The sequence below is a fragment of the Peromyscus californicus genome, unplaced genomic scaffold (assembly GCF_007827085.1).
Source record: "Peromyscus californicus insignis strain IS unplaced genomic scaffold, ASM782708v3 Scaffold_15__1_contigs__length_86483966, whole genome shotgun sequence".
NCBI classification, from domain to species: Eukaryota; Metazoa; Chordata; class Mammalia; order Rodentia; family Cricetidae; genus Peromyscus; species Peromyscus californicus.
This window is the reverse complement of record NW_026294447.1, coordinates 67,406,729-67,478,817: the sequence shown is the minus strand read 5'-3', so window position 1 is coordinate 67,478,817 and position 72,089 is coordinate 67,406,729.

Sequence of the window (72,089 nt, the reverse complement as noted above, 5' to 3'; positions counted from 1 at the left end):
CTTGGTTAAACACCAAAAGGTATCTTGTCTCTACAACCTTACTATTATTCCTGTGCGATATCCAGAATTACAAGGCTGTTGGAAAAATGAAGAACTTCTGCTTTGACTTTCTGCCTGATTATGGCCCAGAAACAATGGAGCCATTTGGTCATGAACTAAAACCTGTGAAGTTGAGCTAAAATAAATCCTTTCTCCCTTGTTTTTTCTTGTATTGTCACAGCAACAAATGTCTAACACATATGGCACAGACAACTTAAGGCTGTTAATCAGCTGGTCTTGAGGAGGGTGTCCTATATTAACTGAACAGGTGGGGCTGTGTGCGAGAGGCATACAGAAGTGTTGGTATGACACAAAATACCAAGACCTGGCCATCCATCTCTGGTTTTGAAGACGGCTGGAGGCTATGAGCCAGAAAATGTGAGTAGCTTCTTGAAACCAGAAAGCACAAAAGAATAGACTCCATACTTGAGCCTCCAGAGAGAAAAATGCTCCAACTAGCAACTGGAATTTAGACCATTAGGTGTGAGACGAATTGCTAAACTATCTTAATAAAAGACCCAGAGCCAGATATTGGGGTAAAGACCAAGAGATCAGAAAAGCAGAAAGAAGCCAGTCACGTTCTCACCACTTGGAAATCCTCAGCCAATGACAGCTACTTCTTGTATACCCATGCCTATTTGCCTTTCTATTCTGCATCTGCCCAGCTACATCACTTCCTGTCTGTCTGTACAGACCTCCAAACATCTATGGTTAGTGCTGGGATTAAAGGTGTGTCACCATGCCTGGCTCTGTTCCCCAGTGTGGCCTTGAACTCACAGAGATCTGGATGGATCTCTGTCTCCCGAATGCTAGGGTTAAAGGCGTGTGCTACCATTGCCTGATTTCTATGTTTAATATAGTAGCTGGCTTTTTCCTCTGATCCTCCTCAGATAAGTTTTATTAGGGTGCACAATATATTTGGGGACACAATATATCACCACAATTAGGAACTTCTGAACCATATAATATATGATCCTCTTTTTGAGGCTGGGATTGCAGATGGATACCAGTGTACCCAGCATAAGAGAATGATAAGATAATAAATTTAAATGCTTTAAGTCGATTCATGTGTGGTATTTTTCACAGTAGCCATAGAATGCTAATATAGCCTTTAAAAGGATCTTACCTTTAGTATCTCCCTAGCAACATCCTCTTTATAAGATATTTTAAAAGATTTTATTACAACTTTAAAGACAAAGACCATATCCTTAATGAACTTTTCTCAGTCTGTCCATCCCTGGCTCTCAGGCTTCCCAAGTAGTCTTCACTGTTTGGCATAGCAGCCTTCCTCATTTAATTAAATATTTTATGCTTTGAGAATTTCTTACATGATACTATACATCATTTCTACTTGTCCCTCTCCCAACTCTGACTCCTATGATGCTCTTCCTACTCTCTCTCAAATTCAAGACCTCTTTGTCTTTAATTATTACTTTTTACATATTTACAACCTGCTGACTCCATTTAGTGTTAATTATGTGTGTGTGCAGCTGGCCACTGGGGATTAGATAAACTATCTGGGGTCCATTCCCAGAGAAAAGTTTTATCTCCTGCTGTGGATATCACTCTGTATAAATAAAATGCTGATTGATGAGTAGTCAGGCAGGAAGTATAGGCAGGACAAGCAGAGAAGAGAATTCTGGGAAGTGGAAGGCTGAGGCAGAGAGACTCTGCCAGCCGCCAGATGTTAAGATACCAGTAAGCCACGAGCCGTGGCAACTTATAGATTAATAGAAATGGGTTGATTTAAGATATAAGAACAGTTAATAAGAAGCCTGCCACAGCCATACAGTTTATAATTAATATAAATCTCTGCATATTTACTTGGTTGTGTCTGAGCAGCTGCAGGACTGGCGGGTGAGAGATTTGTCCTGACCCTGAGCCAGGCAGGACCAGGAAAACTAGCTACAATCTCCATCTCACAGAAGCCATTGATTGCCTGGAGCTCTTCACCTAGGGGTAGGGGCTTGTGAAATGTCTCCCATACACATTGGCTTCTTAACTGGTATTATTATGCAGGTCTTGTTTAGACAACCATCTTGCTAAGATTTCATGAGCCAGCACCCTTGTTATAGCTAGCTGGCATCTTTGTTCTCTGGCTCTTACAATCTTTCTGCCTCCTCTTCCCTGAGACTCAGGTATAGGGGTTGTGTTGTATTTGTACCAATTGACAATGGGCTCACTGTAGTTATTTAGTCTTTGCATTTTGACCTGTTGTGGAGCTCTGTAGTGGCCTCAGCTGCTGCAAAAAAAAGGAGCTCCTTTGGTAAGGCATGACATCTGTATTTATTTGTGGGTATAAGGGCAAGTATTTATAATACAGTTAGAAACTATCAATTTAGGAAAATGGCAGTAATAGGTTCTTCTCTAGAGCTTCCTCTTTGCTTTGAGTAGTTGAATTGGTTTACAGTACCAGTCATAGATTCCCACCTACCTAGTGGGCCCTAAGTCCAATTATATAACTCTTAGTTACTCCCAAAATATACGTGCCACTATGTCACTATTGGGGATATCATGCAGGATGGTCACTATCATGGCTCACAGGTTTTACAACTGAGTAGGACTATTGATTACTTTTTCCCTTGGCAGCTTAAATAGCATCTGAAACTATTAGAGCTAGTCCTTACAGAGGAGGCTTCTAGTTTAGTTCAATAAGTTCCTCCAGTTCTATGTTAAAAGTATGTGGTATCTTCAGCAATCAGGTCTTACATTCAAATGCAAAGTTGGTGGTATAGTGGTGAGCATAAGTGCCTTCCACAGTAGCCTTCTTGATTTCTGTTGTTTCCTTTAAGTATAGGATCTGCTTCCTCATTTCTCTTCAAGGAACCACCAGACATCAAGAAGGACTTGTCATCTCTTTCAACCTTTCTCAAGGAGTTGCCTCTCACCTTCACAACCCCCTGTCAGCTCCCAGTTAGAAGCTGTGATGAAATTTGATAGATGACTCTTGTACTCATTATCAAAGTTATGATTTCACCTGCATTCATGTGATTTTTGAGAAAACACATGATCTCTGTGGCATCTTTTCTCATTTAATGTCATAGTTCCTACACAAAGTATGATGCCTTTCACAAAGCAGACATTCATTTTTTTTTTAATTAAGGCATGAGTAACTGAGTGGTTGTACCTGGATGTCCAGTAGCCTGGACCCCAGGTACCTTCTTATTTGACTACCTTCTCCCAGAGTCACTCTCATGCACAAATACTCTAATGGTGTGCCCTTATCAAAGGTACTATAGAAAACAGCTCCATGAAATATGTTAACTGTGTTTCCTATAGGCTTTGGTGAGAATTTGTTTCCATTATATTATTCAGGGTTTTTTTAAAATACCAAGTAATGGAAAACCACTGATTTTCATCCTGTTTTGGGATAACTTTGCTTTCATATCTTAGTATCTTAGTGAGTATCTTAGTTTCTGTTTTGGAGTGGACACTGGGGGATCTGCCTGAATCACAGCCATCAGGACAAATTCACACATACTGCCTTCTTACCACTTGCAACTAAGGTTACCTTCCACCTACCCTTCCTCATCTTCTGCTGAAATCAACATGATTCAACACCATTCCACTTCCAGGAACAGTCTGCATCCCATGATGACCAAGCTGAGTCTGGAATGACAGAATAAAGGCTTGTGTTATTCAATTAAAAACACTTGGTAGAACCACTTTCAACTTCAGCTCCAATCATAGAGAAGCCTTTGTTTCCTGTTTTCATTGCCTCACTCCTCTCTTTGCCCATCTGGCTGTCCATGCCACAATGGGAACTAAGCCCAAGAAACCTCGGTAGGAAATACCTCAACATGAACTCTACCTATACACTTATTTCCTAGAGCATGTGATTTATGATATGCTTCTACAAAAACAAAAAATAAGTGGTAATATCCCCCTTTACTCTACCTGAAGCCAAGAAGCGCATGGATTCCATGATTTACTTACCCATAGATTTGGTATGCATTTCCTATTTGTATATTTATCTGTCTGGGTATTCTTTTTCACATTGCAATATTATCTTATTGACATATTCTTACTTTAATATGCCTCAGACTCTTTCCAGAAGAAGGCAGGATTTCAGTGAACAAATACGTAGGAATATAGTCCTGGATACACCATTAAACACAGAGACTTAAGTTTACTTAGGTCATGTTGAAATTCCTTGTGCTAGGAGGACATAAATGTGCCCCAATACTGAGCATTTCAATCATCCCTCTCCAGTGTTCTGGGGTGTGTGTGTGTGTGTGTGTGTGTGTGTGTGTGTGTGTGTGTGTGTTTCTGACAGTTCCTGCTGCTTAAAGAGAAATTCAGACACACAAAAAGTTATGAGAACACTTGTCTTTTCCTTTGAATTCACTCCCTGACTAAGAACAAGCAGGGAGAATAGCAAAGTTATCTGGGTAATGGGAAATTCAGGAGGCAGATGGTTCACACATTAGTCAGTCTTCCACATTGTCCCTCTCTGAGACAGTGGTCTGTAAATTACCTTCATGATGCTTTGCTTCTTAGCACTGCATGGCATTTGTCTCCTAAGAAATGAAGCATGAAGTGGTGAATTGCTCTTGTAAAGTGGCTATGACTCTTCTTTTCGGTTCCTTATTTTTTTAAACTCTTGTAACCAAAGTTACCAGGCACGAAAGTAGCATGAGAATTAAATAAGAGAACATTTCCGTTGTTCAGTTCATTTACGTAAATATGATAGGTTATCATTTTTGGCAAGGAGAAAACAAGGCTTTTGACATTGAGTTTTGGTTAAGCTTAGGGAATTATGTGTTGTGCTGGCATTTCTGATGAATGGTTCCTTGATCCCATATCAAAGACATTTACAATTTCTGAACTTATCTCCTCATTTGAAATTTCATTTCAAAAAATAAAATCAAAAGAGTAAGCTTCCTTGATAATGTTGGGGCAAATGCCAGAATATCTTTTCCTGCAGTTAAAGTCTTTTTCACAGAACACTAAATCTCTTGATAAGAAAACTCTTACATAGCTATAGTCATATTTGACCTGGTGCCTTTTCAATCACTGCAAAACAACTTCTCACACTGAAGATCCATACATGATATAATGCGGGTTCCAGAGACCAATATTACAAGGACATTTACCTGGGTAGTATCTGAGCATCCTAGCAGAGAAAAAAAGAGATGGAGTGATTCTAGAGTTTCAGTAGACTGCTTGCTAACTTGTTTGTTACTCTATATTATGAATACAAAGACAATCTCTTAAGAATAGTTACTTTTCAGGTGGTGGTAGTACATGCCTTTAATCCCAGCACTTGGGAGGCAGAGGCCAGCCTAGTCTACAGAGTGAGTTCCAAAATAGGCTCCAAATCTATACGGAGAAACCCTGTTTCAAAACACACACACACACACACACACACACACACACACACACACACACACACACACACACAAGTTACTTTTCTGTTCCTGTTATAAAATGCCAAGACCAACACACTTATAAAGGAAGAGTTTATTTGGGCTTATGATTCTGGCCAGGTAAGAGTCCATCATGGTAGGGAGGTAAGCTACAGGCACAGTGGCAGGAGCAGGAAGCTGAGAGCTCACATCCTCAACTATAAAGAAGAAGAAAAGAGAGAAGACTGGAAGTTGGGTGAGGTAATAAACACTCAGAGTCTCATAAACCTCCCCAAAAGCAATACCTACTGGGGACCAACTGTTCAAATATCAGCTATGGGAACATTCTCATTCAAATTACTACAAATAGAAATATAAGGAAAAATTTTAACAGTCAGCAATTTATATATCCAAAAATATCCTCAAAACGGGGCTTATCCAGTAAACGAGAACTAACCTATGCTATTAATTGCTTTAAATCAGTTTATTCCAATAGTCACCTTGAGGAAGGTCACTTTCCCCAGAAGTCTAGGAGATTAAGGCAGCTGCTTCGTGGAGTGAGGATAAAACTCAGAACATGGACAGCAGCAGGAAGAATAATGGTAGAAAAGCACTGCCCTTTATTTATTTTTAAGTACTATTTTGTCTTCTAACATGACAGTAAAAACACTAATAGTTTCAATAGCAGAGTATGTAAAGGGAAAGAAATGTTAGAAAAAGTTAGAAGAGTGTCATTGATAGGTATGTGATTTCTGAGAATAAGAGTTCCTGGAAAGGGGCCATGTCTACAAAGGCTGGTGACTGACTAGAAGATCTTCAATGACTAGGAGAAGTTTGAATGTTGCAAGTCCATAGCCAATTATCTTGGGCCATCGTTAGCCCCATTTGAAGCCTTTATTACCTTTTCCATACATGACCTAACATCTTTCTTATTATTAGGTAAAACATTTGCAAAGTATGAACAGACCCCTAGCTTCTACCAACCAAAGGCCTAGGGATGCTGTCAGATGCTTATAACGGAGGTTTTTCTGCTTTGCTGTAACCTGTTTGCATGGTATGACTACTCATGTGTTTGAAGTGTGTGATTTTTATGACCTTTTCAGTTTGGTTAATATAAAATGTTCATTAAATTACTACCTCACTGGAGCATGGTATTTGGGCAAACCTGAAGTCTGTGTTATCTTCAAAATATCAGGTATAGCAAACTAACCTGAATTAAAATATGACATTTACACTACACAGGTGAAATGGAGGGGAGAAAGGAAGAAGTAGAAATGATGTAAATACCACACTCATATATGAAATTCTCAAAAACTAAAAAACTTAAATCTTCCTCAAGACCCAGCTATACCACTCTTGGGCATATTCTCAAAGGATACCTCCACCCCACCACAAGGACACTTGCTCAACTATGTTCATAGTGGCTTTATTCTTAATAGCCAGAAATTGGAAACAACTTAGATGTCCCTCAACTAAAGAACGGATAAAGAAAACATGGTACATTTACACAATGGAGTATTACTCAGCTGTTAAAAAAGATGACATCCATGAAATTTACAGGCAAATGGATGGAGCTAGAAAAATTAATCCTAAGTAAGATAAGCCAGACCTAGAAACACAAATTGGTATGTATTCACTTATAAATAAATATTAGCCATTAAGTCAATGATAAGCAAGCTACAATCCACAGACCCAGAGAGATTAGATATAGAGAAGAGCTCTAGGGAGGATACACAGATCTCCCTAGGAAGGGGAAATAGAGTAGATTTTGCAGGTGGACTGGGAGTGGGTGGGGACAGGAGCAGGAGAGATCAGAAGGGATGGAGGGAGAGAGTGTGAGGAGAGACAACTAGAATTGGGGGGCCTTTTGGCAGTGGTGTGGAAACCTAATACAGTAGAGACTTCCTAGAATCTAGAGGGTGACCCTAGTGAGGATTCCTAGTAATGGAACATGTGAAATCCAAACTGGACATCTTCTGTAGCCATGCAAGGTTTCCAGTGATAGGACTGGGTAGCATTCAGTTGAGTTGTTGGCTGACAGGGTTCCATGGAGATCCCCAAACAACACAGGCTGATGATACAATTTGATAGAGGGTTGTTCTCCACAAACTGACCATGGGGACCCCATTGCCTAGGACCATATCCACACAGCTCATTGAATGTAGAGAGGTAGATCTGGTGCCTGCATCTGCATGGAGTCTTCACCCCTACATTCTTTCTTTTTGCATGGGAAGGTACTCTGCAGGCTACAGAAAGAAACCTGGATATCAATCTAGCTAATAAACTGTTGGCCTATGATTTGTCCCACCTGCAAGATGTGCTGGGGCAGTGGTGACACAGAACTTGTGGGAGTGACCAACCAATGTGTGGTTTAACTTGAAGCCCATTCCGTGAGAGGGAGCCCATGCCCAACACTGTTTGGATGGCTAGAAATCGAAGACTGGATAGCTCAGAAACCTAGGATAGAGTCAACATGACCAGTCCAAAAAAAAAATCAATGAAATTATTCCTAATGATATTCTCTATACTCATAGATTGGTCCCTTGTCCATCATCAGGGAGGCTTCCTCCAGCAGCAGATGGGAAGGGATGCAGAGACCCACAGCTAGACACTATGCAGAGAGTCTAAATTGGAGGTCTCCATAAGGTCCCTCCCCTCAAAGCTTGGGGAATCCTGTGGAAGAGGGGTAGAAGGATTATAAGAGAGGATGAAGGGTATCAGGAGAATACAGCCTACCAAATCAACTAAGCAGAGCACATACAGGCTCACAGAGACTGAAGCAGAAAACAGAGGGCCTGCATGGGACTGCACCAGGTCCCCGGCAAATAAGTTGTTGCTGTTAGCTTGGGTTTGTTTTTTTTTTTTTTGTTTTCGAGACAGGGTTTCTCTGTGTAGCTTTGCGCCTTTCCTGGAACTCACTTGGTAGCCCAGGCTGGCCTCGAACTCACAGAGATCCGCCTGGCTCTGCCTCCCGAGTGCTGGGATTAAAGGCGTGCGCCACCACCGCCCGGCTAGCTTGGGGTTTTTGTGGGACTCTTTTTTTTTTTTTTTTTTCGAGACAGGGTTTCTCTGTGTAGCTTTGCGCCTCTCCTGAAACTCACTTGGTAGCCCAGGCTGGCCTCGAACTCACAGAGATCCGCCTGCCTCTGCCTCCCGAGTGCTGGGATTAAAGGCTTGCGCCACCACCGCCCGGCTTTTGTGGGACTCTTAACTGTGAGAGTGAGTGTGTCTTTGACTCCTTTACCTGCTCTTGGAACTCTTTTGCTTCAGTTGGTTTGCCCTGTCCTGTTGCTAGAGTTTTCCTGCCTGGCCCACAGTCAGGACAAATCTCTCTCACCCGCCAGTCCCAAGCCGCTCAAACCCGATCAAGTAAACACAGAGACTTATATTGGTTACAAACTGTATGGCCGTGGCAGGCTTCTTGCTAACTGTTCTTACAGCTTAAATTAATCCATTTCTATTAATCTATACCTTGCCACGTGGCTTGTGGCTTACCGGTACTTTACATCTTCCTTGTCCTGATGGCGGCTGGCAGTGTCTCCCCCTCAGCCTTCCACTTCCCAGCTCTATTCTCCTCCTTGTCCCGCCTATACTTCCTGCCTAGCCAATGGCCAATCAGTGATTTATTTATTGACCAATCAGCAACACATTTGACATACAGACCATCCCACAGTACTTCCCCTTTTCTTTTCTTAAAAAGGAAGGTTTTAACCTTTACACATCTCCAAAGTCAGCTTGGTATATTTGGGAATTTGGGCGTAGCTTCTCTTACTACTTCCTGCAGGAGGGGGGCGCTGTATCTTCTGGGGAAACAAAGAAAATTTTCGGATCATGGAGTAGTCCGTGAGGCTGTATCATCGTTCTGGATGTTGGATCATCTGGGCCATGGTGTCATCGGAGACCTTTCAGGGGGTCTTGGCTGGTCAAACCTGATGTATCTTACTCTGGAACAAATCCATAGCCTCTTGCTTTCTGTGGAAACAAAAGAGACTCTTTTCCAAAGCAACATATCCTTACATCCAAATTTTGAAGTCAAAGTATCTTTAAAATATACATACTGGTTTAACTCAGCTTCCTTTACAATCAAATATCTCTCTGTAGTTAAGAATCCCAAAGACAACACAATCCAGACTCTCTGTGTAATAGTCATCTCTACGTGGCTTATTTTTTATATTAATTTTACTGTCTCTTTAAAGACTTTATTTTTTTTAAAACCATGTATTTGTTTCTATACTGTATATATCACCTTTTTTTTGTCTCTTTTAAGCCTACGTATATTTTACACACATTTTAAACTATTACATCTGAATCTGTCTTATTATGAATCTGTTGCTTTAAGCTGTAGCAGCTGTGGCTGCTGGCTCCGCCCACCTCAGCTTCCCAACATGGCGGCAGTATGCTTACCGCCAGCTCTGGGAGCTATCGTGGGTCTATGTTTTTATCCAAGCAGCATGTAGCTCAGAAACCTCTTTTTTTGTTTTGTACTAGCAAAGGCTAAATCCATAATGCAGCTTAATGTGCCATTTGCAGAGACTTCATTCCCGCCATACTGCAGGTCGAGCGCGCACGCCAGCAACCCGCCAGTAGCTCAAACCGGCAGCTGCCGCTCATTTGAGAGAGACAATTAGGAACTGTTTTTAGCTCCGTTTTAGAATCTTTTTTCTCAGGTTTTAGGTGGAAACTCTTGCCCCACGTTGGGCGCCATTTGTTGCTAGAGTTTTCCTGCCTGGCCCACAGTCAGGACAAATCTCTCTCACCCGCCAGTCCCAAGCCGCTCAAACCCGATCAAGTAAACACAGAGACTTATATTGGTTACAAACTGTATGGCCGTGGCAGGCTTCTTGCTAACTGTTCTTACAGCTTAAATTAATCCATTTCTATTAATCTATACCTTGCCACGTGGCTTGTGGCTTACCGGTACTTTACATCTTCCTTGTCCTGATGGCGGCTGGCAGTGTCTCCCCCTCAGCCTTCCACTTCCCAGCTCTATTCTCCTCCTTGTCCCGCCTATACTTCCTGCCTAGCCAATGGCCAATCAGTGATTTATTTATTGACCAATCAGCAACACATTTGACATACAGACCATCCCACAGTACTGTCCAGCTTCGGTGTGAGAGCTTTTGCCTTGTTTTACTATATTTTGTTTTGTCCTGTTTAGTTGTTGTCTCTTGGAGGCCTGCTCTTTTCAGAATGGAGAAGGAGGGGGAATGGATCAGAAGGGGAGGGGATTGGAGGAGTGAAGGGAGGGGAAACTATGTTCCAGTTATATTGCATGAGAGAAGAATCTATTTTAAATGAGAAAAAAAGAAAAAAAGAATGATGAATGCATTTAAAAAATAATCATTTTTTTCTTTCTGCTTGTTTACATGGTTACATTTATTGATTTTTGTATACTGAAGCCTTTCTGCATCTCTGGGATGAAGTCTATTTGATCATGGTGGATGATCTTTTTGATGTGTTCTTGGATTGGTTTGTTAGTATTTTATTGAGAATTTTTACATCTGTGTTCATAAGTAAAATTGGTCTCTAATTCTCTTTGCTGGGACTTTATGTAGTTTGGATTAACTGTAGCCTTATAAAATGAATTGGGCAATGTTCCTCCTGTTTCTATTTTGTGGAATAATTTGAGGAGTGTTGGCATTAACTCTTCTCTGAAAGTCTAGTTGAATTCTGCAATAAAACCCTGGGCTTTTTTGGTTTGGAGAATTTTAATGATTGTTTCTATTTTACTAAGGGTTTTAGGTTTGTTTAAATTACTGATATGATCTTGATTTAACTTTGGTAAATGTTATGCATGGAGCAAATTATTAATTTCTTTTATATTTTCCAATTTGTTGGAGTACAGGTTTTTAAAGTATGTCCTTGTGATCCTCTGGATTTCCTCATGGTCTGTTGTTAAGTCCTCTTTTTCATTTCTGATTTTGTCTATTTGGATATTCTTTTAGTTAGTTTGGATAAGGGTTGGTTGATCTTATTGATTTTCTCAAAACACTAACTCTTTGTTTCATTGATTCTTTGTATTGTTCTCCTTTTTTCTATTTTATTTATTTCAGCCCTCAGTTTGATTATTTCTCACTATCCCTTTTTGTGTGATTTCTTTTTATTCTAGAGCTTCCAGATGTGCTGTTACTAGTATGAGATCTCTCCAATTTTTTGTTTTGTTTTGTTTTTGTTGTTATTATTGTTGTTTTATGTAGGCACTTAGTACTATGAACTTGCCTTAGAACCACTTTCATTGTGTCTCAGAAGTTTGGGTATATTGCATATATTTTCACTGAATTCTAGAAAGTCTTTAATGTCCTTCTTTATTTCTGTCTTGACCCATTTTTCATTCAATAGTGAGTTGTTCTGTCATGAATTTGTAAGTTTTCTGTTGTTTCTGTGGTTGTTGATATCCAACTTTAATCTGTGGTGGTCAGATAGGATGGAGTGTGTTATTTCCATTTTCTTGTGTCTGTTAAGACATAGTTTGTGTTAGAGTATATGGTCATTTTTGGAGAAAGTTCCATGAGGTGCTGAGAAGAAGGTATTTTCTTTGTGTTTGGGTGAAATGTTTTATAAATATCTGTTGGGTCAATTTGGTTTACAATGTCTGTTATCCCCAGTATTTCCATGATTAGTTTTTGTCTGGACTACCTGTCTATTGTTGAGACAGTTTGTGAGGGTCAATATGTGATTTAAGCTGTAGTAGTGTTTCTTTTACAAACTCAGGTGCCCCTGTGTTTCAGGTATAGATGTTAAGAATTCCAAAGTCCTCTTGGTGGATTTTTCCTCTGATGAGTATGTAGTGTCTTGCCCTGTTTCTTCTGATTAGTTTTGGTTGAATTCTATTTTATCATATATTAAAGTGGCTACACCAGCTTGCTTCTTAGGTCCATTTGCTTAGAATACCTTTTTCCATCCTTCTACCCTGAGGTGATGTCTATGCTTAATGTTAAGGTGTGTTTCTTGGATTCAGCAGAAGGATGGATCCTGTTTTTCTCATCCACTCTCATTGTGTCCTTTTATTGGTGAATTGAGACCACTGATATTGAGAGATATCAATGAGCAGTGTTTGTTAATTCCTGTTATTTTGTTGTTGTGGTGATGGTGTGTGTATATGTTGGGGGTCCCCTCTTTTGATTTGCTTCTCTGGGTTTCTTTCTTTTTTTCTTGGATGTGATTAAACTCTTTGGGTTGGAGTTTCTTTCTCATGCTTTCCTGTGGGGTTGGATTTGTAGACAGGTAACTACTTAAATTTGGTTTTATCATGAAATGTCTTAATTTCTCCATCTGTTGTGATTGGAAATTTTGCTGGATATACTAAGTTGGGCTGGCATAGGTGGTCTCTAAAAGTCTGTAGAACATCTGTCTGTCCAGGCCCTTCTGGCCTTTAGAATCTCCATTGAAAGGTGTAATTCTAATAGGTCTGTCTTTATATGTTACTTGCTCATTTTCCCTTGAAGATTTTCATATTCTTTCTTTGTTCTGTGCATTCAGTGTTTTGATTATTTTTTTCTGGCCCATCTATTTGGTATTCTGTATGTTTCTTGTACCTTGGTAGGCATCTCCTTCTTTAGATTAAAATTTTTTTCTTTATATGGTTTGTTGACTATTTTCTGTGCCTTTGACATGGGTTTCTTCTCCTTCTTTTACTCTTACTACTCTTAGATTTGGTCTTTTCATAATGTCCCAGATTTCCTGGTTGTTCGTGGCAAATTTTTTTTTAGATTTAATATTTTCTTTGACTGAGATATCCATTTCTTCTTTTGTATCTTCAATGCCTGAGATCTTCATTCCATCTTTTATATTCTGTTCATGAGGCTTGCTTCTGAGGTTCCTGTTCACGTACCTAAACTTTTTATCTCCAGATTTTCCTCAGTTTAAGTTTTCTTGACTGATTATTGATTTCCACTTTCATGTCTTGAACTGTCTTGTTCATTTTCTTCCACTGTTTATGTTTTCATTGATTCCTTTAGGGATTTATTCATTTCCTCTTTAAGGATCTCTATCATATTCATAAAGGCTGATTTTTTTTCTCTTGTGCTTCAGCTTTGTTAGAATACTCAGGACCTGATGTGGTATGCTTGCTGGGATTTAGAGGAGACATATTGTCCTTGCTGTTTATGATTTTGTTTTTACTCTAGTGTGTAGGCATCTGAGTTTAGGATGATTATAATTCTAGGTGCTAATATCTGGTCTTGTCTTTGTTGGGTGGGTGTTTTGTTCCTTGGTTTCTGTTGTCATGCCTGGTACTTAGGAGAGTGTGTTGCCTAGTAGGAAATTCTGGGACCCTGATATGTATAGCCAGTAGGGGTTCCCGGTAAAATGTGTTTCTAGGTATGAGAGCTGAGCTGACACTTTGGAATGTGAATGGGCTAGGAGTGGGGACCCAGGGGATCCACAGGAGAGAAGACAGCAGGGTATTCCACCAGAATCTGTTTAGTCCCTGGGAATAGGGTCAGAGAATGAGAAGCTGCAGCAGGTAGTCTGATACAAAGGTAGCAATGAGCCGGGCGGTGGTGGCACATGCCTTTAATCCCAGCACTCGGGAGGCAGAGGCAGGCGGATCTCTGTGAGTTCGAGGCCAGCCTGGGCTACCAAGTGAGTTCCAGGAAAGGCGCAAAGCTACACAGAGAAACCCTGTCTCGAACAACAAAAAAAACAAAAAAACAAACAAACAAAAAAAAAAGGTAGCAATGAAACTGGGAGACTGGACGTTGAAGAATGGAGGGAGAGGTGAAGGTCTGCAACTAACATACCTGCCTCACTGACCAGAGTTTAAAGTTCTTAAACTTCTTTTTAGCCATGATTTCCGTCAGGAGGCAAATAACTAAAGTCAAGCATTTGCAATGAGGATAAAGCACAACAGCAGTGTGGAGGGGACTAAGGGCCACATGTGACACCAGCACTGGGGCTTCTGTGATGTGGAGGGGACTAAGGGCCACATGTGACACCAGCACTGGGCTTCTGTGATGTGGAGGGGACTAAGGGCCACATGTGACACCAGCACTGAGCTTCTGTGATGTGGAGGGGACTAAGGGCCACATGTGACACCAGCACTGGGGCTTCTGTGATGTGGAGGGGACTAAGGGCCACATGTGACACCAGCACTGGGCTTCTGTGATGTGGAGGGGACTAAGGGCCACATGTGACACCAGCACTGGGCTTCTGTGATGTGGAGGGGACTAAGGACCACACGTGACACCAGCACTGAGCTTCTGTGATGTGGAGGGGACTAAGGGCCACACGTGACACCAGCACTGGGCTTCTGGTGATGTGGAGGGGACTAAGGACCACACGTGACACCAGCACTGGGGCTTCTGGTGATGTGGAGGGGACTAAGGACCACACGTGACACCAGCACTGGGGCTTCTGTGATGTGGAGGGGACTAAGGGCCACATGTGACACCAGCACTGGGCTTCTGTGATGTGGAGGGGACTAAGGGCCACATGTGACACCAGCACTGGGCTTCTGTGATGTGGAGGGGACTAAGGACCACACGTGACACCAGCACTGGGGCTTCTGTGATGGCAAGCCTGAAGGTCTTAAGTTTTTCCCAGTGGCTCCCAATTTTAAGACCACTGCAAATTGAGGAGGACTAAGGGGAGTGAGATGGCTAAAGAATGAAGTCTCTATGAGCAAAAGATGGCAGGGAAGGGGGTGATTCACAAAGAATCAGTGCAGTCTCTTTATGAAGTAAGCTCCAGAGACTAGTTCTCCAAATCCAGTAGCAGTGATAGGTTTAGAAACCATTTCTAAAGACCCATAAATTCTAAACTTCCTATAAATTTAAATATTTCCAGTTTTATAGTAAATAAAAGTCATTGTAAACATTAATTTGCAAACAGATTCCAAGACATGCACTGGCTTCTGTTGCAACAGAAAGGGGGAACCACTAACTGCAGTTACAGAAAGGTCTTTAGCCTTGATAAATAACAGCTCAGGGTTAGGGTCCTGTGAAGGAGCTAACTCGCTTCTCCCAAATAGTATTTTCATAATTAGCCAGGAAAAAACAGGATTTTTGCCAGTACTTGGTTTTGTTTTTATGTCTGACTTTCAATTTGTTTGTATATGCAATCATTCAATTCTATGATTATATATTTCATTAAGGCCATATAAAATTACAAAAGGAAACAAAACAGTGCAAAGATACCAAAGAATTTATGGTATATATGACAGAGGATTCCCTGGCCACCACCTTTATTTCCCCCAACTCAGCACCAGGAGGAAGCACAGCCATTGCACACTTCCCAGAGTCTCTAAAGAGGGTGTGTGTGTGTGTCTGTATCTGTGTGTGTGCATGCACACATACAAGTGCATGTACCCACTGTCATTGTTAGCTTTAGCTATCAACTTGATACAAATCTAAAGTCACCTAGGAAGAAAGAACATACTGAAGAATTGCCCAGAGCAGACTAGCCTGTGGCCATGACTGTGAGGCATTTTCTTAATTGCTAATTGGTGTAAGAGGGCCAAGCCTACTATGATCAGTGCTATCCCTGGACAGGTGGGCTTGGAATGTTTAAAATAGATAGCTGAGGAGACCTTGGGAGACGCCAGTAAATGGTGTTTCTTCTTGAATTCTGCTCCAAGCTCCTACCTTGGGTTCCTGACTTGGAATCCCTCAATGATGGACTATAAGCCATAAGACAAATAAACCCTTTCCTTTCCTAAATTGCCATTGGTCGTAGTGTTATCACAGCAACAGAGATGTAAGCTAGAGAACTCACCATGAAGAATTAAAATATTTTACCTATCTTGGGGTAAATTTAGCAGTATCTATCAGTCACCCCCAAAACTGCCTAGCTTTGACTCAAAGATATTTTTAAGGACTTACTTTAAGAAATAGTCAAAGGGGATTTGAGAGAAGTACTGTAGCCAGATAAATCTTTTTCACCTGCCAGAACCATAATAACCAGTCAGAGGGTTAGTATTAATTACAAACTGTTGGGGCTATGGCTCAGGCTTCTTGCTAGCTAGCTCTTTCATCTTAAATTAACCCATTTCTAATAACATATGTATTGCCACATGACTGTGGTATTACCAGTCTGATGGCATGTTGCTCCTTGGGCTGTGGGCTGGCATCTCCCCTGACTCTGGCTTCCTTCTACCTGTATCATTGCTTGGATTTCCCACCTGGCTATAATCTGCCTCGCCATAGGCCACAGCAGCTTCTTTATCAACCAATGGTAGCAACATACATTCACAGCATACAGAAAGAACATCCCACAGCAAGGTACAGCTCAGTTGTTAAGAGTATCAGCTGTTCTGCCTGTGGGAGGCCAGCTCCCACCTTCTAAACGGGTTCCTATGAGGAGGAGAGAGGATATAAACTTTTAGATAGAAAGATAGTGAAGAGGAGAAAGATAGAAACACAGGATAGCTTCAGGAGGACCTGAATGAAAACCCACTAGCCCCTTCTGCCTCTTCAAAAGGGCTTTTTATAACAATGCCAAGGGGCGGGGCAAAAGACCTCCCCCTTGCTAGATCAAAGCACACTGCACAGCCAAGTGTAGACCCTTCCAAACACCTGGTAACCATGCCCGTGGTCATATCACCCCCTCATGCAGCCTTGATAGGTAAAGCAAGCTCAGATTCTCGGACCCTGAATAAGTTCTCACTAGAAAACCTCTGTGGATCTCTACATCTGCCAGAGGACCTGGGTTCAGTTCCCAACATCCACATGCCACAAAGATGGTGCATAGATATACATGCAGGCAAAACACCTATTATACATAAAATAAAAACAAAGATTCTTTTCAAAAAAGAAATATTCAGAATATACAAGATATTTATGAATTGAGATATTTGATAGTATTGGTGCTAAGTATACTGTTCATTTCAATGTTATTGGTATGAATAGCCAAAAATATCCATAAAGGGGAAATAATTCAATAAATGATTGCATATTTACAAAACTAAACACTAAGCAGAAACTAAAAAGAATGAGAAGGATAAATGCAAGCTGATATTATTGCGTTAGATATCGATTGTCATATAAATAACTTCAGTTTAAGACCATTCTTTATGATGTCTCCAGACTCTCTGGACTGACACTCCTTGGGGTGTTGGTTGAGTGGTTAATTCAACTGGCAGCTGGCCTGGAACAGAAACACTCAAGATCTGACTCAATTTATCAGGTGACTGTGATGTAGAGCAACTTCAATTCTCTTCCATGTAGATTCTCCTCACCTAGAAGTCTAAACCAGCTTAATTTATGTCACAGTCATACATTCATATCAAATTTATGCTGGTATCAACCTAGCTGGTGCCCATTGGCCAACATAAGATGCTTAGTCAGGCCCAGATAACATGGAAGAGAACTTCAGAGTCAGTTCTGGAAGGCACGATTCATTGGCGGACACTGATGGAACTATCTGCCATCACTATTAAGTGAGTTACTGAAGAAGTTGAGAAGTGTAACAGGATAGCCTTTGCTTTCAAAAGCTCACATAGAAAGTATCTGAAGAATACATTACATACATTGTTGAAACAATGAAAAGAAATTTGTGTGGCAAGTAGTGTCAAGAATAGAAGACAATTTGGGGGAATGGTCCTGGAGCATGAAGCCTCACATATGAGGTACCCCCAAAAGGAGACATTTTATGTGTATATATGCCTGATGTCTAAATTTCATATAATAATGATGTATTTTATAACTTAAAATTATGAAATAAATTGAGGTTATAGATGAACTGTGCAAGAGAATGTCCTCAACACATCAACTGAAAAAATGTTAATAGCTGTAATGAGAAGTTTTTCTCTTCATGGTTTTCTCTGTCCCCTTATTTTATATAAGAAATTTATACAAACTTTGAAATCAGAAAAATAACAATAAAGCGGCAGAATCAACTCAAACCAATGGTTGTGTCTTTCTTATTCCTCACACAGATACTTCCACTGCAGCATCATTTCATCTGCAATTTACATTATCAAAATGCTTTTGAAATGTTTGAAGAGATGAAATGGCCCTAGTAGCAAAGTAGGTACCTTTGTTCTAAAAACCTACCCAGACCAGGAAGCAACTCAAAACTGCTATGTGATGACAGGCATTCTAAATGTGGACTTTGGACTTCCCAAACCCAAATCCATGTTTGCTAATTTAGGAAGTTGCTTCCACGACACAGCTGTCATCATGTTTTAACCATGGGCTTTCATAGCAAGGAAAAACTGCATTTTGTTTTTATACTATTTCTTGGTGTTTATTTATTTGTATTATTTTTAGTTATGTGAATGTGGGACAGGAGTATGTTCGTGTGCTGGTGCCTGCAGAGATACCCCCTGGAGCTATAGTTACAAGCAGTTGTAATCAGCCAGATGAGAGTGCTAAGAATCAAAGAGTCTTCTGCAAAAGCAGTCTGCACACTTAACCACTGAGCCTTCTCTTTAACCATCTTGGTATTTCTTGAAGATATATTTGCTTTCCCTTCACATTCAAGTTTTTAAAATTTGCAAATGTAATCTCATGTCTGTTTTCATTTATTTTCAAAACCAGTATCAACATGGTGTGGTCTCACTTCACTAGGTGTACTGTTTGCTAGGTAATGGTAAAATAAGATTGATTTCCCTACTTCAATTAAGAAAGACTTTTGTTTTTATTTGAATATTATAGTTATACATATCCATCATAGTTCATGAACAGAATTAAATTTAAAATTTATTTATATTGCTTATATAAACATTAAGAGAAAATCCTGGGTATTTATGGACACAAAGTACATGTAATAACAGTAATAAACTGGGTACACTCAACATATTTGGGATAGTGGTCATTGCTGGCCCTGAGGAAGACCAAAGATTAAGGATGGAGGTTTCTTTAGCCCTTTCTATAACTTTTCAGTTAAAAAGTGCAAACTGGAAGAACTGCTAGATCAGGATGGTGGAGGAACACCATCTGTTTTAGTATGTCTTCTGTACTGTAATATTTTTAATTAAAGCATTTTAATTAGAAAAGTATAAAAGTAACTCAAGTGCAGCTGGTACCATCATTGGGATGGCTGAGAAATAGCTGAGCAAGGCTACTAAGGTGACTTCTGAAATAAGCCAGACCCAGAAAGGAATCAGATGCTCTGCTGCCAAATTATGCCAGTTATTTTTAGGCCAGGAACTCTATCCAAGGCATGTATACAAGAGGACAGCACTTTCTTAATATGTTGTCTCTGGGGGGAAAAAAGCACAGCCCTAGTTTTAGCAATGAGCATTTGTCTTCCAAGCTCTTGTTGGATTCAACAGGAGGTTGAATTCAAATATTCCTCTGCTTTGGAGACTGGAGGCATGGCAAATGCAAGTCTAATTAGAATCCAGACAAATCCCAAACCCCAGGAATTTTCTTGACAAGGGGACAATATCCAGGGACAGAAATTTTTCTTTGAATGGCCAGAATTGACCTTTCCCAAAGATGGTGTAAAAATATCAGCTGAGAATTAGAAGGAGGGCTCCACAGGAACCTACCATTCAGTAGGTGTAGGCAAAGCCGTTCATGTGGAAATGGGCTTCGGAAATTACAATGATCCACCACATGCAAAGTGCTCCTGGAGCTCTGTGCAAGGACTCTTAACTTTATTATGGTCTTTGCTATAAGGTCTATTTGTGCATGATATTATGTGCATTTAAGTTTCTAAGCATTTCCCATATGTTCTGTTCTAGGCCCTTAGATTGGAAAATTCATTCAATCAGACCTAATTATTTGTTAATCACACAGAATTTAATCCCAAAAGCAGTCTTCACAAAAATAACAGGCAAGTACTTTCTGTCATCAGAGATTAATGTCTTGATGCAAAGAGCACAGCTGAGAAATTGTTATGGGGGGGGGGCATTTTCATTACAAGATATAAAAAAATCAAACTGTAACTGAGTTTGAAGCTTCCTCTAGGGGGAGAAAAAGCATCAGTGCCTTACCAAGCTGTGAACCCTATCAATTACAGTATTAACTTGGAATACAAGATATGTTCACTGCTGCAGTAGTGGCACAACTATGGTGGAGATAATGAAGTACTCTGATTAGATTTGAGACCCACTCCACAAGAGGGAATTTATACCTGGTCCTGTAAATCTAGTCAAAAAAAAACATGGCTGACAAGGTCTTAAGCCCTAAAGGAGAACTTACTACTATTGTTTAACTAAAGTGGCATAGTGCCAACCAACATTCTAAATAGTTGTATTTATATACATCGACAAATGCCACCCTCGATCTCTATCACAGAAGTTTCACTTTGCAAAGAATGCTGCTTAATGAAGAGAATCATAGCTGGTTGAGGTGCTGATAAGAGACCATTGAATGTTCAGCTCTAAGCAGGACATTAATGCCCATTCCTCCCTTTATGGCTCAGAGAGCACAGGTAGAGAGAGAATGTAAGAGGTAAAAGATAGGGAAAAGGGATGCCAAATGCAGTCTTTTAGGAATCACACAGCCATTGCCACCATGATCACACAGCAACTGTACCTGCCTGCACCAGGTTCACATCACAAAATTAGATCTGTCAACAGTTGATTATGCATCAGGGAGGCACAGTGCCCTACCCCTTCCTGCTGAACTATTGGTTACTAATGGGTTCTAGGTGAGAGGCAGTCATTGTCTTCAGTTGCATACCTACTAATAAACCTACCAGGCTCCAATGGATTCTTCCAAACCCATGATCACCCAGGTAGCCCTAGTTAAAGTCAGTGGGTCACAAAATAAAACAAAAAAGTCATGAATGTGGGAAATGGACCTTCTGGAGGGGGAGGGAAATGGTAAGGGTGATAAGAGAGAATCAATTCATGATAGTAATCAGAATGCATTACATACATGAAAGAAATTGTCAATGAACAAATTTAATATTTTTGTTGTTTAAAGTCTTCATTTGAGGCCTAAGTTAAGTTGGTTGGATGGTTGGTTTGGCTAGTTGTGTTGTTTACTTCTTTTAATTAGGCAGAAGGAAGAAAAGTTTGGAGCCCTCCTGTGAAGCAAGCAGGAAGGAAAACAAGAGGCTATCTGAGGCATCCCTCTAGTTTGACCCTCTGGCAATGTGTAGGGCCAAAAGTCGTGGCTAGTAGGAAACATTCTCTGCAGAAGCCTAGCCCAGCGCAGTGACCTACTAAAGGGTAAGTTTGAAAGTTCGAGTTTGCAGTGGAATTGCTGAATAACCTGTGCCTCAAGAAAGCTATGTTGAAACCACCACCAGTGTCAGTTTGATGTTGAAATTAAGGTCTGGACACAAGAAGGGGCAGCAGGATGCAGAGAGCTAAAGGGACAAGAGCTGTCACTGGAAATTGCCCTGGCAAGCACAAATCTCCATGGATTTGAGGAACACGCAAGAACTTCCTGCAGTGCTCAGTAAATACTGAGAGGAAGAATGCTAACAAAAGGGATTTGGGAAGGAACTTGGAAAAGAACCTTGCCATAGATTTGGGATGTTAAAGAGAAGGATTTCTTTTGTTGTCCTTATATTAAAATCAACTAGTCCAGACTTCATTAAGAGGAATAAAATTATAAACATGTACTTCCCAAGTCCACTAACCTGATTTAAATATGTAGAAAGGTCATACATTATGACCTGGTATGCAAACAAACAACATCTACATGCCATTTTTCTTCCCTAAAGCTTTTTTTTGAGTCCTAAAAATAATGTATGTTCATTATTAAAATTCAAATCAAAACATAAATAAGAAAATATGAAAAATCATACAACTCAGATATTATCATGTTTCATTTTGTAAACTACCCTTAGACATTTTAAGTACATGTGCAATATTTTAGAGATGATGAATGGATAAACATATACATAAACTCATTAAAACATACATAAATACATATACTAGATCATGCTAAACACTTGCAGCTTGAACATACCATTAGTAATGGCTGTATATAATTTCATATTCTGCCATGTTACTGTCTTGATGTAGACATGTAGTGAGTGATGTCTCCCTTTCGATTTGAGTGTAAGAGTACATGCCAGCTCACTCCTCATGGGCGTCACAGTTTCCTCCATAATGGATGCAAAGACAGCTCTGTCTCCAGACAACTATTGTTAAGTCTCCAGATCACTTGAACTCACAGTTCTACAGCTTTTTGTTATCTAGTTGGGAAGTGTGTTCTAGATGTGTGCCTGTGAAGGACAGCAGCAGTACAGCCGCCATTGCATCTACAGCAAATTGTCAGACTGTGGCATATTTCCCAGTGTGGTGATGAAAACTGGCAACTAGTCCATTGCTGTAGAATAACCCTTTTATTCACTGTATTTGTCACTTGGATTGGTTTAATAAAAAGCTGATTGCTTCTCTTAGGTAACTGATGGAAGCAGATGCAGAGATCCACAGCTAAGCACTGGGTGGAGTTCCTGGAGTCCAGTCAAAGAGAGGGAAGAGGAATTATATGAGCAAAGGGGTCAAGATCATGATGGGGAAACTCACAGAGACAGCTGACCAGAGCTAGCTGGAGCTCACTGACTCTGGACTGACAGCTAGGGAACCTGCATGGGACCAACTAGGCCCTCTGAATGTGGATAACAGTAGTGTGGCTTGGGCAGTAGGGCCACTGGCAGTGGGACCAGGATTTATCCCTAGTGCATGAACTGGCTTTTTGGAGCCCATTCCCTATGGAAGGATACCTTGCTTAGCCTCTATACATAGGGGAGGGGCTTGGTCCTGCCTCAACTTGATATGCCAGACTTTGTTGATGCCCCATGGGAGGCCTTACCCTCTCTGAAGAGTGGATGGGGGTAGGGTAGGGAGAAGATTGGGGATGAGCGAGAGGAGGGGAGGGAGGGAGAACTGTGGTTGGTATGTAAAATGGAAAAAAAAAACTTTTAAATAAAAAAATTATTGAAAAAAAAAGCTGATTGGCCAGTAGCCAGGCAGAAATTATAGACAGGACAACCAAACTAGGAGAAAATGAGAAGAAGAAGGGAGGAGTCAGAGAGATACCAGCCATCTGCTGAGGAAGTAGGACGTGTAGAAAATGAGGTAACAAGCCATGAGCCACGTGGCAAAGCATAGATAAGAAATATAGGTTAATTTAAATTTAAGAGTTAGCTAGTAACAAGCCTGAGCTATTCATCAAGTATTTATAATTTATATTAAGTCTTTGAGTCAGTTATTTGGAAAGCGGCTGCTGGTTATTTGAGGGCAGGTGGTCGGGACAGGTAAACTCCATCTACAGTCCTTTCTCCCCCTTGCCAAGTGTGGTGAGGATAATGGAGCTGCTGGCTTTGGCTCAGTGGCTAGACTACTGCAGGACCAATGTTTCTGCTATTTTCTTGCACTTTCTCCCATTATCACTACTTTTGGTATCAAGATGTCTGCTATTTGCTATCTTGATTTGTCACTTTTTAAATAGACAATGTGTGAACCTTACATTGTACTCTCATTACAGGTCCTGTGAAGGTAAAAGATGAGGCTGCTTGGCTCTACCTTCCACTGAAACAACTTGTCAGACTGCCTGTGGTTTAGACATAGCCTGATTGAGTAACCATTTCCCCAACAAGCAACCTTTGAGGGAGAGAAGGAAGCCTGCCTCACTTTCTGAACTACTTTTTTCCAGTTGGTATCTAGGATGAAATTCCCACTTGTTGTTGCTTCTTCACAAATGGCCACTTCTTCCTCACCTCCTTTAGAGGCCCTTCCTATATACATGAGGGCATACATGTCTCAAGACCATCTTTTTCTCCATTAAGAGATCCCTTCCAATTTCATGGCTTGTTTCTTTGGCAAACAAATCTATACAACCAGTCCTGAGGCCCACATTTAGCTCATCCACCTGCCTCTTGACTTCCACTTGAAGCACTGAATAAGCACTCTATATGTCTAAACCCAAACTCACTTCCTCTTTCTCCCTAGACCGCTACTCATGATTTCTCCTTCCCAGTTAGATAGAGTCAGTCTCTTTCACTGAATTCCTCAAGGAAACAATCTTGTACTTAGGTTCCATTTCCCTTTCATTTTCATACATAATCTAGTGGGAAATCCTATTACTCTGTCTCCAAAGTAAATACAGACTCTGCTACTATCTCATACACCACCACCATGATTCAAAGATTCAGCACTTCGTATCTGGTTATTATAAGTGTCCTAACTATACTGACCACAGCACCTTTTGCTCACTGCTTGCTAAAACATGGCAGATCAAGCCACCCCTCTACTCAAACCATTCTATGATCCTCCATCTCACAGAAAGGCAAATCTTCAAAACAGCTCAAAGATGCCACATGACTGTACCTTCCATCCCTAACATCCCTTTTTCCAGTCTCCTTGCTGGTCCTTCTGAATCAGGACATTTAAAGAATGGAAACTGTCTGAAGATAATATTTAGTAGCTCCTCTTGAACTGGCTTGTGTATCATGGTGTAATATTTTGCTAAGTGCAATTAATTCAGTCTGTTAAATGCAGCCTCTTTTCCACGCCTTGACCTTTTCTTTTGTCATTCTAGAATTTTTTTTTAAACCAAGAGCAGTTTTTTTTTTTAATTTTATGTGAATTGGTGTTTTGTCTGCATGTATGTTTGTGTGAGGGTGTCAGATCTTGGAGTTAAAGACAGTGGTGAGCTGCCATGTGGGTGCTGGGAATTGAACCCGGGTATTCTGGAAGAAGAGCATGTACTCCTAACCACTGAGCCATCTCTCCAGCCCATCCCCCAACTCCCATGTCATTCTAGAATTTTAAAACACAAGACTTTGCAAAATTTCAGAAAGTTTTTCCCATTCTGGAAATTAATCATCATTATTGCCACTGATATTCCACAAATTCCTGTTGCCTATCAGCTTGTTTAATGAAACTTACTTTATATTTTCTATATGAAACAGTCATGTATTAGCATGTGTCATATATTAACATATAAAATATTAGTGTATATATAGTAATATATATATTATGACACAAATGATGGCATTAAGTGTGTGTGTGTGTGTGTGTGTGTGTGCGCGCGCACGCGCGCGCGCTGATGTTGGGGAATTCAAATGTATGTTTTGAGTCCAAATATGGAGTATAGACAGCTTTGTCTTCTAATTCATGTATTCCTTCTCAGTAACCCATATAGAAATGCTTGGCAAACCAGCATGGCAAAACCAGATTTAAAAACTATACTCATCTCAGTTCACTATCATTTTCAGTCTTATTTCACTGATAGAAGTCAGGACTTTGATATTAAAGCTATAAACACTTCATTACATTTTGTCAGAATTATTTAGAAATTGTCTTTTAAAAGAAAAAAGAAAAATAAAAGTGTTGTGAGCACCACCAAATCTTGAATATCGATTTTCCAGGTATCTTTAAATAGCATCTAAACTTATCTATTAAAATACTGGAAGAATAACTCATTGGTTTATTAATCTTCCCATTTCACAAAGGAGAAACAAAATAACTGACCTGGTGTCAGAACGAGAAACAGGTTTGTCTATTTCCAAAACTGGGCTAATTAGGCCATCTCCTAGCTCATTCTGCCCCAAGTTACATTCCATAGTAGCACACCCTAGTATCTCCAGGCAATTTTGTGTCATAAAATCCAGCATTAAAATACCACATTAATTTCTTCTGCTCCAAATCTCACATGGTTCTATTTTCCATAGTAACTTATTTTATAAAAACAAAGACTGTCTGTCCTTATGCCTGAATTCCTATTTTACATGTGGATAATTATACATTGCTTTCCTTTCTAATTAACCAATTATTGATCCCAATTTTTATCAATCATTTTTAGCATTTTCAGTCATATGCTAAAGTTCTCATTTGATGTTTGTTTATGAGATAGGGTCTTGCTATGTTACCCAGGCTAGCCTAAACCCATTATTCTCCTGACTCAGCCTCTTGAGTACTAGGATTGGATGTAAGGCCAACACACTTAGTATTGCTGATTGATTTTAGCCATACCCCTATAACCTTTAAGTCATGACTTCAAATTATTAATTGTATAATACTAACTAGCTCTTAATGTAAAATATTGAATTTTTCTACACAGTTGCTTTTTTTTTCCTCATTATGTGATTTCCCAAAACATACTGATCCCTGATAAATTTCAGTATTCAGAATGCTCCCATTTAGAATTCAACTCAATAATTTTCCATATGCTCCATATTTAAAATTCCATGTAGCAAGAAGTGATTCTATTTTGAGTACTCATAACAATAAAGCAGTTTTCCCAATTCCTTATATCTAGCTAGCCAGACCCTCTTGTGGATAAGCACAGGTTGCCTTAAGTGAAATGATGAAGGGCACTGGAGATGAAGTTCCCCTATATTACAGATCCACTTCACTTCCCCTTTAACTGCCCCTCACCCAGCCTTAGAAATGGATCTGAGCACTGGTGTCCTATCTTTTATCCACTGTGACTGTAATCACAAATGAAGAGCAATCTACTTCTTGACAAGAAAACCCTGTAGTAAACTTGGTTGCCCAACAGCATATGATTATGAATCATTTCCCATTTGTGTCACTAAAGTGATCCAGCATTATTGCTTTTTCCCAAAACTTTGCAATCAAAAGACACTTAACCACAGAGGACTTACTACCCAGCAACCACACCCAAAGCTCACTTCCGACAGCTTTGAGGGGAGCCTGGGGCTTCCCATGAAGGGAATTGTAGGGTGCCTGGACAGCATGATGTGACAGAAAGTGACTTACAAAAGACAAAACAACAAAAAAGAAAAACCCTGATTTTTTAATCACAGCTCTGTCATTTCCAGACAAGCCACTTACCATCTCTGAGCTCCACTTATTTCAGTTAATAAAACCCACTCACTTGATTTTTCCAGGAATGACACCTGAGGATGCTTCACACAACAGACACTAGCAAAAGGAAGGTCCTCCCTGGGTGCATTTCCTCTCAGCTCACTCGTAAAGAGTCTTGAAAACCTAAGAGCACCCTTTTCCTCCTAACCATCACAAAGGATTCTGGGGCTTGACACAAGTATACAGCTACACAAATGAGAGAATAAATAGAATAGTCAAAACCCAAATCCTTAATTTCAAGACAATACAAGTTATTTTACCACTATAACTTGTAGTGATATATTGTGCACTCCAATATATTGTGTATCCTAATAAAACTTATCTGGGGTCAGAGGACAGCCACTAGATTAGACATAGAGGCCAGACAGTGGTGACACACACCCTTAATCCTATCACTCGGGAGGTGGAGATCTGTCTGGATCTCTGTGAGTTCAAGGTCACACTGCGAACAGAACCAGGCATGGTGGTACACACCTTTAATCCCAGGACTTGAGATCTCCTGTTCTTGCTTGGAAAGGACACACGCCTTTAATCCCAGGAAGTGATGGCTGGAAGCAGAGAGGTATATAAGGCGTGAGGACCAGGAACTAGAAGCTTTTTAGCAGCAGCTTAGCTGAGATCCATTCGAGTGAGGACTCAGAGGCTTTCAGTCTGAGGAAACAAGATCAGCTGAGGAGTTGGTGAGGTGAGGTGAGGTGGATGTGGCTCATTCTATTTCTCTGATCTTTCCGTTTTCACCCCAATATCTGGCTCCAGGTCTTTTATTAATAAGACTGTTTAGCAATTTGTGTTACAATAGCTATTTCTAATATCAACTTAGAGAAGTTTTCAAATTCCTATTATAAACTATTACTTATTTTGCTAGTACCTGTCTGCAGTGTAGTAGTAGTAGTGGTGGTAACACTTTAAGCTTATCAGTCATGGATACCTCAAAATGACTTCACAAAACCAAATACAACCAGGAAGGGAAAAAAAAAAATGAGCCGGGCAGTGGTGGCACACCCTTTAATCCCAGCACTCAGGAGGCAGAGGCAGGTGGATCTCTGTGAGTTTGAGGCCAGCCTGGTCTACAGAGTGAGTTCCAGGAAAGGTGCAAAGTTACACAGAGAAACCCTGCCTCGGAAAAAAATAAAAAAAATGAGAGCCACAGAGGGGGATGGGGCATGGAGGGTCAGCTCCTGCTCTACATTCCACATTTCACATCACCCCATACAGCTAACAGAACTCAAAACAGCCCTCTAAGCAGGACAGAACCATGAACTTGGAGGTGATTTCTGTAGGCAGACAGCGTTCCCAGTCATGTACAGGAAATGACTTTAACTACAGCTGCCAGATTTAGCAAATGCAGATTGAGGAAGTGAAATAAAATTTAATTCCCAATAAATGGAAATCATTACTTCTACTTATTCATATACAGGTTTGTTGCTACCTGAAATTCAAATTTAACTGAATGACGTATTGCATTAGGTAACACTTGACACCATCAAAAGGCCCATGGACAGTAGAAGCCTCAGACAGATTTTTGTTAAACTCTGGTGTTGAACCACAAACAGAACAATGTCTTTACCAACACTCTTACTTTGAAAGAGAGGTTGGAGGACCAGACAGCATCCACAAAGAAAGACATCTCGCCTCCTCCATTCTGAGTCTGTGCCTGCATCTGTGCCATTGTTCATCCCTGTATTCAATAATGCTGGAAATGCTAGGCAGCTGCCATGCTCAGGCACTCCTCTTGTCCCAGATAAACCATCCATGCTGGAAATGCTAGGCAGCTGCCATGCTCAGGCACGCCTCTTGATAAACATTCCATGCTGGGAGAAAGTTCTTACTCCTTTTGAGGGAGGAGCAGGCCTCTCATATTTAGTATAACCATTGCAATTCATACAGGTGCTCTGTGCTAAGATCTGAGAAACAAAATATGTGCTTATCTTGTTCTTTGCAACATGACTCTGAACTTGGTAATATCAAGCACAGAAAGATGAGGAAACTGTACTCCATGCTTTTCAAGGGCTTACAGTTAGTAAAGAACATTCACAGACTATAAGCAAACATGAACTAAGGCCAATCATGATCAGACATTGAGCTCAATAGGTAACTGAGCATGACCTTGAACTTTTGATCCCAGTACATCTAGGGAACTGGTATTAAAGACTTAAACCACCATTTCCAATTTTTGCATTACCAGGGATCAAACTCAGGGCCTTGTACATGCTACGAAAATACTCTACCACATTCCTAGCTCTAGTTTTCTCAAATTAAAACTAGAATTTTCTATTCATGATAGAAGTGTATCATTCATAAGTGATCTTCTCTTTTCTGCACTGAATCACATGAAGATTTGCAGGATGTGAATAACAACATCATTGTGCAGCCAAATTCAGATCTCTGGGAGCTGGTAGGAACGGTCTACTCATTGCTCCCAGTTCATTTCTTCAACTTCTATTGCTAAAATATGAAATATTCTTATTGTTATATAAACAAATAATCACAGTTGTATTGCAATCATAATGAATGTCCTGAATTAAAATATCTGGAGGGGGACATTAACACTTTAATCAAGACCTCATTTATTTAATTTAATAAAGACTTTATTTATTCATTTATCACTATTTTACATAATAGCTATTAAAAACAAGAGTTTCTTTTCACTTTTCAAAATGAATGAAAGGCTCTTCCTTTTTTTTTTTTCTTTTACTCATAGACCCTCAGGCATGCTGGTAAGTGCTCTTCCACTAAGCTAAATACCCAGGTCTTTTCTTCTTAGCTTATTAACAGTCTGAGGTACTCTTTGAAAATGGACTGCTTGTTTTTTTCATCTAGAAAACTCTAGAAAGAGCATTCAGGTTAAGAAATTCCGATCTTCATATTCACTTCAGAGACATTCATAAAATTACCCAGGCCATATAGTGTGTGCATATCTCTCAAGCCATCAATTTCTTGACAGATATCATCTTGAAGAACATGGTGTGCCTGCCATTTCACCTTTACTTTGGAGTCTACAGGAAAGGCCAGGCCTAACAACAGTAGGGCAGTGGGGAAGGAGGACACAGGGTCAGGGTCCTAAAATGAATGCTGACTTCTTGCTAATCATACTTTAAACTGTAGAGTACCACTGAGCTTGCTGCTTAAGATGTAGACTCTCTGGTCACTGAGTGGATCCAGGTGAACAGAGCAGCCCACATATACCGCTGTGCACCTGGAGCTCATGCTCAGAGCACACTGCCACCTAAACCAGAAGAGGAAACCGCACAGGATGAAAAAAAAAAAAATCCCAGAAGAAACCAAGATGGCAGAATATTAGAGCACAGAATAAACCCACAAAAAATGCAGTAAGAAGCTCTTTGAAAATGTTAGACATGGTGACTCAGAGCTGTAATCTTGGTCCTCATTTGGCAGATTAGGAGGACCATGAGTTCAGCTACACAATGAGATTCTGTCACCAGAAAACCAGGGCTGTACTGTCTGAAGCATGGCAGACAGAGGTTTTTCTCCCATTCTGTAGGCTGTAAGGCTGTATGTTTACTCTGTTGGTAGTTTGTTTTGCTATGTAGAAGCTTTAATAGCATATAATCCTATTTGTCAGTTCATAGGGCTAATTCCTTTGCATTTTTAGTAGTATAATATGCTAGGAAACCCATGCCACTGGATTAAGTAATAGACCAAGAGAGTCCACACAAGAAAGAAAGAAAGAAAGAAAGAAAGAGAGAGAGAGAGAGAGAGAGAGAGAGAGAGAGAGAGAGAGAAAGGAAGGAAGGAAGAAAGAAAGAAAGAAAGAAAGAAAGAAAGAAAGAAAGAAAGAAAGAAAGAAAGAAAGAAAGAAAGAAAGGAAGGAAGGAAGAAAAGTGAGGACTCGGAATATAGTTTTATTGTAAATGACTTACCTACCATGCTCAAGGCTATCTATTGAGCCCTAGGAACCTAAAGGGAAAAAAGTGTTCACAAAAAAAGAAGGATAGTAACTGAAGAATTAAAATAATTCCTAAAAACAAGCCTTTTTATAGTACTTCAGCCTTTTCAAAGAATCATCCAGAATGTTATTCCACAGTAAGTTACACAGTAAGTTTCAAACAAACGCACACACTACCAAAGGCAAAGTGTGTCCTCTCTCTGGACATCTGCACTGTTTCCATTCCTCCTCCTGTGACATCAGTCTTTCTACCCAATTCATTTCTGGTGTCTCCTTGTTCTTATCTCTCTTGCTCCTCTTTACATAAATGTCAATCAAAACAAAATATTAACAAGTATAGCTGCATGTTGTTATTTTAAAACAGACTCTCAGAGAGTCTAGGCTACCCTAAAACTTACTATGTAGCTCAGGCTGACCTCAACTCCTAACCCTTTGGTCTTTGGCATATTAGTGGTTATTCTTGACTTAAAATGTATTCAAATTAATGAATTATCTCACTGAGGCCACTGTCCAAGTTATTTTTTAAGTATTCTATGTGTATGTTTCTGTTCATGTATGTACAAGTGTATGAGACTGTATTTGGAGACTAGAAGTCTTTCTCTATTCCACTATCATTTTCCACCTTATTTTTAAGATATATTTATTTTTATTTTATGTTTATAAGTGCTTGCCTGCATGTATGTACATGGACCACATATGTAAATCCTGGAATTAGAGTTACAGGTAATTGTGAGCTCCCATGTGGGTGCTCAAAACAGATCCTGGGTTCTCTGCAAGAGCAGCAAATGCTATTTACCACTGAGCCATCTCTCAGACCCTCCACCTTATTGTTTGAGACAGGGTCTCTTGCTGAGCCTGAAATTTTCCAACTAGACTGACTATCCAATAAGCCCCAGGAATTTCCTGTTTTCATCTCTCTGGTGCTGGGATCATAGGCATATGCTGCCAAGCCTAGGTTTGCTTGGCTGCTGTAACCTGAACTCAGGTCTTCACACTTATGCAGCAAATACTTTACTGGGCCATCTTCCCAGCCCTCAAGTATTAAAAATTAGATTTATAGATTCTTAAATTTGTCCATTCAGGATTAATACCCCAAAATAGTGATTAAACTTTGCTCCAGTCTGTAATGACACAAGACTTCCTAATCTGGGATTATTCTGAGTGTTTTTTTTTTCTCCCTCAAATTCTGTCTCTTAGTTGAGTTGAATAACCTATATCTAGTGCCAGTGATGCCAAATTCATTCTTGAATGAAAGCTCTCTCTTATATGTTTTTTTCTATTTGTAAGAAAAGTTTCTCAAACACTGTGGCCACTAGCAGGGAGATCTGTGACTTCTCACAATGCTGAGCTGGTTAGGCAGGCTATCGGCTTGCCTCTCCTAGGCTCACTCACATGGCTGCTTCCAGAAGTTCACTTTATTTGCCCCCTACTCCATCCCAGCAGATCTTACTGGATATTGGCTGGGAACCTATTTCCTATTCCTCAGATATTCCCATTTCACTAGACTGGCTTTCTTCCATGGCCAAAAGAGAAGTGTTCCATGGGCTGAAAGCCTAAGCTTCAAGGTATAAAGTCACATGCTTTATTTTTCTTCACAAAGTCACATAATCTGTTATGAATGTGCACATTGGTGGACTTTATTCTTATTTCTCCCACTAGAATGCAAGCTTCATGAAAGAAGGAACTTCATCTTTTAACTTTCATGTTTTCAATATGTAAAACACCTCTGGGTACTGTACAGGAGCTCTACAAACTGCTGAAAGAAAGAATGGATGTTCTTCCTTAGTCACCAGGTCCTGCTGATTATAAGTTCTTATCAGTCATTTCTCAGAAGTATACCAATGGATTCTGGCCCCTATCCCGTGCCAGGATTCCTCCTAAACTCCATTCTATACTCATGTAAGTCAGAAGAACAGGGCTAATCATGGCATGTCTCAGCTTTATAACTGCAATAACCTCTTTGCCATCAACAGAATAAAATCCTAAGTCTTAACCATAGAAATCAGAGCTTTCCTGACAGAGTCCAAATCTCTTTGGCTCTTGCTCTCCTCCACTCAACTCTGGAACAATTTGTCTTGTTTCCAATGTGTAAACTTGGGTGATGGGGTGGCTTCCCACCTACTCTTTACAGAGTGGTTTAGTTCCTTGGTGAAATTTGAACCTGTGTGAATGCTGGAGTGTTCAGTGTTCTTCTATCCCAGCAGTTTTCAACCTTCCTAATGCTGTGACCCTTTCATGTTGTGGTGACCCCCAACCATAAAATTATTTCCGTTGCTACTTCAGAACTGTAATTTTGCTACTATTATGAATTGTAATGTAAATATCTGTGTTTTCCAGAGATCCCTGTGAAAGAGTTGTTCAATCCCAAAAAGGGTCATGAACCACAGGTTGGGAACCACTGATCTAGCCTTTTCTGTCTATCAAATTTGTCATCTTCAAGAGGCCACATTTCTACCACATAGCTGGAGAAACTGTTTTATTGTAGTTGTTCTCTTATATAGCTATGCTTTCTTCTCCCCAGCCCCACAAACTGTCATCCTCCTACATTTTTTCTTTATCTTTTAATTTATACCTTCTATTCGAGGTTTGACATGAAGTAGATGCTGGAGAAATGTTAGTTGAAAAATAAAATTCCCAACAATAGATTTCACAGGTCTAAATGTCAAAGTACAATAGATGGCAATGAAGTTTTCTATACCAGAGATGACTCCAGACCCAAGGACACAGACACAGGTGCTACCATCAAAATGAAGGGGAAAGACAACATGCCAGGAGATTTTTATCATGTATATTAAACCTTTTGGTTGCTTCTCCTCAGTTTCATCAGAAATCCAAGCAGACCAATTCTCAAAAGCTAACTACTGAATACATGATTTTCAGATGTATATCCATGCAAATGAGTAATTGCAAGAGAATCCTGTGGTTTACTTTTACCATTGGTTTCATAGGATCACAGAGCAAGAGGGTGATGGACTTGAAATGCCTGAAGGTGGGCCATTCGGCCAATGATGAATATGTCCCTGTATCTGCTCAACCTCACATCAAGTCTGCTCTTGAGTTAGTGGAAACCAGAGACCCTTAGAGTAAATAACTCCTCTCCACAACTCTCCCTTCCCCACTAGTCTGATGCATCACTAAATAGATATGTATTATTTTGTTCAATGGAATATAGAAGCCTTTTACTTGTACACTGATAAGTGTGTATGTTTTTGGAAACATTTGAGCTCATGTTGGCAGTTTTAGCTCTCACCACATAGTGACTTTCCTGGCAACTCCCCTATCATGATATATTTAGCACAGTTTGAGGCAAATACTGGACTACCTACCCCATGACATTTCCAGCCCAGATTGACAAGGCTCGCCTTCCATAATCTGCTGCAGCTGGTGGTCCTCAAATACAGCATTCCCCCTAGCAGTCTTCTGTGGTATCCTGAATCTCAAGATGTGATGTTGGCAGGAAAGCTAAGTGCAGATTCTTCCACCATGGAATCAGTCTCCATGGTCAAGGACTTTCAGACCCCAAGAGAGCAGTTTGTATATTTTTGCTCAATGAAATATTGAAACTTCTTTCCTTATGCAGTTTTTTTGGAAACATATCAACTAATATTGACCTTGTAAGCACTGAGTTCCTTGTTGGCTCTGATTCTGCCTCTGTAATTATCAAAGAAAGAACATTCTTTCTATATTTTCAACAAGCATATGACTAAATGTGGTAAGTTAAAATATCTTTATTTTTCTACAGAAATTCCTTTAATTGGTGTATGTTGTACCTTATCAATCATAGTTATAAACATAAAAATATTCAGAATAACACTAAAGGTTTCTGATATGGCCCTTAGGGCACTGTAATTCTGCTGCATTCCCTCTTCCTAGAATGGCAGTTTTGAGCATAGTGTTAATCACTTCATTAAAGCAGATACATTATAACCTGAATGCCACCATTATCTGGAGATGTGATCTGTATATGTGGTTAATGTGTTCCCATGATTGCTTTACACATGACATGGCAACATATGGATCATGTCACAGTCATTACCACCTCCTAACACCATGGCCTTATCATTAATACTTAGTCTTCTTTCCCACTAAGTTCAGAACATAAATCAGAACCAAGAATCAATCAATGGATTCTGGTAGGGCCCATAGCCCAGTGAACAGATTGAACATGTGACATAAAATTTATTATTTCTGGCCGGGCGGTGGTGGCACACGCCTTTAATCCCAGCACTCGGGAGGCAGAGGCAGGCGGATCTCTGTGAGTTCGAGGCCAGCCTGGTCTACAGCGCGAGATCCAGGAAAGGCGCAAAGCTACACAGAGAAACCCTGTCTCGAAAAACCAAAAAAAAAAAAAAAAATTTATTATTTCTGTTTCCTAGAGTGTAAGTCACTTCCCAACTCTAAAATCAAAGTAGCTAGGTCTTAACATTCAATGCATGCAGGTGTATAAAGTATACCTTGCTCAACAAAGAGCAACAAGCGAAAGTGCAGAGGCAAAGCATTAGAATTTGAATTGAAATCACATTGAAGATATTAGTAGACAAGAGAAACTTGTCTAAAAGGAGGAAGCAGATTAAAGCACATGAAATAAGTCAGAAATATAAAGTCTCACTATTCACCATGATCTGCAAAGGAAGTAAGATGAATCTAGGATCTCTCTAATTGTTTTATGCTGTGGACTAAGACTAGTACACTGGGCTTTATCAAAATACATATGAACTCGCCCCTGAATTGCCCAGTCCTGTCTTACCTGATTCTGTGTTCAAGAATTGACTTTCTAATCAGCTTCTCAGCCCTGGTATTCATCAGAAAGCAATCCCAAGTAATAGGTAGTCACTACTTTAAGCAAAAAGATGGCAAATACACATAAGTATGCTCTCAGAAATGAGAGTTAGTGTACAATGTTTAAGTCTAACCTGATTCTTCTTTTTATAAATAAATATATGGCCAGCAAAGTTTATACATCTACATCTGCCTCTTTTGAGTTTAGAAACTGGGCTATTTTTCAAGTATTTTGAGTCATCCATCTACTCATCTTACCTTAGGGTGGGACATCCTAAACCTTTATGGTTGAACAAGGCCCTGCAAAAAGATATGAGAGGACTGTGTAGCTAATTTCTGGGAGATTTAAATAAGAATTGTTTGGCCTGCCTTACTGAATGTGTTGGATACAGCTTCAACTCCTTACAGGGACCCAGAATCTGTCACAATTCTAAGAATGAACTATATGATAATCCAATGAGTTGTGAAAGTCATTGTATACATGGAAAATTGGGAGCCTGAGAATGATAATTTTTTTTAAAAAATGGGCCAAGGGGGCTGGGGAGATAGCTCAGTTGGTAAAGTATCTGCTAAGCAAACATAAGGACCTGTGGTAGGGCTCCCAAACCATGTGAAAAGTCAGGCACAATGGCATGTGCTTGTAACTGAGGGTGGCGGGTGTGACCCAAAAAAGTTGACAAAGCTAATTGGCCAGTCAATCTAGCCAAATTTATGAACTGCAGGTTCAATGAGAGACCTTATCTCAAAAATAAAAGGAGAGAGCAATCAAGAAAAGACAACAACATCAACCTCTGGCCTCCGTGGGCACATGGGCATGTTAACCTTCACACTTGTACACACCCACACTAACAAGTATATACAACACACACACACACACACACACACACACACACACGAAAAAGAAAAATGGTCCAATGTTTTGCACAGTTATCATTCAATTCTTAAACAAATTGACCAGTTACCTTTTTTTTTCACCTTCTAAAAGATAAAATGGACATTGAGATGCCAGGCAACTTTTCCTGAGTGATATCATTAATAAACAGTGATGAAAATTCTGTACATAGGATTTGTCTGCAGAAGCCACATTCATTTCATATTTCCACTTCCCTGGTGTTTCACATCAAATAATGTTTTTTCATTGACTTCTTTCCATACTTTAACAAGGTGCTAACTGTAGATATAGTCCAAGCCTTCCCTAGAAATCCACTGCTTCTAACAAGGGATAAGCTAGGAACAGAAAGTAAGCAATTTTCTTCTCTGTGTTAAAAGGAAATGTGCCCTAGCCAAGGACTGTGTGGTGGTTTGAACGAGAATGGCCCCTACTGGCTCATATACTTGAATACTTAATGCCCGGTTGCTGGAACTGTTTGGGAAAGGTTAGGAGTTTGGCCTTGTGGGAAAAGGTGTATTACTCAGGACAGGCCTTGAGATTCCAATAGACTCCTGTGATTCCCAGTTCTCTCTCTTTCTTTTTTATGGTCATCAATCAAGATGAGCTCTATTCTTTCCCTCCATGATGATAGACTCTAACCCTCTAAAACCATAAGTCAGTGGTTCTCAACCTCCCTAACGCTATGACACCTTAATACAGTTCCTCAGGTTGTGGTGACCCCCAATCATAAATTGTTTTCATTACTACTCCATAACTGTAATTTTGCTACTATTACAGATCATAATGTAAATATCTGATATGTAGATGGTCTTAGGCAACCCCTGTGAAAGGGTCATTCAACCTCCCCAAAGGGGTACAGCCCACAAGTTGAGAATCATTGCCATAAGTCAAATTAAATGTTTTCTTTTATAAGTTGCCTTGGATGTGGTGTTTTATCACAGCAATAGAAAAGTGACTAAGACATACTTAGTGTTCCTGTTTGATGAGTGCAGAAATGGAAGCAGGTAGAATCTATTAAGTCACTTGTTGAAGCAAATGGTATGTATTTGCAAACCTCTTAGTTTTCTGGCAGGTTGTAAAGAACAGATTTCACCAGAAAAGTAAATTTTAATAGCTAAAATAGTTTTACCATATTTAAATTTTTCTTCATCTTCTTGAAATTTTTATAAATCTGTGTTACTGTCTATTAAACCAGACTTAAATATGACTTAATGGTTTAAGAGATGATACTGTGAAGAATATGATATGTAAATGTGCTGTGTTTAAATACACTACCTAATGATCCAGTAGAATTGTTTTTAGGTTATTTGAATATTTTTTCATTTCATGCTTCATTGGTTAAATTAAAAATTACTTTCTGATTGCTTTCCTATTCCTATTTTATTCAGCAACTTTCATGAAACTTCTATTTATTAAATTAAAAGATAATGGTATTACCTTTTAGTAAACACAAAGGAAAAAGAGCCTAACCAGACAGTAAATAAGTTAAGCAAATAGCTCATGGAAATCCATTCACTATGTTATACCATATAGCAGTTTATGCTTTTGTATTACAAGAATATGACTAACTGGTCAATGCTACAAATTATTAACTTTATCAGAATGAAGTGGCTAATCTCTTCATGATTTCCTTTTTATAATTTTTCTTCCTTCATAGTTTTAAACAATAATGAATACTTTTTAATTTTAAAATGTTTCATTATAGGAAGCAGAAAGAAGTTTCAATTCTACTCAAGCAGTATTCCAGGATCTAAAAAAGTCAAAATAAATAAGATTTATTCCTTTCTTCCAGACAAAGGTAAAGGAAGGACTGATGTAAACAGGTCCTGACTACTGGCTAGGGGGCACACATACTTGGCTAGGGTTTTACCTCTGCCATTGGAGGGAACAATATCAGACAATACATTCCAGAGTCTCAAAATTCTGTACCTGTGCAATGAGAATAAAACAATTAGCACAGCACTATTTTCTCAAAAAAAAAAAAAAAATAGGGTTACCACTCTATCTCAAGAGAGAAGACAGGAAAGGGCCAAGGCACTGGCACAGTTGCCTTTGGATGCTGGTAACTGCCTACAGCAGTTCCCACTTATTAGCTCTTAACTCAAGTCTAAACCTAATATCCCTGGCTGGCAAAGGAATAATAAAGGTGTGTGTCCTGCAGGTTACTGTAGAAAGCAAAGGAGGTGAGGAACAAAAAGCACTCAGCATGGTGCCTGGTTTGGTTTGGTTTGTTCAGGCTGCCATGAGATCATAGCACAGGCTGGGTGGTTTAAAAACACAGTTCTGGAATCTAAAAGTCCAAGATCAAAGGATCAGCATGGTTAGCTCTTTCTGGAGCCTAACTAGTAGATGGCCATTTTCCCCATGTCTTCATACTGCCATCCTGCTGCACCTGCATTCTATACCCCATCTTTTCTTCCCAGGACAACAGCCATGGTTAGTTGTAGCCTACCTTAACAACATCTTTAATTCTTCCTCTTTGAAGACTCCAAATGAAGCCATATTCCAGGTAGTGAGCAGTTAAGACTAAAATGCATGAATTGGGGAAGGAGACACAATTTGTGCTATAAAACTGACCTACAAAAATAATGCAAGCTGTTGTTACTTGCTGATATTACTAATATTTAATTATCATTATTAGAATGGTTAACTGAATAATCTCTCAATTCTCAAAGGCATTGAGACACCATTACAGAATTAAAAGTATACTGTTTTCATATATTTTCTCTCAGAGAGAGCATTTTTGGTCATAATGGCAATGACATATGGTGTTGGCCACATGGTGTGATTCAGGGCAATTCTAAGTGCAAGCTTCTGGTAGTTTCCCACATTAGTGAAAATACTAATGAAGTCAGGGTCAGAGATCAGTCCATGTTTAGGCCAATGGCTTCATTTTTTTCTGTAGTTGCAGAGTTTACCCCTCTAGGGCAGATCACATCACAAATGGAAGCTATTGTTTCCTAATGGGAACAGGGCAAGAGGGTGAACCCTGATCAGCAGGAATCTGTGACCAGGGAAGCAACCCCTAGTATGTGCCCTTGTCCAAGTGAGTTAACAATTTATTGTCCCATCGTTTTTGTTTTGTTTTTTACAGATGAAAAAAAAAAGTGTAAGAAGCAAGGATTTCCCAAAGGAGCGATGATTAGAAAAGGAGACTTGACTGATTTTCCCTTTTAAATCCCTCATGCTAGACTCAGTGGTTCTCAACCTGTGGGTCATGACCCCAGAGTTGAACAATCCTTTCACGGGGTTGACATATCAGATATCCTGAATATCAGATATTTACATTATGATTCATAACAGTAGCAAAATTACAGTTATGAAGTAACAATGAAAATAATTTTATGGTTGAGGATCCACAACATGAGGAATTGTATTATAGGACTGAAACATTAGGAATGTTGAAAACCACTTCACTGGAGTCAAATGAACCTATTGCCATCTATGGAAAAGACTATGCCCTTGGTTACTTTACTTTTCAGTCTTACAACTTTCTTAGAAGACTCTGAATCACTGTAGTCTGAAGGTACAATGAGGGGGAAATGCTTTATTCTATTTTAAGTATGGATACACATTCTGTATTTCTACTCTGAAAGTTATTGCTGTAAAATAGACACAAATAAAAGACTTATATACATTCAAGCAGCCTATCCCCAATATTCCTAAATTACTATAAATCAGAATCACAAACATCTACATGGAACTTTTCTTAATAAAAAAGATATTATAGAAGAAGAATCTCCGTCTTCATTGAAAATCAGCTACATATTCAAATGCATCTCTTCTGTTCCCTTAGAGTTACTCACGAAACTACATTAAATAAAAAACAGAAGCACTGCTTGTGAGGCATGTCTTAATAAAAATTTCCTGACCTGGTTCTGCCACGAGCAGGAAACAAGTGATGACATCTGTGAGAACTACAGGCTTTCTTTTTCGTTTTATATTACTATCTTTATATTTTATGTTTTGACTTATACACAACAATTCAAAAAAAACTTTTTTACATTTGTTTCTCTCCCTCCTTACACACTCGAGAGAAAGAGAGAGAGAGGGAGGGAGTGTGCAGCACATGTGTAGTCATCAGAGGACAACTTTCAGGAGTCAGTTCTCTCTTACTACCATGTGGATTCCAGAAATTGAACTCAGGTCATCAGTCCCAGTAGCAAGTACCTTTACTTGCTTTGCCCTGTGAGCCATCTCACTGGCCGTCATCCAACACTTCTGCATTCCCATGGTTTAGATCACCATACAGAATTTCCTGAGATGTTATTAAGACGTTATTGTATCATTCTAGACTCCTACCACCCTTGCTAAAGTCACTGATATGATTCGAGTCTAGGTAATATGTCCCCAAGCTCACTGTCAAGGTCCCCACGTAGCATGACTAGGAGATACAATGAAGCTCTGGGTGGTGATATCTGGTAGGAGTCCCTATGTCACTAAGAGAACTGCCCTCAAAACCTCACTCCTTGTCTTCTCTATGCCTGGCTTAATATGGGATAGTTTGGTAGTTGGGAGACATGTTCTCCACATGAGCTATATCCACCAGGATGTTACACTGATGGGAACTGAGCCAAGGCTGGCACCCTACCCCTGACTTTTCAAATTTGACTAGAGATCAGGGAGCAACTTGCCATCATGCATGCTGTGGAATAATCCTTTTGTTTACTGTGAAGATGTGTTCCTCTCATTGTTAATAAAGAGCTGACTGGCCTATAGGTGGGCAGGAAGAGATTGGACAGTGTAGCATGAATCTTAAAGGTACTTATTAATAAAATCAAACCTGAGGCCAGGTATTGGAGTGAATGCTGGAAGATCAGAGAAGCAGAACAAGCCACAGCTAACCTCACCTCACGAGTTTCTCAGCTGATCCTGTTTCCTCAGACTGGAAGCCTCTGAGTCCTTATCCAAATGAATCTCAGCTGAACTGCTTCTCGAAAGCCTGAATGCTTAACCAGCCTAGTTCCTGGTTTTCACGCCTTATATACCTTTCTGCTTTCTGTCATCACTTTCTGGGATTAAAGGCATGTGTCACTATGCCTGGCTGTTTCCAGTGTGGCCTGAAATCCAGACAGATTTCTGCCTCTGGAATGTTAGGATTAAAGGCGTGAGTGCCACCATTTTCTAGCCTCTGTATCTAGTGGCTGTTCTGTTGTCTGACCCCAGATAAGTTTATTAGGATGCACAATATTTTGGGGAACACAATACCACCATAGGACAGGAATGCGAGACTAGGAGAACACTAGGAAGAAGAAGGGTAGAGTCTCAGGAGTAGCAAGCAAGACGCAGCAAGCAAGACGCAGAGGAAAGAGGAGATGAACATGCCAAGATAAGGTACCAAGCCATGTGATAGAACATAGAAATATGGGTTGAAGTTGTAAGAGCTAGTTAGTAACAAGTCTAAGTTATCAGCTGAGCATTTATAATTAATATTAAGTCTCTGTGTGGTTATTTGGGAGTGGGCTGGTGGAAACAGAGCTGACCAGCAGTCCTGACAAAAAAACTCCACCTACCTACTACACATTGGGCCCCAGGGATTAAACTCAGGTTCTCTTGAACTCAAAGTCTGACTGAGCCACAAACAGCCACTACATCATATTACCAGTGCAATAGCAATCCTCATGGTTGCGTGCAAACTTCTGCAGTTCTGCAATGCGGCCAGACCCTAATGACCTTCAGATTTTCCTATTTGAATAAATACTTTGAAGTCCATGAAACTATTTAAATAAACTTCACTTTGTATTCAAGGAGGATGCTTAACAATAGATCAGAATTCTAGGCAAATTGTATTTGCCTGAAAATAATTAAAGCCACTTTTGAGGAAATCGAATTTACTATAAGCAAAAATATAAAGAAAGTGAACTTTTCAGAGGAACCAAACTACTGTAAAACTAGGGCATAATGTCAACTCTGTACCTGCCAGATGATATTGCTCTACTGTGTCACACAAATAGATTTTTGAGGTTTTTCATAGACAGTAAGAGCTTCTCATTTTTCTTTCTCGTTATTTGATAAATGCTTTTATAAAATCATTTTTTACAAGGTTGCAAAGTAAGCGAAGAGAGGTGGCTCAGAAAACCTAGGTGACTTGTCTGTGTACTACACATACTAAATAGGGCGAGAAGAAAAGATTCCAATCTGTGTTTCTACGGCACCACCTTGTAACTGAAGTTTTCCTGTGTCCCGGCAGTGGTGAAAAATCTCTCCCACTCATGTCCCCCAAGTAAACACACAGAGACTTATATTACTTATAAACAGTATGGCCGTGGCAGGCAGCTTGCTATTTGTTCTTATATATTAAATTAACCCATTTCTATAAATCTATACCTTGCCACATGGCTCATGGTTTATCAGTATCTTACATCATGCTTCTCCTTGTGGCGGCCGGCAGCGTCTCTCTGTCTCAGCCTTTCACCTCCCAGAATTCTCCTCCTCCTTGTCCTGCCTACACTATACTTCCTGCCTGGCTACTGGCCAATCAGCATTTTATTTATCAATCAATCAGGGCAACACATTCACAGCATCCCCAGCAGTACCCAGCCAGAGGAATTCAACCCAATGGATGAATATGAATGAAGATAGACACAAAATTGTGGTGATATATTGTGTACCCTAATAAAATTTTCCTGAAGATCAGAAAACAGAACAAGTCACTAGATTAAACATAGATGCCAGACAGTGGTGGCACACACCTTTAATCCTACCACTCAGGAGGCAGAAATCCATCTGGATCTCTGTGAGTTCAAAGCCACTCTGAAATGAGATTTACTCAGTCTATGGGAGAAACAGAGCCAGGCAGTGGTGGCACACACCTTTAGTCCCAGCACTTGAGATCTTATGACTTTGCTTGGGAAGCACACACACCTTTAATCCCAGGAAGTAATGGTTGGGTGGAGAAAGGTATATAAGGTGTGAGGAAAAGGGAACGAGAGGCTTCTTGGCTGGAGAACTTTTGGCTAAGGACTCAGAGACATTCAGTCAGAGGATTCATGGAGTTGGCGAGGTAAGACATGGCAGTGGCTTGTTACTTTATCTCTCTGATCTTTCAGCATTTACCCCAATATCTGGTTCCAGGTTTTATATTAAAAGACCTTTTAGCAATTCGTGTTACACAAAACCTAACCAAATATGTTAAAGTGTGTTTACTTTATCGTGCATTGGCTAGAAAAATTCAGGTATAGCTATGAGCACAAAAATATTTTTAAAAGACTTTGTGCTTTTGTAATGAAAAGGCAAATTAGTGGTTCTACTGGAATATCAATTTATGGCATCTAAAGATTTTCTTTTTATAAGAACTACAAAGGAAACTTAGCTTGCACATTATGAATTTATATTTCTTACAATCAGAAGGTCTTTTAGAAAGGCCCCTTTTATAACACCTTCCTTCACCCCCATAATTGTTCTAGTTGTATATTTCTGTAATTACACATTAACAGATGCCACAGAGCTAGAAGACCAAGAGCTCATTGTCACCTCATACCCAGCTACCTTGCAACTGATTGGTCTGTGTCTATTTTGAGTGTACACAATTCTATTCTAGATGGTTGGAGAAAACAACACTATTTGTAAGCTATGGGTAAGCTGGAATTTAAGCTATGAAAATAATATCTAAAGAAAAATCTTAAAATGTAGACAAATCTAATTTTTTAAAGCTATAATGTGTTCTCAGTAACATACAGAAACAAGATCAGCACAAAAATTACTAAATAAAAATGAGAACTATACTATAACATCATTATGTAGCGATAAAGTTTTGATAAATCAAATCTAAGGATGCATTTAAAAAAATAAAGCAAAACTTACTGTCTTGTAATTGGTATTTCCAAAAATAACATACTTTGCTGTTAGCAAGAAATTCCCTTTGAAATTGAGCAAAACACCAGAAAATTTCTGAATATTTATCTGATATTTTTTTAAGTTCCCAAGTAATTTCCCCCTCCCCACCTCTGTTGTTGCTGCTGTTTTTGCAGAAATAATACACAGGTGGTCAATGAAAGTTAGACGGAATTACAGGGAAGATAAAAGACATAGTCCTGAAACAATCCTCATATAAGAGTTCAGTGCTTTTGACAAAAGTACTGTAATGACTGATTTTATGGGTATAGTTATAAAACCATGGGCAAGTTATTTTGGGTGTGGTGGTCACCATCTAAGTAGAATTAACATTTGATGCTGAGGCTGAGTACTGTAGACTGTCCTGCTTAAGTAGGTGTGCTGCAATCAATTCAACATACCAACAGTACAAAGGCACAGTTCTTCCAGACTGAGCTTGGATGGTAGTCTTTTCCAACCTTTGGACTCAAGAGAAACACAAAATAAGGTACTGGATCTTGGACTGGGATTTATACAAGCTCTGTTGGTCACTGCTCTAAACTTTAACTGAAAACACACACTGGCGTGCCTTGGTTTAGACTGCAGGTAGTGGGAATTCTCAGCCTCCAAGATCACATAAGCCAATTCCTTATAATAAACCTCGTTGTATCTAAGACAAGTTGATGATACAGATAGTTAGAAATTGTATTGGTTCAGTTTCTCACAAGAGCCCTGAATAATGTGGATTCTGGTACCAGGAGTGAAATGCTATATTTATAAATCCTTCAACATGGAGGAGAGGCTTTAGACCTTAATAACAGAAAGCAGGACAGTCCTAAGGTACATGTTAGAAATGGATATTAAGGGTGCTTCTGGTTAAATTACAGGATAAAACGGCAAACACATTTTTCAAAATGGGAGGAAAGGCCATCCTATCACAAATGTCAAAGAACTCGGCAGATTTCAGAAATGAAATAGGATATTTAGCTGACACAGACAGCTCCTTCTGACTACTTATAATAAAATCTGACCAATAAAAAAGGGATTAGGGGAATTCTTAAGTCTGAGGGGCCAGAACACGATGAATTGATGACTTCTCAGCTTATCTAATACTGAAAACGGTGAGAAACTTTATTCAGAAAAGGACATTTAGAATGTTACTAAACATTTCACAAAAGCATTAAGAACAAGACCAGTGGATTTTAACAGCCAAGGAGACCAGGAATGGTCATGAGGTTACACTACCAAGTTTAACCTAAGAAGGCAGAAAACATTAAATAAAACCGTCTAATGACTTTGATTAACAGTCAGGTACAATGGAACCATTTGGCTGAAAAGTGTGACTTCAAATAAAAAAAAAAAGGTAGGGGGAGCCAACCTCAATTGATTCAGAGATCACCAGGGCCACCAGACAGGTTTCAACAGACCAAGCAGCCTCTAGACGGATCTTTGAGATGAACCTACCCTAAAGATCCACGAGGTTGGGGTTACCAATAACTGGCCTCCCTACCCAGGAGAGGTATAGGGTACAATTCATTTCCTGTGATGAGGGTCCTTTGAGAAGAGCCTTCCTCAGCCCTTAATGAGTTAACTCTAGGAGCTCGGGTGTTACCCCAAAACAATGGCTTTTGAATTCAGTGTCTCATATTCAAGAAAAAAATGGAAACAGACCAGGAGGAAAGCAGAGTAACAGATTAATTAAGGGAAGTGAGAAAGAACTCGCTTCTGGAGAGTGGAGGAGCTTCTGGGAGGAATACTTCCATGCTGCCCTGCCCACCTGTTTATGGCAGGAACTGGATGGAGACCAGGGCTGTCTTTATTAGGACGGTCATTTTTTTTTATCACATCACAGGCCAAGCTGTCAAGGAGGCCACATGCTTTGTGTGTTGTTGCTCTGCTCAGTCAGGCAGGTAATCCAGTCAGGGAATGGTCACATGTGACTAGCTCCTGATCTGTCATAGCCCTGTCCTATCCAGTGAGAAGGAACTCCTGTTTCATCCAGTGGATGCTGCCTTGGTCAGTCCATAAATCAGGAACCTAACCAAGGAGAAATATTCTATGACCACAGGATTTCGTGTAACATGTCAGACTTGCTTGTGACCAATTCTTCTCTTTTCTTTTTATCTATCTATGCTTGTCCTTCTGCTGTGTTCTGGAAGCATATAGCTTCTGGTTTCACACATTCAGAATCACAGAGTCACTTTTGTGTCAAGATAAAATATACCTCACCCCTGTCTGATTTAGACGTTGAGATGAACTTCTGACTCTGGCACTCATGCTGAAAGGTGAGACTCTGGGAACTGAGACAGAAAGATGCATTTTTCAAGTGAGAAGGTCATAAATTTTGAGGAGATACACACAACGTTATGGACAGGGGCACAGTCTAGAAAAAAGCAAATGAAGCAGAGGAAAACCTCCAAGAAAGAAGCTTTTTGGAAAAGCCAAAAATGAGCTAAACAGACTCACTTTAATGTAACATAAGTTCAACATGTTGGGAAATGCTCTTTTGCCTTGGTTGGGGGAAAGGGAGGATTTAGACAGAAGGAAACAAAGGTTCATTCAGTACTTAGAGGCGAGTGTTGCCCCCCCTTCCTCAATACACTTAACAAAAGTGTGATGTCACACAGAGCTTACTGAGCTGAATAATTGTAGGATGCCATGATGCCCTTAACATTTGAATTCACACTCCTACTCAATGGGTGGCTTTTTTCAGAACAAAGGTTTACTTTACATAGTTGGTACAAAGCACAGTGAGATTTGAGAGGAGGAATATGTGACAGTTGAAGAGAGTGCCTACGCACAAAAATTAATAATATGGTGACTTATGGATGAAGCACACACAGTGGCTATGCTTGTTATAATATAAACCATATTTAATCCCCAAGGAACAGCAAGCTACCTATGGGCTTGTTGTTTCACAAAACAAACCTAATGTGTGACAATACGAACATGGGTTAATCTGAAAGTAGTACCTACAGATCAAAGGCGAGAATAAACACCAAGAAAGGTGTAGCTAAAGGAGCTACAACCGAAGACAGGAGGAAGGCTAGCGTGCCCTTTCTTGGTTTTGGTTTATTGTTGTTTGTTTGTTTCTATTTATTTTGTTCAATTTCTTTCTGACTAGAAAAGAAGTCAGGTCAGCTGTGAGATTTTGCAGGCTCATGACATGCTGTGCCATAGCAGGACTTTCCTAAGGCAGCTGCAAAGCTATCTTCCAGTGCCCAGCCCTAGACAGTTCATGATAGCTAGGGAATGTTGTGTGACAAAACTTCCTGGAAAGACACAACACATATATCTATTCACTCCAGATAGGGAGCCCACAGTAGACCAAAGCACAAATACTACCCAAGTACAACTGAACCAATAAGTTTTACTGGGGTTACTTCAGAGCAATATGGGAGGATTGGAAATGACTCAGAAAAAGCTGCATCATCAAAGCTATTCCCTGCATGGGTAACAGTTCACAAACACTTGGAAATCTGAAGCATGCTGCACAGCCTAAAGGGAGCTCAACAGGTTACAGAGAGTCCTTTCCAAGTTACTTTGATCTCAACCTATTCTAGGATGCTCTGCTGGTTTTTGCTGCTTCTAGGCAGCTGGTCTTATCTCAAAATTAAATTTGAAGCTTGAGTTGTCTGAGTTTTCTTTGCAGCTCAGGATCACTTCACTGAGAGAAACACTCAGCTTTTATTGTTTACTCTGGCAGAGGGGGCCTAATGAATCTGGTCAGTTTCAGGAACTTCCTGCTTATGGAGCTTCCCTATAAGATGGAATGTTTCAATCTCAAAGGCAACTGTTTCACACAGGGAAACAAATAAGAATACACACAAATATAAAACCAAGGCTCTGAGATAGTCAGGCTGGCTGTTTGACAAATGTCAAGTTCTGTAGTGGGAAGTGAAAGTTTCTAGTAGTGAGAAGTAGAAGGCAGACTACAGTACCCAGCTTTGTATCTTGCTTCCAAAAAGCCTGTGGCAATGTCAGAAAACCCCATCAACCATAATAAACACTAGGAATTTATTCAAAAGTGTTGGGCTTTTCTGGAGCTGCAGAATCTTTTCCTTTGACTAGGACACAAACAGCAACTCCCTATTGTTGTCTACTTCAAAGGAGACTCAGAATCCTTTCCTATAATCTGATATCTACCTTCTGGAGCAAGGGGGCCTGCAGGGCCATCATCTGCTTTCTGGAGTTCTGTTCCATGGATACACACCATCTGGTAGTAGGTATCTTCTTCTTTTCAAATTCCAAGTTTAATTTTGTAGGAACATTTGCTTAATTTATTTTGCTTGCATGTTTTCCTGGAGTTTTAATAGAGCAACTCCACTTTTGTTTTCATCCAATCAAAACCTCTTAAGAGTGACCCCATACTCCAGGCAAACCAAGTTGCTAATTTTTGCCTAAGAGAAGTGAACTCAATCAAATTTGATAAAAGTCAGCACTAAAACAGAGGATAATAATTAACCTAATACACAGAAAATCTGTTGGAGGCAAAGCTGTGACACTGTGAAGCATTATAAATTGCCACCACTTGTTAAATACTTGTGCTGACTTGGTGGCCCGAGTGACAAGCTAGAATCTTGAGAATCAGCTTGTAAGAGAAGAGAGGTCTGATAAGCTCCCCAGACAAATGTTTACAATGTTCTAAAAATAAAAACCAAAAACAGAAATAGAAATCAAATATTGAAATTGATATAATACCATGGTATAAACATAAGCATAAATAAAATTTTAAACAGCTTGTTTTTTTAAAAAAAAAATAGAATCCTACCACAGCTCTGCTTGTAAAACATATAAATAGATTTTTTTTTTGTTTTAGTCAAGAGATGAAATTATTTCTTTTAAAAGCTAAGTTGCAAGCGGTAGGAAGATAATTCTCTCTTTAACCTCTGACTAGCTGACTCACTGCAGGGAGGGTGTGATGACATCAGTTTGCAACAGAGCCACCCACCAAGGAAACACAAATCAGTAAGGAGTAATGACTTACACAGGAAGTAGACTATTAAGACTAGGACATTAGTTCCAAACTTTTCTAACAGCACCAGATAGCCAGAATTGCCCTGCAGTCAAACACTAGGATGAGAAACAAATCACATGTGACTATACTTTTTAAGGCATTGCTGAATGTTAAAAACAAGTGAAGCAAGAACTGGATATGTGGAACCTGTGCTTGGCTCTACCAGAATACAGTAAGTAGGCCAAGTGCTGAAGGTGTATTTGACACAGGAGAGATAGGGATCATCTCTTGGGGCTCCTATTCTCATTATTAAAAGTATTTAAGAATGAACTCAAACAAAAGCTCAAGGGCAATTTCACTAGAATTTAATAGAAACCCTCCCAGGGCAGGCAAGCTATAAAACCTAGCAGCTTCCCAGGGGAGAATGGAGGAGAGACCGAAAAAGAGCTGCCATTTAAGCTGGCATGGAGGTAGACATATAGCAGACAAGTAGCCACATGGGGGGAGGAAAGCCCTAGAGAAAGAGGAAGGAATCCCAAAATCTCCTTAGCATGCTTAAGGTAAAGCTGCCTTCCGAGTTGTGGTCTCTTGGTCAGGAAGTTGACATTGTCCAGCTGGATGTTAGGTCTCCACCCAGGCCAGAGATTCTATTCTCTTGACCAGACAGTTTTTTTCCTACTCTAACATATTGTCTCTGCCCAGCCCAGGACACCTGAGCTTCCACTAATGGACTGCACAGCAGGCAGAGACAGATGGGTGATAAATGCTCAGTGATTGTTCAAAGTAAAAAACTTCATAGAGTTCTTTACTAGCCATAGAAAAGTAAAGTGGTAGTAGAGCCAGAGGCCCACAATGAGAAGGCAAGGAAGCTGCCTGCATTCAGCGTGGCCACACATGAGGATGGCTAGAGTCCAGGTTTGCAGTGAGACCACAGTCTCTCCTGAGAATTCATAACCACAACATCAATCTCCTGTGGATTTATTCTTACCATTTTATCTGAATTTCCTGATGTGTTTCCTGGAAAGCCTCTAGTAGAGAATTGACAGAGTTTAATTGATATGCCAAGGTAACTGGAAGAAAAAAGTGAAAATGTGTGGAGAAAGTTACTAAATGAAGGATAAATCCAAATAATTATTCTGAATCTATTTCATAAAAAGAACCCTGTGAAAAATAGAGAGATTAGGACAGCATATGAGCAACTAGAATGGAAATTGATGTGAAGTAAATACACAAGAGATAAAACCTAAAACTTTTCCAGAAGTTTTGAAATGCACAATTATGACAATGAAGAATAGCAACTATGATTTCAAAATTTGAGTTACAACTCCATAAAAGTAAACATAACCAAAAAGCTTTAAAATTTGTTTTTTATTTATTAATTTGTTTTTATTTATTATCTGAGGATAGGGGTTGTGTATCCCACAGTACACATGTGGAGGTGAGAGGTCAACATTGTGGAGTTTGTTCTCTTCTTCTACAGTGGGCTCTGAGAGTCAGTCTTGGGTTGTCTACACTTACTGGTTCATCTTGCCAGCTCAAACTTTAAAATATCTGATGGGCAAGAAAAAAATCATTGAAGTTAAAAACAATAGCAAGAAAAGAGTTAAATAGAAACAAAAAAGTGAGTAGAGAGTGTGTTGGTATTGTGTTCCCCAAAATATTGTGCACCCTAATAAATTTATCTGGGGTCAAAGAACAGACAGCCACTAGATAAAGAGGCTAGAAAATGGTGGCACTCACGCCTTTAATCCTAGCATTCCAGAGACAGAAATCCCTCGATCTCTGTGAGTTCAAGGCCACACTGGAAACAGCCAAGCATGGTGAATCACGCCTTTAATCCCAGAAAGCGAGCCTTTAATCCCAGGGAGTGATAGCAGAAAGAGAAAGATATATAAGGCATGAAGACCAGGAACTAGAAGCATTTGGCTGATTAAGCATTTGGCTGGTTAAGCTTTTAGGCTTTGAGCAGCACAGTTCAACTGAGATTCATTCTGGATGAGGACTCAGAAGCTTCCAGTCTGAGGAAACAAGACCAGCTGAGGAACTGGCGAGGTGAGGTAGCTGTGGCTTGTTCTGCTTCTCTGATCTTCCAGTATTCACCCCAATAACTGGCCTCAGGTTTGATTTTATTAATAAGGCTCTCCAAGATTCCTGCTACATCAGAGCACATAAAAATGATGAACTAATCAAAAGATGTTTCTGAGCACTATAGACACAAATCAATCCCTCAACAAACTAATACTGTCATGTCATACGTAGTTTAAGTCTGGTTGAATTTTTCTTGTAAGATATCCATATTATTTTTATTAGAAAACAAAAGACCTGGAAGCCAAAAGTATGAAAAAACATTCCTGACAAGTACTGAGCAAAGAAGTGGAGTTGCTCTATTAAAACTCCAGGAAAACATGCAGGCAAAAGAAATTAAGCAAATGTTACTACAAAATTAAACTTGGATTTGAAAAGAAAATATAACAATTCTCATATGTATGTAGTAAAATTGGCAGAAGTACAAGAAAAATCCACAAATTCACCATTATTATTATTATTATGTGATTTAAAAAAAAACCTCTCTGTAAACAGTCAATTAAGTAGTCAATTAAGAAAGTAGGAATGTATATGTATACAGAAACTTGGAACAAAATGAAGAAAGCTGGCCCAATGGGTCTTACCAATTCCTAAGCTCAGAAAATGAAGAAAGTACATCTTCTCCAAACACACATTACTCTTACAGAGACTGTTTCCTATGCCTTTACCATGGTTTGGATATAGCTTCTATGTCCCCAAAGCTTCAAGTGTTGAAATTTAATCCCATAGTGAGGTACTAAACTGCAGGAACTTTAATCTGACTGGTATTCAAATGAGGCCTTTGAGACTAGAAACAGTTATTAGAGCAAAGTCTCATGACTGAGCCCTAGCAGCTTTATTAGTCAAGAAAGGACAGCCAGACACATATACATGCACATCCTTGATTCTTGCTATGAGATGCTGTGATGATATTTTGTTTGTGCTCTAACAAATAAAGCTTGCCTGGAGATCAGAGTGTGGAGTTAGCCACTAGTTAACCATAGAGGCCAGGAAGTGGTAGTACACACCTTTAATCCCAGCACTTGGGATCTTATGCCTTTGATCTCAGTACTTAGGAGTTGGAGACAGGAAGTAATATGGCTGGGTGGAGAGAGAAATATAAGGCGGGAGGAGACAGGAGCTCACCCCTTTAACCAGCTGTTTCAGTCTGAGAATTCCTAGAGGTAAGGCAATTTTCTAGTGACTGGCTCCTTTATTTCTCTGATTTTTCAGCATTTACCCCAATATCAGACTCTGAGTTTTTATTACTAAGACCAATTAGACTTTGCACTACAAGATGCCATGCACATCTTTGAACTCTGCCAGAAAGGACAGTCCCACACATTGTTCCGTGCCTTTAACTTGAACTGTGAGCCAAAATTAATTACTTCATAACTTACCAGTCTGTGGTTGTGTCATGAGCGTCAGGAAACAAATGAATAAGACTTTCTAACAAATTTTCAAGATGGACATCATCCCCTACTCTCTAATTAATTGCAATGGAGTCTTAAGTCAGCTGTAAAGGGGGGAAGAAGGAGTATTCAGGGAATGGATTTATTGGAGACAGCACAACAGAGTCTGAAGTAAAAGGCTATAGCTCACCTAGTGAGAGCAGAGCTTGCTCATTTAAGGTCCCTTGTGAGGCAGTAGAGAGGGTAGCAAGTGTTGCGCCATGAAGAAATACTTCCAAAGACATCTGACATCATGAAACCAAACTAAGAGACTATTTTCTGTGTTTCTGGCTGAGGTACTTGGTTGAAAAGTCCCAAGGATACTTCTAGATAAGGTGTGTTTGGAAGAGTAATGAGCCAACTTTGTGTGTGATATGACAGTGGTCATTTGCAGCTCTGCAGCCCTTCTCCATGTGGGGCTTTGCTACCTGAAAGGGTCTGGTGATAGTTAATTTTAGTTGCCAGCTTGACACAATCTAGAATCATCTGAGAAGAGTGTGGTTAGAGGGATTGTCTAGATCTGGTTGGTCTGGACAGGTCTTTGGAGGATTGTCTTGACTAGTTTAATGGAGGTGGAAGACCCATCCACTGTGGGTGCCACCATTACTTAGGCAGTGGGTCCTGGACTCTATAAGCATAGGAAAAGTGAACTGAGCACAAACATACATACATTAATTTGTTCTTTGCTTTATGGCTATAGATGCAGTGTAACCAGCTGTTTCAAACTCCTGCTGCTCTGACTCTCCCACAGTGATGACTATAACCTGGAACTATGAGCTAAAATAAACTGCCTCTTTCCTAAGTTGCTTTTGTTAGGATATTTCATCACAGCAGTAGAAATAAAACAAAGACAGGCTCATTCCCAGGGATGGGTAGATAGGTAGATGAGCTTCCTATCTATGTAATCTCATACTTGCTCCTCTAGGTATTGTCTGCTTTCAGTTCTGCATCCCAACCATGTCAGTCAGCTCCTTTAGAGCAAAGACTTTCTCCCGTTCAGTGTTGTCTCTTTATTTCAGAACACAGACTCAAAATGAAATACATGTTCAATAGAGATTTTCCAAATAAATATAAAGAAATTTGTTTGTCTCAGCTTTGACCATCTTCAGAGTCTCTTTAGCGGTGTAAATCAGGGAGAGATGAAAAGAATACTGGAAGTAAGAAAATAAGTTCTACAAGAGAAGACTAAAGAAGTTAGGGATTTTGTTGCTTTCCTCTTTTCTATTCTTGCGTGGAAGAATGACAGATCTGATTGTTTTCAAGCTGGTAAAGAACAGTAACCAATAAAGTAAATTCAGGTAAAAAACTGAAAAGGTATTACTGGGTTTAAGAAACAAGAAGGGAAACAAAGTAGGTTAAACTCCCAAGAACAACATATCCACTGTAAGGAAAACTAAGCACTGCTCACCAAGACTGTGACCCTGTAACTGCAAGGTCCAAACAAGAGGGTCAATTTATTAAGTCAGGATTATGCAAGTCTGTAACATGAATTTTTTTTTTGTAACATGAATTTTAAAAGGTCTTATTAATAAAAAAAAAATAAACCTGGAGCCAGATATTGGGTGAAAGCTGAAAGATCAGAAAAACAGAACAATCCAGCCACGTTCTTACCTCTACAAAATCCTCAGTCTCAAGACAGTGAGTTCCTGTTTCCTCATGCCTTATATACCTTTCTCTGCCTGGCCATCTTACTTCCTGTGATTAAAGGTGTGTGTGCCTCCCAAGCAAATGCATGAGATCTCAAGTGTTTGGATTAAAGGTATGTGCCACCATGCCTGGTTCTGTTCCCAGTGTGGCCTTGAACTCACAGAGATCCAGATAGATTTCTGTCTCCTGAGTGATAGGATTAAGGGTGTGTGCCATCACTGTCTGGCCTTTATGTCTAATCTAGTGGCTGGCTCTGTCCTGCAATCCCCCGACAAATTTATTAGGGTACACAATATAATCACTACACAAGTCTAAGGCAGTAGACTAGCCAAATACCCCTACAAGGCCCCTTCCAGCTCTGTGGGTTATGATTTACCCTTAGAGAATAAATTTGAAACTACAAACTAAACATTGAAAATTATAAGCAACTTTGAACTAGAAAGCATAATTAGATTTTCATTAGACTTTATTGAAATAATGGTTCTGGCTAACAGAAGAATCTTGAAACATTCATTTAGGAAAAGACTCTTAGGAAAAAATATATGGGGCACATTCAGCCCCATGCTGCTGATCCAAGTTTAAATGATGTAAAATTTAATCTGTGGTGTGAAAGGCAAATGATTATAGAAAGAAAGTTTCAGTATTTTTAGGAACAGTCTTCAGGAAAGATAATTAAGTTCTTAAACAACTTAAGTGAAATAGCTCTTTCTATAAACATTCTGGAACATTTTGTCCATGCACACTTGTGTGTACAGTTAATTCTATATGCTATTTGTAAGCCTGTCTTTGTACTAAAGGAGGAATTTCTTCAAACGTGTCTCAGGGAAGGAATTCATTGCTTCTTATCTTGTGTTTCAGTCTATATTTTCATTATTTGATAGCACCTAAACCAAAGAATACCTAGGAGAAAAAATAAAATCTGTAAAATGCCTATTTATTATGTGTCACTGTGATTTCTAAAATTATTTGAAAAGTTAACAGACTAGTTGTGAATACAGTATGTGAAATTCAAATGAAATGTTGACATGTAAGGGCTCTGACCAAAAAGAAATTCTTTATAACTATGAGCTTCTCACTGTCTCTCCAACCCCCAAAAAGAAAACCTCTTGAAATAGTCTTTTCCTCAACTAACAATAATGAATTGGTTAGGAAACTATAAGTGGTCTATATAGTTTTCTTATAAAAATTCTGTCCTAGTCATTTGTCAGACAGTTGTAAACACAAATGTGTCTTATGTTTAAGGTAAGATACCATTTATCCCTATACTGGGGGGAGATATATGGAGAGAGTATTCACTTGACTGTATTCCTTTTTTAGAGGGGGTTGTATCTCTATAGCCAGCACCTGGCACATGGCAGATGGTCAATAAAGGCTTATTGAGTAGTTGAATGGTCAGGTAAATATATGCTTTGGTTTGAGTCTGGTGTCCCCAAAGGTCACACACTGTGCTAGAAACCATAGGAGGTATGACTCAGTTGGAAGAGCTCCATCACCAGTGTGCACCTTTGTTTTGATAGCACTGGGGGAGGTGGGGAGTTGCTCTGCTTAGGTTTTGTTTTTTTTTAGAAATAGGATCACATACGGTATCCCAGATATTCCTGGATCTCATTACAGAGCCCAGGCTGGCCTTGAACTCACGGCAATCTTCCTGCCTTAGCCTCCACATGTTGAGATGACAAACATAAGCAACTACACCAAGCTGGCATTTGAAGATTATATTTGTTTCTAGCTCCTGGTTCATGTTCCCGTGCTGCTGCTCCCCCCAACCCCACTTCTCTTCCTTTTTCCTCTTCCCTCTCCCTTTATACATAAAGCACGGCAGAAACATGTACAAGGGAAGAAAAGCAATTAAAGATTACTCTTTTCCATGTTGCTATCTGTGTTGTATAGCCATATACAATAGTTTTGCATGCTTGGATAAACCACAAAAAATACTTATTCATGCATTTGTTCATTCTTTGGTCCACTAATGCCTATTGGGTTTTATGTTTATATGTACAGAAAGAAGATATCCATGGTGGATAAAGTAGATAAAATCTCCATGTTCAGAGCCAAGAATACAATATTCTATGAAGAAATAAGCAAAGGGCTGGGGATTTAATTCAATGGTAGAGTGCTTGCTTAGCAAGTACAAGGCCCTGGGTCTGAACCTCACCAATAGAAAAAGAAAAAAGTAAATATTTAATTACAGCAACATGTGTTATACTGGGGATCATTTCACAGGGATCTAATCCATCCAGGAAGTCTAGTTACACTTCCTTCAACAGTGCCTTCCATTTAAAGATGTGCGTGTGTGTGTGTGTGTGTGTGTGTGTGTGTGTGTGTGTGTGTGTACAAGCATGTGTGTGCACACATGTATGGGTACTTGTGTGTAGGAGGCCAGAAGATGGCATCAGACACCCTGGAGCTGGAATTACAGGAGATTGTGAGCTACTGGGCTTGAGTGCTGGGACTGAACTCTACCGCTTGAAGGAGCAGCAAGTGCTCTTAACCACTGAGCCATCTCTCTTGCCTCAAGAAAATGTCTTTTAAGCTAATGTTAAGGAATTTATTAAGATTCAAGGAGACGAAGATCTGGGCATGAACTCATCACACAAAGGACAACGTATGTGTGAAGGCACTGAGACAAGACCAAGCATAGCTCTTTCCATAAAAGGGAAGCTCCAAATGAGGCTGAAGCTTAGTGAATTAAAAGGAGGTTATAAGTAGTGGTGGAATCCTGCAGGGTGCTGTGTAGCTGAAGTTTTCCTGGTCCTGCCCAGCTCCCATGGCCCTGTGGCCACTTGGACCCAAGTAAACACACAGAGACTTATATTAATTAAAACTGCTTTTAATTAGGCTAACTATAGACTAGCTCTTACACTTAAATTAACCCATGATTCTTATTTATGTTAGCCACGTGGCTTGGTACCTTTTTTCAATTCTGCCTTCACATGTTGCTTCCTCTGTGTCTGGCTGGCGACTCATGATTCAGTCTTCCTGTTCCCAGAATTCTCCTCTCTGCTTATCCCACCTATACTATACTTCCTACCTGGCTACTGGCCAATCAGCATTTTATTTATCAACTAAACCAGAGCAACACACATTCACAGCATACAGAACAACATTCCCATCAGTGCTGCTGGCAGGATCAGGGATTGAGCCCCATAAGGCATATGGGCTGTTTTCATGCTGTCTGCCATACCTATTCTCCTGAAGACTTAATAACTGGAGCCTGGGAATCCAGAATTAAATAGGTTTAAACAATAAGAGGCACTCACAGGAGACCTTCGACTCAAGGTGAAGATGAAGTGACTTCATCTTTCTGCTTTACCACTATCTACTTGTTGCCATGGCAACTGATCCAGTCCCAGGAGAGTGAGCAGGAGAACTCAATGATTATCAGAGAAATTACCTGTTTCCATTACTGTTCATTGAAATTAATGTTTCAACACATGAATGTGGGGGGTATATTTGAGCTGTAACATGTTGACAAATTTTTAGATACTGTCATAATGAGAAGAAACATTTTGAATTTTGAGAGCTATGACACACTCTAAAATGATTCTCTAAAGGTTCAAATTAACTAACTTATTGAGCTCTATGCTAAAAGCTTTGCAGATATGAATATTAATTATCTCATTTTGCTTCCAATGACTCTATTTCCTTTCCCTCACATTCTACATATACTACAGGGATTGAAATAGTCTCAGCTTAGTCCAATTAAAAACAGGAGTGGTATCTACCACAACTGGAGTTGTTCCAGACACAGAAAGCCCTCTTTGTGCTTGATGAGTGTTCCAAACCATTTGAAAGGTAAATGCGCTTCTCAGATTAGTTCACCCTAATTCTTCACCTTGCATATTTCAGATAATTAAAATTGAGTCTCAGAATGCAGAGTGGCCTACTCAAGGTGACAGTTGTAATGTTCAAGATAGCATCTTTCTCTTCATTCAGTGATGTGCTCAACACCTCCACATTAGAGTTGTCTTATCTTCCTTCATGTTTATGATCATGTTTTGAAACCTCAATGGTATTAAAATTTCAATCCAATTACATTTGTTATATGATTTTTACCCCATCAATATTTCTTTAGTAAGATTCCTAGCTGGCTGTCATGTATGAACATAATTCGATATAAGACTGTTAAGGAAAAAGAAGTGAGTGTGCTGTTATCCTCGGGCCTACGTTATGTGCTCCTTCAAGAGTCAAGAGGAGGAGGCTGGAGGGATGATTCAGCAGTTAAAAACATATACTGCTCTTGCAGAGGACCCAAGTTTGGTTCCTAGCAGTCACATGGAGCAGTTAACAACTCCTAAAATCCACCTTCCAGGGATCCAAGTTCCCTTCTTGATTCTGAAGCACTTGAGTCTACTTACCTGTACTCAGATACACACACGCACACAGTTAAAGAATAATTTAATTTTTCTCAAATGAGTCAAGGGGATATAATATTTTACCTGGAAAAGTAAATCATACTACCAGTGAAAATAAGCTTCTGAGAAATCCAGTGCATGTATCTTAACATGAATATCAGTCTTTCATAAATGACAATTACAACTATTCTTTAACTTCATTAAATTTGTTATCTTTGCTAATAGAGGACAGGTAAGACAAATCATTTTTTAGACAATATTATTTGCATCTGTGTGACAGAAATATCTGTGCATTATTAATAATTCATTTTTTTCTCTTGTGGGCATACATCTACCAAGACATGCCCCAGCCTCTCTTGCAATCAGCAATGAAAGGGATATGTAACTGATCCCTTTCTCTTTGTGTGGTATTTTTAGGACACTAGTAGAGAGTACTGGAGATTGCAGTGCTGCTTCTGGAAGGGTACTTTGCTTCTTAGTGCTCCTGTCTTAGCTGGTGTACACAGCCCAACATTCATCTCCATATTCCATCTCTCACCCTTACCTCCTTTTCCTTGTTTCATCTTTTCTGTTGTTCATGAGCAACTTTGCAAAGTGCTGTCATGGTAACAGAGTGATGGCTGGCACACAGCCAAACAAGAAAGGAGTGGTTTTCATGTTTTCCACTTTGTTCATCGCTTTAACCATTTGATGTCTTGATTCCGTCTCCACCCACTCTCAAGCTACCACAGTGACCCTATGTTTCTTCCTCATTCCCAGACACCCCCATCATGGATCTTTCTTCTTTCTTACAGAAATTTGTATGATCACAGAGGTTGATCATTTAGAAAAAAGTCATCCAAAAATAAATGTTAGTTGCCTAGTGTTCTGTAGCTGAATTTTTCTTTGGGCTGCCACTCACAAAAATTGACACAGAGACTTATTAATTATAAAAGCTCAGCCTATAGTTTAGGCTTGTCACACTAGCTCTTATAACTTAAATTAACGAATTTCTATTCATCTATATGTTGACACGTGACTCATGGCTTTTACTTCTCCTCCTGCATGTCTTGCTCCCTCTGCATTCAACTCCTCCTGGACCTCACTCTATCCAGAAGTCCCACCTAACCTCTTCCTGCCTAGCTAATGGCCACTCAGCATTTTATTAAACCAATCACAGTGACACATCTTTACACAGTGTAAAGCAATATTCCACAACAATGTTATGTGACATTAGGTTTCCCTTATGTGATGGTCTGAGATGAGGATTTATATTTATTTGGTCATCATACCACCTCTGTGTTTTAACTGATTGGTAGGGTTGTGTTATTTTCTTTCTAATGCTGCTTACATTTTACTTACTCTGACAATGTTCTGAATATTAGGGTTTCTCAACATCAGAATTTCCTAGAGGAACAGTTAAAATCCAGATTTCTGGATGCCACCTCCGTAAATGCCTATTGGTAGTTCTAGGAAAGTTCCATTAGTTTGTATTTGTTTACCATTCGCCTATGAAATGCACTCTCCTCCCATCAGGTGTATGAACACCGGGCTTCCAGTTGGTGTCACTGTTTTAGAAAGATATAGAACCCTTATGGCATGGGACCAACCTAAAGAAAAAAGTAGGAACAGTGTTTTAAAAGTTTAGCCCCACATCTGAACCTGCCTGGATCTGGGTCCTTCTCTTCCCTGTTCACTCCTACACTGGTGTCCCTGCCATAAATCCTATACAGTTCAACAAGGGTGCACCATAGGTACTCTGAACTGGGATCAAGATCCAGCTTCTGTCCAAATGTAACACTCAGAAGGGAGCCAAGCTCTGAAACTGGACTGAGGACCTCTCTACTGGCTCTGACTTCCAGAAGACTGAGAATGCCGTTAACCTATGCACACTCATGAACAAGGTGCAGCTAGGCCCCACACTCAAGATCAACCGGTTTATGAAGAACTGGCTCCAACTTAAAAAAAAAAAAACAACTTTCCAACTTCATCAAGGCTGTGATCAACTAATATATAAATCACATGGGTCTATTCAAGGACAATGACTCAGGTCCAAGGGTCTCTTCGTGAAGTGGGGGAAAGGCAAAGACAAAGGGCTGGAGAGAAAAGCAGCAACAGAACTTGGATCATACCACTATGAACATCTGCCAGTGTGACATGGGCTGCAGAAGCGCTCCAACCTTATCCTGCCACCCATGTACCACTGTACCATCAGCCTTTAGATGGGCACCAACAAGTAGTCAGCCAGGTAGGCACAACAGCTCAAGAGGCATCACAACATACACATGACACCAAACTACACTGACAAATAGAACAATTCTTTCATGTCCTGACAATGGGACAGAAGCAGTGTACCAACATGATGAGCAACAGGGTCTTGGGTCTGGGGCAACAGATTCATTACCCAAATTACTGTGTGGAGGGCCCAGAGGCTAAAGGAGCTCCACTTGGGGCTGAAGAGGGCTCAGGTGAGGATTCAAGGATCCAGACTCCTATCTACCAGGAGAAAATCAACTACTGAAGTGCCCGTTGATTTCCCAGAAGGCTCTGGGGCATGCTTTGTGTGTTGTGGGGAAAGGCTGGCCCCAAATAGTTTCCAGTTTCTTCATCTCTTTCATCATTCTGTGGTTTCCAAACCCACCAAAACTTCAAGTAGTTTCAATGAAAGAAACCAGTGTGTTTTTGTTTGATCCCAACCCCCACAATGAGAACGCTGGATACTGAAACCAAGGCCTTAAAATATTGCAGGCATTTTGAGGGACTGTATCTATTTCCTTAAGATCTTCAGATGGTCAACTCTGACCCCTCCCAGTGGCCCAGTAGGGAAAGTAAGGCTCCAATTAAGGAAATTGTAAGTGAGGAAAAGCTAGATGCACGCTACACACACACACACACACACACACACACACACACACACACCTCCCCAGCACTTCCTCTTCTAGGTTCTCCCTCCCCTGTTCCCACAAGTACCAAACATGATCCTTTCAGAAACCCCTGTGACATGAGATAATATAAAATGCTAAATGTGGACCAGAAGCAAGAAAAAAATCTCCATTTTTAATACAAAAAACAGGGAGCTAGACAGATGGCTTAGCAGTAAAGAGCACTTGCTGCTCTTGTAAAGGACCAGCATCAGGTTCCCATCACCCACAGGATGACTTACAACTGTCTTTATCTCCTAAGCATCAGGGCATACATGTGGTACATATCTACACATGCGGGCAAAACATTCACACACATCAAATAAAAATAAATGTTAAAAAAATAAAACAAAAAAAATGCTTTGAAGAAAAACCTATTTCTAGTTATTGTCCAAGCTCCCCTCTTCTTGTTCTGACCTCCATATAAAAAGTCTCTGCCACATTCTTCTGATGCAGTAAGTACTGCAGTTCCTTCCCACAATGATGAATACCTTCTGAAACTGTGAGCCAAAACAAACCCTCCTCCATTAAGGTGCTTCTGTGGGGTATTTTGTAACTGAGACAGAAGAAATAACTAATACAAAAAAAAAAAATGGCGGTAAAAAGTGGAGGCTATTGTTATGAACCTGACCATGGTGCTTTACTACAGGCCTTCCAAGAGGAAGTGGGGAAAATGCAAGAGCTAGAGAAATTTCAGAATACTACAACTGCAACTTAGCAGGCTATTCTTGTGGAAGCTCAGAAGACCAAAATTCCAATAAAAATGCAGAAAGTAAAGACATAAGGTTTCAGATGGAAAGAACTCTATCTGGGGGTTGGGCTAAAAAACACTCCTGTTGCATGATAGCAAGTAATCTGGCTGTGCTTTGACAAAGTCTTGAAAATTTAAGTGAGGCTGAATTAAAAAGTAATGAACTAATTTGGCAGAGAAAGATGTCAACATAGTATAGTATTCAGGCTGCAGCATGGTTGTTACTGGCTGATTTCAGCCAGGTTTTCAGTGAGATTTAAGAGTGGTAAGTAAATAGAAAGATGTGGAAAACACATACTTCAGCAAAGAAAATAAGTGTATGCATATTCAAAGTTACAGAAAGGAGAGGGTAAGGGTCTCTGTGACTGACAGGGCCAGCCGAGTGTTGATCCATGAGAGGCAAGAAGAAAGTCCAGTTCAACATGATTTAGTAGCCAGTGTTGATTCAAACTCCAAGAATCTAACACTGGGTAGTTTATTTCAGGCATTGGGCATATTTAAGCACAGTACAATTTGGAAAAAAGTTTCCTGGTGATAATTAACTCAATCCCATGTATACAATAAAGATTAAGGCATGACTATATTGAAATTCTTTGTAAAGTATATGTGACATCTTCCATAAAGATAGATTCTATAGATTGACTACATGTGACATCTTCAGAGTCTGGGAGAGGATCTGCTGTGATCTCCATCTTACAAATAGTACAGAGGCCACTAGCTTATTAACTCTGTCTCCAGCCTTCTGGGTGGTAAAGAGATTATACATCTCTCCCTTTGAAGAGACAAACCTTCATGTTTAACATTCCTTTTTCCCTCCTAGTTCTTATCTGTAAGCACAAGAACCTCTGTCCCTCTTTCAGGAGAGGTATGAGCAAAGTGACTCTAACTATTAAAACAAGCCATGCACTATGCACTAGGATAATAGAAAAGGTAGCTTAAAAGTAGGACTCCTCATAGCCGGGCGGTGGTGGCTCATGCCTTTAATCCCAGCACTCGGGAGGCAGAGGCAGGCGGATCTCTGTGAGTTCGAGGCCAGCCCGGTCTCCAAAGCGAGTTCCAAGAAAGGCGCAAAACTACACAGAGAAACCCTGTCTCGAAAAACCAAAAAAAAAAAAAAAAGGTAGGACTCCTCCCATGAAGTCCCTCAAGTGTAAAAATGCAGTTATTTGAAAGACTTTCATTTGAAAGGAATGTACCTGAGAAAACATTGTACAAATAGGGAAAACCTCTGGGGTATCTTTCTTAAACAAGGAGACCAAAGGAAATATTTTCCCTGGTTCAGCAGTGCAGCATAGCAGGAGACTACTGTAGCCAGCGTCCAAGAAACCTAGCTATAACTTCAAGTGGCAGCAGGACTTGGTATTTTGGTCTGATGTTTCCTACCTATGCTCAAATTCCTCCTTTTGGAAGGAGAATGTTTATTCCAATGTATAGTAGAAGGAAATAATTTTCTTTTCCACTTTATAGGGACTCACTGTTAAGAGTCTGCCTAGGGTCTTTGAAGAGACTTTGGACTTTAGAACAATGTTGAGACTATTAAAACTAAGAAGAATCTTGAAGTTGGACTACATACATTTTGAATCATGAGATGGCCATGAGCCTATGGAGACCAGGAGCAGAATGGTATAGATTAAAATTTAAATGCTCCCCCCTCATATATTTGAATACCTGGTCCCCAAATGATAGTAGAGGTTTGAAGGTCGTGGAATGTTTAGAACCTGGGGCCTAGTTTAAGAAAGTACTTCCTTATAGGCAGGCCTTTCATGGTTGTACCCATTTCTGCTTCTGACTAAAGTCCCTGCTTTTTGGTCTAACCACTAGTGAAAGTGGCATCACATGCTCTTGTTACCATGAATGCTATGAACCAAATCCTTTGAAACCATGAGCCAAAACAAACATCCCTCTCTTAAGATGTTTCTGTTACATACTTGGTCTTAGTGACCAGAGAAGTATTTAATGCACTATTTTTATTAAAAGCTCTTGGGTATACTGATACTGGCGATTTGACAACCTCACTTACTTTGGGGACTAGTAGTCAAAAGTAACGATACTCGTGGGAACCTGGGATAGAAAATGGTGATGAAATTCCAAGTGAAAAAAGGGAATGATCAAAACTGTTTCAATTAGGAATTGAGAAAATTCAGCCCTGAAAATACTGTTTTACATCTAACAAGAGTAAGGATAAGTTAGAGTGTGGTACATAATGTTAGCAAAGATTGAACAGCATCTCCCATCCCACTTTCAAAAAAACATGACTTTGTTAAAAGACCCTCAAAAAGTGGAATCTGTTTTCCTTCTCTTTGTATCTAAACTGTATAGAGTATGTTTGACCAATAAGGTGAGATAAAATTGAGGTTCTCAAAATTCCAAAGCTAACCCTTGAGGATTATGTTACCAATATTTCTTACCTAGATAAAACCAGCGCTGACTACTAACTGTTTGTATGTATGTGAAGCCACCTTCAGTCATCCAGCCAACCAGCACAGTGTACAGAAAACTTACCTCCCCTTCATCGAATCATGGGAAATTGATGGTGGTTGTTTTGGGTGAGGACAGGAGAGTTCATAGTCACAGATCACCGTGACAAGGGGTTTCCAGATCCCTATTCAATACTTCCTTTATTTTACCATTCTGCTATCTTCATATTCTCCTTTCCCTTTTCATTTATTCAGTTTCACAATATTTTTGATATATATATAATATTTTAAATATTAAGTCATAGATTAATAAAATACATTTCTTACCTCTTGTATCAACCTCATGATCAAGAATGGAAGATAGATCAAAAAAATCAATGGCATGCATTTAACCAAAGTATTAATATAATGATGTATAGATATGTTGAATAGGGACCCGTCATGTGTCTTAATTACTTTTCTATTGTCATGACAAAATACCACAACCAAGACAATTTATGGAAGAAAGCACTTAATGAGGGCTTATAGTTTCAGAAGGTAAGTCCATTACCATCAGGGTTGAGGGCATGGCAGCAGGAAGGCATAGCACTGGAACAGTAGCTGAGAGCTCACTTCTTGAGGCAACAAACATGAGACAGAGAGAAAGTTAACTGGAAACAGTGGTTGTTGCTTCAAGATGGGGGTCCCAGGTGTAAATCCACACACCTGTGAACACCTGATTTTTTACAAAGAAGCCAAAATTATACAATGGGGAAAAAAGAACATCTTTAACAAATGGTGCTGGCATAACTGGATGTTGACATGTAGAAAAATGCAAATAGATCCATATCTATCACCTTGCACAAAACTCAAGTCCAAGTGGATCAAAGACCTCAACATAAATCCAGTTACATCAAACCTGACAGACGAGAAAGTAGGAAATAGCCTTGAACACAGTGGCACAGGAGACTGCTTCCTAACTATAACATCAATAGCACAGACTCTGAGATTGACAATTAATAAATGGGACCTCATGAAACTGAAAAGCTTCTATAAGGCAAAGGACACTGTCAATAGGACAAAATGACAGCCTAAAGAATGGGAAAAGATCTTCAACAACCTCACATCTGACAGAGGGCTGATCTCTAAAATATATAAAGAACACAAGAAGCTAGACATTAAAAAAACCAAATTATCCACTTTAAAAATGGAGTATAGATCTAATCAGAGAATTCTCAACAGAAGAATCTCAAATGGCCAAGATACACTTAAATGTTCAGCATCCTTAGCCATTAGGGAAATGCAAGTCAAAATGACTCTGAGATTCTATCTTACACCTGTAAGAATGTCTAAGATCAAAAACACTAATTACAGCTTATGCTAGAGAGAATGTGAAGCAAGGGGAACACTCCTCCACTGCTGGTGGTAGTGCAAACTTTAGAAGCTGCTTTAGAAGTCAATATGGCAATTTCTCAGAAAACTGGGAATCAAGCTACCTCGAGACTCAGCTATACCACTCTTGGGCATATGCCCAAAGGATGCTCAATCATACCACAAGGACACTTCAAACTATGTTTATACAGCATTATTCATAATAGCTAGAACCTGGAAACAATCTAGATTTCCCTCAAATAAAGAATGGATAAAGAAAACGTGGTACATTTACACAATGTAGTACTAGTCAGCTGTTAAAAACAATGACATTAGGAAATTTGAAGGCAAATGTGTGGAACTAGAAAAAAATCATCCTGAGTGAGAGAGCCTTTGTCCAGTAACTGATGGAAACAGATGCAGAGACCCACAGCCAAGCACTGGGCCAAGCTTGAGGAATCCTGCTGAAGAGAGGAAGGAAGGACTGTAGGGGGGTCAAGGTCATCACAAGGGCACCCACAGAAACAGCTAACCTGGGCTCATAGGAGCTCACAGAGTCTGAAACGACAGCTGGGGAGCCTGCATGGAACCAACCTAGGCCTTCTACATATGTGTGACAGTTGAGTAGATCGGTTTACTTGTGGGACTCCTAACAATGGGAACAGGGGCTGGGCTGTCCCTAACACTTTAACTGGCTTTTGGGAACCTATTCCCCATACTGGGTTGCCTTTCCCAGCCTTAATGCAAGAGGAGGAGCTTGGTCCTACCTCAACTTGAAATAAAAAGATGCAGGCCATAAGTTTCAGCACCCTGACCCTCTGAGTCCTCTCACTGGCCCTGCATTGTCACAATGATAAAATGCTAACATACCAGCATTTGATAAAATGTACCACAGCAATACTGATTACATGTGCACCACCTATCTCTATCAGAAGTAAGTGTTTTAGTTATTTTAATTGCTGTGACGACACCACGATCAAGGCAATTTATAAAATGAAGCTTTTAATTTGGGGTTTATGGTCCCACAGGATTAAAGTCTATGATCTTCATGGTGGCTAGCATAGCAGCAGGCATGGTGCTGGAGCAGTAGCTGCAGTAGCTAAGAGTTTACATCTGATCCAAAAGGCAGAAAGAGAGCTAACTGGGAATGGCCTTAGTCTTTTGAAACATCAAAGCTCACCCCCAGTGACACACTTCCTACAATGAGGCCACACCTCCTAATCCTTTCCAAACAGTTCCACCAACTGAGGACCAAGTATTCAAATATATGAACCTATGGAGGTCATTCTCATTCAAACCACCACAGTGAGAAAAAAAAAGTGTGCATGTGTGTGTGTTTAAGGGTTTCAGAATCAACCATGGAGAAGACAGAGAAGGTTTTATAAAGGGATTGGTGCCTAAATATCAAAAAAAGAAGACAGAGTGATAGAGTTGTATTTTATTCAAATGCATTGTTGCTGAACTTAGATCCATGCTGCCTGCATCACCACCAGAAAGACAGAATTCAGATTTTTATTCCTTTGACTTAGTTTGGAATCCAAGTCTTTCTGAAGGCTATTAGTTTAGGGGAATTCAAATCATACCTGGAAACTTAGCAACAAGACATCTGGGAAATGTTTTATTTTATGGCTCAACCTCTGGGCACTAAAGCACTGAAAGCCACAGGAGAAAGAGATAAAATGGATGTTTGAGAGACTCGGCACACAGCATCCCCCACCAAAGCTAACAGTGATAATAACATACAAAAGTCTAACTGCATCCAGAGACAGTGTATTCTCCCCACCCCACAGTGAGTGCTGAAAAGCAGGTCAGGTTCACTTGTCTGTTAAGCAGGGAAGACCATGTATAACAACTGCATCCAAAGCCACCAGAACTAATGGAAAGACATTTTCAAACTTTCTTTTAAGTTTAATCATCTGTCAGAAGTTATGAACATGGCCTTTGAAACTATTTACACAAGCACACATTTTATTTCTTTAAGACCAATTCAATGCTTCTATCCCTTCCATTTCTTTATTCAACCAAATTTCTTTTGTTATAAAATTTGAGACTGTTCAGATGATATGTTTATACCAAAGATATATTAAACATTTGTTCAAGGATACATGAAACTCCATGACATGAATCAGTGTAGCTTTGCCATTTTAATCTGCACATCCCAGACACAGATAAGAGTCTGTAGCTTTGCTTTCTTGCTTCTTGATTTGAACCAATTGTCATTTTCTCTACAACACACTTTATGGCATAAAGATGTTTGGGCAAATGCAAACAACAGTATCCATATTACTTATAAGATTATTGAAGTCCACTCTGGATTATTCAGGCCATAATTAAGAAATTGTAATTCTGACCCTCCCCCCAAAAAATGAAAGCATGAATGTTTTCTCTGAAAACTTAGAAAATTATAATTTTCTAAATGTGAATCTCGGTAAGACATTTAAAGCAGTATTTTCCCCAATAACTCCATCTACTCTGAATAATGGTTTTTATTAAAGACTTAAGATTCACTCACTTTCACATGATTATCCAGAAAACTGGAAAGTTGACATTTTCTCAAAAGATAAGCTGAGGAAGGAAGCTGTGTGGCTCTGTGGAAAGTCAGATGTTATTAACGAGTCTGGGCCACAGCTGTAACACATGAATCATTGTGAGGAACTCAAAGTCTCAGTGTTCAGTGCACAAAACTATTAGCCTAATTCAGCCTCCATTAAGTGGTGGAGAGCTGGCAAAGACCCAGCTGGATGGTGAGATGCAGTTATCATGATAAACGGGATTTCTCTTTTGTAAGACAGACAGCTATACACCTTCCCACAGGGCAGACTGATGGTATTAAACACAAGGACTTATGAGCTAGCTTTGGCCATGTTCAAAATAAAATATTGTGAAGATCAAAAGAGAAGATCTAAAAGTAACATGAAACAAAAACAAATCCTGTCTTGACTACATTGGCAGCACCATGGAAAATATTGATTTCATAACCCAACCCTCAAAATTATCATATATATTCAACAATTATTGTTATTTTGAGACAGGGTATCATATTCATCAGGTTTGCCTCAAGATCTCCATGTCAAAGAGAAGGATATTCAGGTCCTGTTCCTCCTGCTCCCACCTCCTAGTGCTGGGACTAATATTCCAATGTGGTGCTGAGTATTGACCCAGGGCTCTTTGTATAGTAGGCAATCAAGCTAAGTATGTCCCAAGCTCCTAGGAGTAACCTTTAACAGAATTTCTGCTTATCTCTCTTTTCTATCTCTTTAATATCTCTTTCCTGTGTGTATGTTTATTTGTGTGCATGTATGTGTATTTGTGTCTATGTGTGTGCATGTTGATATGTATGCTCATTCACCTTTTTCTATTGCCCTACACTTTGATACAGGGCCTCTCACTGAACTTGGAGCATGATACTTTGGCAATCCTCACTGGCCAGGAAGCCCCAGAGAGATCTTCCTGTCTCTGTCTCCCCATTGCTGACTTTGCAGGCATGTACCACTATGCTCGTCTTTTTACATGTGTGTTAGGGATCTAAACCTGGTACCCATGCTTGAGCAGCAAACACTTCACCAACTGCGCAACTCAGCACACACCTTCTAGAGAAATCTGTAAAAGTTACCTTGCCACTGTCTTCAATTTTAAGTAGTCATAATAACAGGGAAAAAGACTTCTAAAATTATATTTTTGTTAATTAATTTCAGTATAGAGTTGCCTAATATTACAGACTGATATGTTATTTGATCCCAATAAAAATTCTATCATATAGTTAGGGTGAGTGACACTTCTTCCATCTACAAAGCAGCTTATGAAAAAAATCTAAGAAAATAAACACACAAATTTTTCAAAGGGTAAATGGCAAAGATAATTTTCTAAAAAAACGTACTCTAGGTCTTCTACAGTTATTCTAAACAAAATATAAACCAAAAGCAATCTCTGCCGCAGAACAGAAACATGCAAACAAACAAAAATCACAAAAACATTTCACTTTTAAAGCATATGCTACTATGAAAAACGCTTTGCTTACAGCCTGAAACACTGTAGTTGTTTAGAAAAGAGAATCTTTGAGGAGCACTCTGGGAGGAGGAGAGAAGGCCTCTTTAGCATTCTCCTTCATGGAACCAAAGCTTTTGCCTTATCAGAGCACTGTTAAACTTGTTAGTCTAGATAAAGCAGTACATTTAAGAGGAAAGAAAGCCAGGCAAGAAGAGCATGAGACAGGCTGAAAGAAGTGTGCTCTGGCTGGTCTGCTTCATCATGCCTCCTCAGAGTTCTGACCAGCCCTGACTAGCATGGATGAACAAAGGATATTTGCATCACCTAATTACCGTGCCATGTGTGGCCTGAACCTTACTAAAAGAAATAAAAGCTCCAAATCCTCACGTCTGCAGAAAATATTTGAAATGAAAGACCCAGATTTACAAGAAGTTTTTTAGTTCATTCTTTAACTACCCCCAAAGGGATTAAAGAAAAACACGTAACAGGTGAAGCATTTCAGTTTTAGAAATTTTAGCGCCTATATACATGTCCAAGCAGAATAGAAGGTGGCACTGTGGTAGTTTTCATCTTATGTAGCACAACCCTGAACTGAGCTGCAACCCGAACAGCAGCCCCTCCCTGCCATCCCGGGTATAATCAGCTCCCTGCCCTCTGTCCTGGGGAATAATCAGTTCCTAATGAGCTCTTTTGCAGCCATAGCTGCTCCCAACCTTAAGAGAAGCTTGATGTTAAATTATTTTTTCTAAATCCATTTCTTTTAAGTGGCCAAAGGGCTTCATAAACAAAATATATTTTCTGTTGACAGTTGAGCAGTAACCAGCAAACAGCATGTTTCAAGAAGGCAAATTAACATTTGTTTCAGGAAGAAGTATATATTTTATATTTATATTTGTGCTCTGGGGCTGTAACTAATCACAAATTCCAAATATAGTACTTATATAAAGTTTCTAGAACAGTTGTCCTTTTAACAAATTGAAAATAGGAAAAACCTCTTAACAATGATAATAAAAATGGAAATAAAAAGTAATACAGAAGAAAGAGATCCTCCTGTTTACTGCTTTCTCTTTTACAAAGTTGGACATTCTGTTTCTTGAATGTAACATGAGTCCTATGTTTCCAACTAGAGCCCTTGGGAAGTTCGTAATTATGTCATCGTTGTGACAATAGAACGTGACAAGTGAGCCCACTGGTGAGCACCATAGACCAGGACTGGGAATGAAACTAAATGACAGAGACACATATGGTTCTGTCATGATGATTAGGACACATAAACACAGAAAGAATAATCATGAAAAGACACAGTAACAAGACAATTATCAAAAAACTAAGAAAATTCTCAGAAAAAAAAATGGACCCGGCAAATACTTTGATTTCCAACTTCTAGCTTTCATAATGGAGACAGGGGAATTTCTGAATTAAAAACAACTGTGTGGTGCTATGCTATTCAAGCCTTAGCAAACTAGTTCATCTGTGTTTACTAAAATTCTACACCTCAGCACTTCCACACATATGCTCTCCCAAGTCCTGGAGCTTTGTTGTTTTTCTCTAGAATAGTTTAGGAGAATGTTGTGTGAACCAAACCAGTCATCCTTTCCAAGGTTCTTCCTCTTTTCTTTGAAACAATCCTAAGGTAAGAATGTAAGTAGCGAAAGGTGAGCATAGCAATCCTATTATGTCTTACAGACGTCAAGCAGACTCAGAGTGAACTAAAGCATAAGATCATGTTCTCACTGTGAATCCTCTGC